Source organism: Merops nubicus, unplaced genomic scaffold (assembly GCF_000691845.1).
Source record: "Merops nubicus isolate BGI_N331 unplaced genomic scaffold, ASM69184v1 scaffold14884, whole genome shotgun sequence".
NCBI lineage: Eukaryota > Metazoa > Chordata > Aves > Coraciiformes > Meropidae > Merops > Merops nubicus.
Genome location: NW_008602387.1, coordinates 23,320 through 95,408, shown reverse-complemented (window position 1 = coordinate 95,408; position 72,089 = coordinate 23,320). Strand labels below are relative to the sequence as shown.

Sequence of the window (72,089 nt, the reverse complement as noted above, 5' to 3'; positions counted from 1 at the left end):
AAAAAATTCAAGCTTATTCTTCAGTTGTTCTATTAATTTGCACCAGAACTTTTAATCTATGTCATAAATGGGGAAAATGAGAAAGGGGAAAATTAACAATTAGAACTGTTTAGAGAGAACTTTTCTCTCTCTCCCTTTTTTTTTTTTTTAGCAGAGCTTTGCCTTTATTAATATAGTCCTCAGAATCGAACTTGTCCTGTCTTCAAGAACTTGCAACAATGTGGTGCTGAGAACCTATGATCCATCTTCCACACTATCTGAATCTCAATTCATCTTCTTTTTCTTCATGATGGCTGATGCTTTTTGGACTTTCACTGATTTACAAATACTGTATTTCTGTCAGTGGAATTTTGATGATGTTCTGGTCTCAAAACCAGGCTCTTGCTAAACTTTTCATCAATGTAGCAAGGTATAAGATGTTTAAGGATCCTCGGAAGTTCTATCAGAGTTATCACAAAAATGGTAGTTTGATACTAAAAATCCTTTGGGGCATAAAATTTCTAGGTAATCAAAAATTCATGTCTTTTCCTAGTTGGATGTACATGGAAGGTCCAAAGTTTCCTCTGCTATGCTCACAAAATTGTAGAGGAAACACAAATACTTTGATATGTTAATATCGGCGTAGATATCCAGGGTCTATTCTTCTCTCTTCTCTGCATCTTTTAAGGCATTTGCCAACAAATTTTCAACTAATTTGTTCCAAAATGGAGAAAGCACTGTTAGTTCTCTAAATAACTGTTCACTGGCTTGCCTTAGGGGTTCTGAGCAGCTTTTTCTTGTTTCAAGACACAGTAAGACCCCTGAAATATTTCCCCTTTAAGTTTGGCTGTTTATCCACCAAATCAGTTGCCTAACATGTGAATGCATATTGTGTATTATTGACACCTTTTATCATACATTTCAGTTGTCTTTAGCTATTGTAAAAGCCTTGGAGAAAAAGGCCCAGCATAAATGCATAATTACGTAAAACACAGTTACAGAATTGAACACAGTTTCTACACACAGTTAGAAAACACATTAAGATGTTTATGCAAAATACACTTGACACACAGAGGTGATTTTTGAGGCACATATGTACATAATACTTCCCCAGTTACATTTTCAGTTCAGTTGCTCACAACTTCTCCTAACACTAGTTTCTAAGTTGCCTTGATTGTTTGGTCTCTATGAGAGCAAGTGAAACAGATTCAAAAACAGGAACCAAGAGGCACAAAATATCTTGTTCACCTTGAAGGATGTTTATCTAGAAAGTGGGAAACAGTTCAAATTATTCCACTGAATCAAGAAAGCAATTTTGAACTTTGATTTTCTAAAATATGTTACAATAATAAAAATGTCTTATTTTTATATGTGAGATAGCACATAAATCTAGGACATCAAACTACAAACCCTAGTCTGTTTTTTTTTCAGGCTCTGGGGAAATGGGCAGGAGCTCTTTTGGATGTGAATGCCTTAAAAAGAATACACTTTAGCTATAAATAAATAAATAAATAAATAAATAAATAAATAGGGGAGGGGGAACGAACACAAAAAAAATGAAAACCCCAAATGATTCATTCTGAGCTGATTTATTTTTTTCAGCAGCTGAAACTTCTTTGCCTCAACTGATTTAGTAGTCATTACAGTATCAAAAGTTACTGACAGTTTAAGTGTTTTCTAGAAATAAGAAGTCAACTGCTCATTTTTTCCCAGGCTTTTACAGATCCTACTGCTATCTAACCTAATGTCCACAGACCCTCTGTAAACACAGACTGATGTAAAGTAAACACTGAAGACTCAGTATCAGATAAACAGAACACTAAGGATTCTTTTTTTTTTTTTTTTGCACAAGTCTTCCCAACTTAATTTACAACAAATGTTCTGTAAGTATCAATTTTCACGGAACTTTATAAATTTGGCATTGTTTTCTTTGATGAATTGTACCGTTTTGATGATACTTTCAGTAGATGTGGAATCGCAAAGCAAAGGAGGTGCTGTGTACAAGAACAAAACGTGTATTACTTAATACAGAGGTCTTGAAGAAAATATTTTTCATTTTTTCCAGAAAAAGAAGAAAACAAAGCTATAAGAAAAATGCCTTAACTTTTGTGAGAACTTTTGTGTGATGTTTTTAAAAAACTTTTATGCTTCTATGACATTAAGGCTTCATAAAAGAGAAGAACTTTAGTGGAAACATCTGTAGACATGCAGAGAGTTGTGTGTAAACATTGTTCTTCTGCTTAATTTCATGGAAGCTAGGAAAAAAGCCTGGGAAGTGGTATTTAACGAGATAAGTATGGGTACAAAAAAAGCACTTGATAATTAACACTGTAGAGTAAGACCATGAAATGTTTTGTGAGAAAAAAGATGTTTGACCAGTTGAAGATTATGGTATTAGGGAAGACCAAAGTGATGAAGTATGAAACCACAAACTGAGGAGTTATGACTTTGTCCAGATACTACTAAGATTATTTTTAAGAAAAAATCAAGGGGTAGGGGAGGAAAAATAAAAAAAAAAAAAAAGAGAGAAAAAGAAAAAAAAAAACAACACACACCTTTTTGGCATAGTAAACAAAGTCATTAATTTATATATGCCAGCGTAGGCAGAAGCTAATTCTGCAGATGCAATGTAGATAACTAGATACCTGGATTTTTTAACTGGCTCAGAAAACTGAGTCAACTATAGTCTGAAATTTTCTGATTAGAAAATACCAGGGATATTTTTATTGAAAAGGTTGGAGGAAATAGTACGTTAAAAGAGTATTCTTTCAAAATACCAGTTAGATTTTTGTTTGATTTATCTGAATATAAATTATGAAAAAGGAACATTGAAGGCAGAAATAAAACAGTATAGGACAATGAAGAGGGCAGAGGTCTAATACTCAGCCCAGAATAAAGAAAGCGTTTGTGGCCTGGATAAAGGAACATTCTAGAGAAATATGAAACAGCTTTTGCAAATCCTGCCCTAGATAATTAGTGACCAGGTTTGTGTGTTCTGAACATTAAGGGATTTTCAAAGTTGAGAATTCAAAGACATTCAACCCTGATGGAAATTTCTAACCCCATTTTATCATAATTTCAGTTAGGCACTCGGTAACCAATCAATCAAGGCATTAATTTAAGTGTTTCAGCATACCATAAAAGTTTCTTTGCATTACCACGTATGCAGATGTCTACAGCAACAGAAATGTCAATTTATCTAGGTGAGTTATGATAATCCCTGACTTTACACACATTTTTTCTGCTTTTGATAAAATTATAAAGAAATGTTGCAGAAAATACTTGCCCCGTACAAGAAATCTCCAGGCAGTTTTTCAGTTAAGACATTGGCCATAAATTTTCCAAAACCATCAAAGCAGGTTTTAAGTAAATATGTGTCCTTCAGGAGGATCATATGCAGTTTTTTAAAAAAAAAAAAAAAAAAACAGATTTGCTGTAATGTCATTTTATTCCTAGATATGCCAGAAATTTGCTTATGTAAGTGGATTGGTGGAAGGTTAGCAGTTAGATCAAAACTTCTCTGCTTCTGCTGCAGCAATGTCTGAAGTAATTGGCTGGTCATTTTGTGGGTGGATCTTTTGCTTTTCAAAATCTCAGCTGAGTATCTATGACTCCATCCAGGCCTTGTGCTTCCCAAAGTACACAGAGGTTGGGGAATGCATAACTAACAACTGTGAAAATAACTTGGACATCCAAAAATGCTTTCCAAGGCAGTCTTCTCATGAAACAGACAAAGCTTTGAACAGCAAGGCTAGATAAAATATATTATATAAAAATATATTGGTTTAAAACATTATGTATAAAAAGGTTTTTTTTTAAAGAAGAAAGGAGAAGTACATCTTAAAGAAGCTGAATTTCTTTTAAAAGTTGGTTTGTGCCATTAGGATAAACAGGATTGGAGTTACTATTTTCAGATGAGGAATTTTAGGTACAGGTAGATGAGTCAAAGACAATTAAGAACAAAGATCTGATCAAAAAGCATATGCTAAAACCACAAAATTTTATAAATAGGCTTACAAGATTGTAGATAAATAGAGCTATTATTGTCCTGTTCATTATGAAATTAAGTTGTCTGATACTCAAGTATATAGTTTTATCGTTATAAAAATCAATAGAATTAAATCTACACTTGATTTTCAAGGTCTTTTTATTATGAAAATTTTTTAAGACTCAGAACTTGTACATCCCTAAGCCTCTGGATGCAAAAGCTAAAGGTCCATGAAGTGTTTTTGTTGTAGGGTTCTCTCATTCCAGAGTGTGTTCTGGAGCATGAATGGGTCAGTGCTTATATAAATTTTCTTCAGTTATCACACATGTAATTTATTGACTTGTCAAAATGTCTGACTCCATCTGAGTTCATTATGTGGAGATTGCTGTATGCTAAAGAACAGGTGCTGCTCTGTTGCCAGCTTTGCCCCACAAGTTTGGAGACAGCAGACAGCAGCAGAGCTGCTCCTGCCCCTCCTGCACAGCCCCACCGTGCCTCTCACCCACAGAGCAGAAGGTTCCACAGGGGCTCTCAGGCCAGAATGGTCAACCCTCTGCCCTGTCCTTGTATGATCTGAAGTTGAGTTTTCTTCCATTCACAGTGTCCGTGGCTCAAATATCAACCTCTACCTGCATACCTGCTTGGTCTACTTCCTACCAAAACCTAGGAGACTCATAGTCCCTGCATCATTTTCTCTGGTCACTCCAGCAATGCCCATCCCACACACCTTGACAGTTCACCCCTTAAGTAGCAGACACTCTACCTGTTTTTGTAAGTAGTTGTTTTTTTGGTTATCATTAGTCATATTTGAAGGGAGGACAAAAAAGGCTGAACTGCCCAGTTAACAAAAATTAGATGGTAACTAATCGCAAACATGGAAATAGAGCTGTTTAAAGATAAAAGATCACTAATGAAAATATCCAAAATATTTGTATTAATGTGTGAACATATGGGAGGCTGCTATTTTCCAATACTTATTTTATAATCTCACAGGTATGAAGACCATTTTACAACACTTATTTCCCTAAAAATAGACATTACTTGTATCTGAAATTAATGCCAAAACAAAGAAATTTGAGTAATTAATTTGGATTTGATTTGATTGTTACAGAAAAGGCAAAGAAGAAATACTGTAAGGTCTTCGGGCAAACTTTTCTGTTCATGCTACAAATGTACTTGCAGTGAAGTTGCAGCATAGAAGGAAGCACAGATTTAGACGTCCTTAAATTTTTGTGTTAAGTGGTTAAAAAAAAAATCATTAGTGTGATGACTGTGAAGCTCTGAAATGTTAAGGAAAAAAAAGCAGATTCTAGCTCTTGATTCCCTCAAGATAGCTGAAAGACTGCAGGGTCAGCCAAGTAGTGACTTGTTGATGCAAATCGTCTAGATTGTGCCTTGCTGGCTGACTGTGGGGTTGCTTTATAGCTCTCTGGGGACAGAGGCTGAGGGGTTTGGAGAGCAGGCACTTCAGCTACCACAGATCTGAAAAGCTCATCTTAAACCTCATTGTTGGGGTTTTTACTTTTGTCTAACGTGACTTAGTTAGTGGTGATTTGTTAATCAAATAATGTACAATTAGAGTGAGATCCAATGCAGAAGCTCCAAAACCTGAAAATGCAGTAAGAGAAAATGGCAGGCACACACACCATCCCAATGCTGTTGGGATGTCTTTCAAAGGTGGTTATAGATTACTACAGCTGGAAATAAGAAAATATGTGTAGAGGTACTATTTCTACATCCTAGTAGATGCTCTCTCAAGACAAGTTGATAGAAATTTGTCAAACATCATCTTTGTGCCTCAAAAGGCACAGTTTGGATGAATTTAAACCTGGGTTCCCAAAGAGACCAAAAATAGATATGGGAAGCCTAGATATGGCAAGCATAACTTTTGGAAAGTCAAAGATGCTTTATTATGAAGGAATGTGGTAAGTCCCTTTGTATTGACATGATAGGGCTGTTGACGTTTATAGTGTGTCTGACACATTCAGGGGTCTGGCTTATGTGTTATTCAGCTCATTGATAAGAATACACTGCATTTACAAATGACCTTAATATGTCTAGAAATGTTATTCATATCTATTTTAACACTTGCATAATGAGTATCTATGTGTTTTGAACTTCTGCTTTGTTTTTAAAAGAATCATCTAAATTTCCTTTTGGCTCAAAATTTATCAGAATATCAGGCCTCAGTAGGAGTTCCAGAAAGATCCAGATGGAGGACCAATAGCTATTTTTGCCTTTTGAGGAGTTAGTAACTCTGTGTGAATAGATTAAATCTGTGTTGCTCATTTTATACCAAAATAGACCATGCACTAACTCCAAAGGACAGCTAGTGCACATTGTTATATTGATAACATTAGAAGTTATTCAAGGTCAAATTCTTTTATTTTTCTTATGATTTTCATTATATTTTACTCTGTCCAGCAGAAACTGTGATCCACACTACTTGTGTACTTCTACAAGTACTACATTAGAAACATCTAATGAATATTAAATTATTGTTGCTGACAGCTTTGCAGCTTTCCAAAGATACTGATAAGCTGAATTTTCCTAACTGTCATGTATTTGAAAACAGTGTTTCAATAAGGTTTTAAAAAAAGCTCTGGAAAGACACATCATTCTAACTTTGAAAAGGTTTTAAAAGATATAAATAGAAAAGACCCCATTTCCCTCCCCTCCTGCGCTTGCATATAGAGGTTTGGTTTAAATATATGTTGTTTTCCCATCTGCATGACATTTTATTCACAGGTTAAGAGAATATGATTCAAACTCATTCTCAAAATTCTGAATACTGCCTGTTCATCTTCATTAGAAAACTGCTTTAAACTAAGATTCAAAAACCCTCTGATCACTAAATGACGGTGCCCTAAGTTGCACTTAACATGCACACACCTTGTGCTACAGGGCACAGCTAAGTAAACTTGTTCATGCCTCTCTTTATCATGAGCCCACGGCAAGCATATTGAGTAACATCTGTGTGCCCCAACTCTGTTTGCAGAGTCATGTTCAAATTGGATATCATTTTTTATAGCTTACCATCTTACTGGATAGCAAGTTCTCCTGGGTCTGGGTAACTACCTCAGCTCAAACAAAAATTATGCTGTAACTAGTGTTTTATTTGTATCATAATCTGATCTGCACTGAGAAGCAGGTACACTAAGGCTTTACTGTGACATAATTTGTGACATTCAAAACTTTTTTACGGGAACATACGCAGGCGTCAGATTTTTAGACTATAGTGCAGCTGTTCCAAATTCTTACCAAATACATCAGACAACTCCATTTTCTTGACATTTCTTCAGGATCTGTGCCCTTGCAGTGGGGTCTGTGGACGCCCATGACACCTGCAGCAGCCAGGAGTGTGGTGTGGCAGGATCTGCTTTGGGGGCAGCTAACACAGAACATGGGCAGCTCGAACACTGAGGACAGTCAGGCTCTATCCCAGAAGAATTTCATAAACCTTTCCATGATCTTTGTCATTAGGCTTTAACAGTGACATGCAGCAGTGGCATAACACACACATTTTTAACCATTTTAAACCAGAAGCTGACTAAAACAGAACAAAGATCTTGCAACAGTGCTGTATAGCGTGACAACCTGTTGCAACGTGTGGCAAATTTGCTGCTGCTTTTTTTTTTCCCACTAATGTTTCAAGGTGCTGTTGTGCATTCCTTTTTTTTTTTCCTGCACCCACTCAGCAGCCCTTGGCAGGTCTTTTTCTTTCCAGCCCCCAGGTCCCAGAACCAGGCACCTTGCCATTTGGCTGTGCATGTAAAGGGTGTGTAAAGAGAAGGCTGCAAGGCTGTTTAAAAGGGAATGATCTTTTATTCTCTTTTGTGCGGTGGAACAAGTAAATATGCTTGTCAGTTTTGGGTTTTTTTCATAATTAGTAACCTTCAGGGTACTTGGTTTGTATCATACTGTTCTCCAAAATCTACATTGCACCCAGGTAAATGTCAATGCACACACGTGAAGAAGGCTACTATGGAACTTTGTCTTGAAGTCACCCCAGGCTTCAAAGCTATAGAGCAGATACTAATAGAAAATATCAGGCAAAATCCTTCTTTTTTCATTGCTCCCCTAAGGCAGTGACCTTGAATCGTGAAAATGCAAGGAGCTCTGCTTACTGAGAACAGGGATAGGACAAAAAAATAAATTACTGTTTGTATTGCATTTTTTTTGGTCAGTTAAATCTGTTAGTTTGTTGATAGCTTTTTCATTATAATGCCTGATTTAACTCAGAATATAAACATCAGCAGCAGTACAGCTTTCTGCAGAGTATACTTGTGCAAATTTTTAGTGATGTTAACCATTATAAGAACATTAATTGAATGCATCCTCAGAAATATCTTCTCCAGTGTGCCTGTTTTTAAGAAATGTCTTTTTTTTTCTTCAGAAGTGCAGCCAAAAGTGTAGAAGGTCTGAATCTGGTGATCTGGATACTGGTAGAGGATTAACAAATCAGTAGCATAAAGCTTCAAAAGGATTTACTGTTTCACTCACTAGAGGCACAGCTCTGGTTCTAAAGATACCGAGAGTTTCATGGGAATGCCAGTTATGCTTTGGAACACTAATGGTGAGTGTCATTTTGCTGGTGAGGACCAAATTTGAGGTATGTGACTACCTCCATAAACTGTAATAAATTAAATATGGCACTGGATCAGGACCAGGATTCTGCTCATATCTTTATTTTGTATGTTTAGAAAATATTCTCTCTTCTTTATGTTGTCATTTCCCATTTGCTTAGTGCAAAGATGGCACTTCAGAAAAAGTTCTCAGACCTCTAGTGAATGTTATATGTAAAGCAGTTAGTGATTTTGAAATTTCATTGCTCTTCCATAGGAAAATCTTTCCTCCACTTTCTGAGTAGTTAAAATGGTCATTGGGTGACATCTCGGGAGCTGGAAAAATAACAGTATGCAGTGGTTTTGTTCACAATGGCAAAACATAAAGAGGCACAGTAAGGCAGCTTATGGGAAAGATAGTACAATAACACTGACCTCCTGACCTTTATAAATTAGGAAGTGCCATTTCTAAATCAAAAACAGCACCAGGAGCTCTGGGAATGGAAACAGGCTTAATTCTCTGTTGTGCAAGGAACCCGAGATTTCCATAGCAGCAGGTCAGATTTTCAGCCCTGCGCACACATCTGCTCCCTCCACAAATCCCCCACGGCTGCGCTCTGCTGGCCTTGGGGACAGGCAGAAGGCAGAGGCAGAGATGCTGGGTGGGTGGCTTGCTGGGCTTTGGCCCTCTTTCCATGCCAAGGAGATGCAGAGTTACCCAGGAGAGGGGCGATTTGAATCCTCCTCGGCTCCAGCTGGGGGTTCTCTTTGCAGTCGAGACCCTCCTCCTCTCCTGCCCACTGAACTGGTGCCGCTGCCGTCAGGAAAGGACGACCCAGACCAGATCTCTAGTCTTAAAACAAATACTAATCAGGAATAGTGGCAATCACATGAGATTCTTCCCACTCCTGCTTCTTTTAATTTTCTGCATGCAAGAGTTCTTCGATAGTGTAGGTCCTTAGAGCTTGACTGATCTCTAGTAAGAGTTTGGTGGAATATGCCTTTGAGGACAGGGAGCTCAGCTGGGGCTGGGAGGGTGGGGTTACATTTAAAGGCATACTTTCTGCTCGCAAAATCATGACTATGATACTTTTCTGTAATCACAATACTAATCCTGTAACCTTGTTTTTCGGTGTATTCATACCAGTCTATTCACTGTTCTGCCATCTGAGACAAGGATGTTTAATACCTTCAAATATGGACTTAATTAACAGGAGTAGACATTTTTCTGACTTTTCCATGTGTGTAGGAAATGATCTGTTGAGAAGAATACATTCTTATATTAAGAAGTAAGATGATTTCACACCTCAAAGCTGTTTATTTATTTAAAAAAAAAAAAAAGGTGGTTTGTTGTTCCAATATATTCTTTCAATTATATATATTTCTACTTTTCCATGGGACACAATTGTTTGGAAAAGACATAGAAAGAACTTCTGGTCTTTAGGAAACAAAGACTAAATGGATCTCAAATGAGCCATAAAAATTTTTTGATTCACAAAAGAGTTTAAATCCAATTCCTTAGTATAAACATTTCAAGAAGAAAAATAAAACCAATTATATTAATACCACTTTGTGTCACAGAGTTTGCAGGCATGGAAAGGAATGAATGTGTGGTATTTTCATTCTGTTTTTCAGATGATTCTTTTCTTACTATTTAACTTGGTCACCAGAGTCCACCACAACTTTGTTGTTACTTCTTTGGGGTGGTTTTGTGGTATCTTTTTACTCACAGTATCTACAAAACTTTCCCAGACTTGCCTATCATAGCACAAACAGTGTTTGCTGGCATATAACCTATATTTTTGAACTGAGGTTTCTGGTTCTGTAATATCAAAATAAAATCTACAAGCCTATATAGAGCTTAGCAGTAAAATTAATTCAGATCAGTAATGTATCTACATTATTGTTTATAGGTTGGATTGGTCTTTTTTTTGTCTTCTTTATCTGCTGTTATACCTGATGTTATTAGTAGAGACTTGGAGGCTCTCAAATACCAGGTGGCAATTTATGTTCTTAGGCCAAGATTCATCTGGAAAGGAAAAGTACTTTTAAAGTTACTTTTTGAAAGCTGAACTGGTCAACCCATATATCTAAACTAGGGTCCAACGTTTTTCTTGGGGTGGATTGATTCATAAGTGCCACCACTTTCCAATAGCAGATGTACGATGGGCTCTACAACAATATACTAGAGTTAACAGCAGAGAAAAGAATGTGACAAGAGGTCATGGATCAGAAGAAATCCCATAAAATAGATGCTGGGAGAATCCTTGCAGTCAGCCTTCCAGGCCACCCACCCACGGGCGTGAGCAGCAGCAGGGCTGGCCCCAGCGTGGTACACTTCCCCTCCTTCCAGAGAAGCAGCTGGATGCTGTTCTCCATTCTAGGAAACCAGTGTGCTCTCTGGGACACGTAGAGCACTTACAGTCCAGAAGAGAACGTCATACCTGCTTCATACCACCAGCCAGTGAAAACTGGTCTGACACTGCTCCTGAAAAGGGCTGTTTATTTTCTTTTTTTTTCAGACTGAGATTTCATTTTTAGTATAAGACTCTTGTGTTTCCATGTTCTCTGACCTACTTGCACATCTGCGGTGGCCTTCCTTTAGAATAGATTTTTTTTTTTTCCCCAAAACTTCAATTTGTTTTGCCTTGGTAATTTCTTTTGATTCCAGTCGTGTTAACACTGAACAGATCAAGAGTTAAAACATTTAATCCTGTGTTCTTCTGTTTTCTGTTTTTTCTAAAGGGTGACTCATATGAGTACGGATGGCCTTTTGTTATTCTTCAGTAAATTCAAACAAGAATATTTATTCCCTCATTAGAAAAACACTAAATCAGTAAATAGAAAAATGTGAAACAATATTTAAAAAAAAAAAAAAATCTTGGCCGTGTCTTACAGTTATTGTTCTTTTTTTATTTAAAAAAGACAAAAAAAAAAAAAAGTGTTCATAAAATGTGTTGGATTGTTAGTGCTGAAGCCTAAAACCTAGAACCCTTCCTTACTGAGAACACATATAAACTGTAATATCTGAAATACAGTACACTTGAGCCCTTCTGGGAACTACATGTACTGTCTGAGCAGAGACAACAGAGGCAGGAACCAGTCCCTGAGCAGAGCCAACAGAGTGGCTGTTTGATTCGCATGATGCACCCCATGGTAGAAAGGATAACCTACTTTTGACAATAATTTATGATCAGTTTGCTCTTCTGATGGAATTAACAGGTTTGTTGCTTAGAGATAAAACAAAACATTCTCTTGTGATTGTGTAAAACTAAACATAAACACAATTTCAGAACCAAGTTTGTTCTTAAATTTATAAATATTTTCCACCATTTTACATTATTTTGATGTCCAACAGCCACAAGCTTTAGAGCACAAAAGTGCAAGACACTGTCCTGCCACAAAGTCTTGTAGCCACTTCATTAAGTACTTTAAGAGGATAAGGCTGCGGTATTTCTTTAAAAAGTGAAGATCTGGTTTTTTTCACTCGTACAGTGGAAATCTGAATTAGAGACAAGAAGAAATGATTCCTTGCAAAATAATTTTGACACCTCAGTGAAAAAAGGAGGAGTGTCCTCAAAAGGGCGTTGGGCCAATGTTCTACATTAGCAAATTCCATCATTGGAGGAAAAAGTAGGTGCGTGTTCAGTACAGAAGAACCACGCCCTGGCCCTAGATTTTGAATTCCCCAGCACTGGGTACACCCAAAGGTCATTAAACTAATTTGGCTTCTTGTCCCTCCTGCTATGAAGAGAAAACGCTGTGGGTGCCGTCTGCTTCACCCGCATGCAGTCATGATTTTGGCTCTGCCTTAGGAGCCTTCACAGCTGTGCTGTAACACAGTTAGTTCCCAACATGACTCAGATGAAGGATTTTATTTAATCTGCACAGGACTTTTGCAAAAAGGAGAATTTTCATTTGTGAATACCACTGGAGCTGTGCAAAGCTGAGAACAGAATACATGGGAGCAAGAGACTGTGTCTCAAAAGCTGATTTCCCATTGTCTTTGGAAACAATTTCAGTGAAAAGGGAAGGATGGGAGAAGAATGAAACAATTTCATGGACCTGACCCCCTTAATTCCTGTAATTATGCATTAAGGCATTAGTCATAATTTGCATTAATTCTAGCTCATAAACAGAAATAGTTGAAGTGCAGGGGGTGGGGTCTGTATTTTTTTAGTGGCTCTAAATTCAGCTTTTCTTGTAGGTCCAACATTTTTTAAAAGTGGGATTTAGAAGAAAACAATGCCATAGATGCATCTTACAATCTTACAAGCAACTGTTGGTTCACTAAATACAAGCTGAGCAAAAAATTTCTTCTTTCTAAATGCAGCCCTTTTTTTTTCCCCCCTCCTTCTGCTTTTGATCAATAATTGCACTATTTGCAGTGGCTTATTTCTGTGAAACTACACATTCCTTTTCAAATTCTGAGATTCTTTACTGTCATTGAAATCCATATGGAACAAAAAATAAATATATTGTTCCTGACATAGGGATGATTACAACTACAAAACCTGAAGATTAAGCTCTCTTGGGAAATAAAGGATAGCTGCCAGCCTGTTCTACAGGTCAGAACTTCAGGAACTTTCCAAGTAACACCTGCCTCATTTGCTTAAGGACTGACCTATTGGATAGGTGGACCTGACATCACCTGATAAATATGTAAATCATATCTCTCATTTGTCTTACTGAGGCAGAATATCACTAACTACAAGACTCAAATGTGCACAAGGAGTCTCACATTGCAGGAGCAGCATGAATACTCCAGTCATCTGACACAGAAGTTGGTCAATAGTTTTGGTCTGCACATCTTTCATAGTATCCACAGTAAAGTGCAAATCCATTCAATAAGTTTTACAAGTCATTATTCCAGGTCCTCTCACACAAAATGCTCCAATTCTGCTATGAGTACCTTTTTCCAGTTTAGTCCAGATGCCAAGACTTTACATCCCTGGGAAGGAGAGTGTTGACCACAAGCTACTATATAAATACTCCAAATCTGCCAGCAAGACTCTAGATCAAGACAGCTGTGTTTCTAGGGCACCTGTTTCTGTGCAGAGGTGGTGAAGTGGAAGCGTTTGATAGTCCACAAAGTGTCCACAGATGTTCAAGGGAAGTTATTATGCCAGTTTGTTCAGGCCAGGTAATTAAAACAAAACAAAATGCTAAATGCCCAGTCAAAAGGAATCGACTCACGATGGTAAGTGGCAATTGCTTCCTAGTTCCACACTAGAATTATAAAATCAATTCCACAACCGCTGTTATGTGAAGGTAGCACTAATGAGAAATTCCAGTTTAGCTGAGCATGGCCATTCATTACTTGCTGAACCACAATAAACATACTGCATGAACCACAATAAATATACTGCAGAGCCCAAGGAAGATAAGGTCCATAGGTTATTTTGGGGTTTATGGGATGTAATCATTAAGAGATATTGATTATGCTTCTTGTATAGACATCTCAGGATATGTTTCTTTACAAATTCAAACACATAGAATGATTCTCTAATGCATATGGAAAATGGTAGGTGTCATGGATAAATCTGAGTTCATAATCTAGTTAGAGACTAGTTTAATATCCAAGGTGAACAATCCGGAGCTGTTTTTAGATATTAAATTTTATTCAAATAATTGAAGTGTTGTTCTGTAAAAATTTAAGGAAATCATTAGTGAAAACAAGGAGTCACTAAGGATATTCTCTTTTTTTCTGAAAAGATGTTGTCTTTTTGTTTCTGAACTCAAAAAATATAGAGAAATATTTATTGTGGCCAGATGGGCTGAAGAATTTTTAGAATTCAAGATGAAACTGGCTTTAAGTCAAAGACTGTGATAAATTTCTTTTATTTTTTTCTTTGGCTGCTTAAATATGAACACTTACCCTGTAATATTGATTAAGTTCAATGTAAGTTAAATAATTATTGTGATGAACATGTAGACATTAATATGGAAAACAAAGTGGCAATAAAACTCATCTGCATGCAATTTTAATAGACAGTTAATTTAGTTTATATTATTCTATCGCAGAGAATGGTTTGGATCCAGTATTTCATCTGTGTATATTTCTAGTGAAGAAAGCAAAACAAATAAATCCAAGTATTTTTAGATAATGTGGTTCTAATTTATGTCCTGAGCATAACTCCAAAAGACAAGAAAACCTTATAGGCCCATACATAAAAATTTGACATATTTTGTCTTAAGTTCTAGGAAAGCTCAACAGGAGGTGGTTATCTCTGTTGATTGTAACTACTTGAAGTTTATAAACCAAACAACCTAAGCTGTTAGGTAGTATTATACTGGATGTGAAACCCCTAAACTATGTGAAGTAATTCCACAATCCAAATAAAGCGTGGAAAACTGGGAGGTATTTAATTCATGGCAAGAATGGTGTCTAATTCCTTTGAAATATACCAAGCCATTAATACCTTGTGTATAAGACACAGAAAAGACCCTCAGTGTATGTTGAAAGTAGCATCAAATTGCTAAGGATCTCTTCATACTTGCTTCAACTTCTTCCACCTAAGATCACCCCAGCAGAAGAGGACTTTCCAGCTAAAGTGTATTTCAAATAAACAGGTTTTGAAATTGAGACCCAATGCCTATCAGATTAAAAGGTAACCTCAAGCTGTTCTTCTTTTGCTGTGCATACAGAGATACGTGTCCCTTTTTGGGGATGCCAGTTCATGATATTAATGAATTATTGATGGAACAGAAGGTTCCCTGGGTCACTGGAATCTCAGCAACACTTAAGAGCAAATGAGTGAGCAATCCTGCAGTTAATGACCTGGATCAAATTAATCGATTGAGAGTAGCAATTAGTTTGATCATTGTTTTAGCAGAGATGCACATGGTGACAGTTTTCTGCATTCACATTGGAGACTCCCAAACTTGTACTTAAAGCTACATTCCCAGCAAAACTACATTCATAACAAAACCTGCCATTAAGCCATCTAATTTGGAAAATAAGTTTGTGTTCTCTTCTCAGAAAAATTTTGAATGGAATAAAGAATTAGGTTTAAAAGGGATTAGCAGTCTCATGATTTTTTTTTTTTTTCCCTTTTGGTCTGCTATACCTTCTTGTTTGAGGAGCAAACAGTAAAGAAAAAGGTGGTACTTATTCTGTATTCCTTTCAAACGTTGTAATGACAACATAAAACTGAATTATTTGAAAAGTTTTAGTTTGGGAGATTGGTGCTTCTGATTTGGGAACTTTTTTCTTCTTTTTTTTTTTTTTTTTTTTAATGTTTGCTTTCTCCCCAGGTCACACAAAATCATGGTGTAAAGCAGAGATGGTGAGAAAAGCACTGGAACAGAAGTGTTACAATTTTCAGACTTCTTTCATTAACTCCCATTGCTCATCAGCAGAAATACCCAGGTTTGTTCCTCCACTTCTGGGGTTGTTTCAGTTTGTGCAGCCACATCAGGTACTTACCTTTCATCTTCGTTAGGGAGCACTAAGAATTAAAATCCTCTTTGGGCTGTATCCATTGACTCTTAATTAACATGAAAAAATGCTTTGCCACAGGACTTCTTTTTTCACGTGCACAGATCTCACATACAGGGCACACTGACAGTTCATATATAGTCTCTGTGTGGATTTTGTACGCACACAAAAGTTCCAGATGTGCTGTGTATCTTGTTTAGTTGACTTTATTCTTCTGTAAAGCCAAGAGAAATATTAATCATTCATTTACTGTTAGGGGATGGGTCTTCTTCTCATGTTTCAGTAAAGGGGGTGGAAAAGTAAAGTAAGCCAATTTTTTTCCTATTTAAGGCCAAAGCTGGGGAATGCTTGTGGCTGAGTTCTGTACATGGCCCGGTGCTGGAAGGGCAGGGAACAACCGATGTTGCTATTTTGAATAGATTTTTCTTTCCCCCCCCAATTTTATTTTTGCACAGAGAGTCTCATGTCTAATATTTAGACATGATGAGCTTTGTGCAAAAAGTAACTTTGCTCATTCTTGCAGTGTTTCAACCCTCAGTTATTTTGGCACAACAAGACGGTGAGTAATTCAAGCTTCTTATGATTTAATGTTTTTATTTTATTTTTATTTTCACAATTTATTTTGCTTTTAATAGCTTGTAAGAAATGTGCTTTCACAAATCTCACCAGAACACTTTTCCTTCACTAATTCGGCAGGCAGATGTTTAATGCAGAAGCTGAAAGCTGCAGGATTTTGCATTACCAGCCCAAAGATTTCGGTTTACTTTCTTCTGTGGTTAAAAGGACTGTGCTGCTTTCTGCCTTAGCTGCATTTGTTCTTGTTCTTACTTGTTTTCCTATTACAGACACTGGAGAGTTTTTAAACTATTTCTTTTAACTCTTGGAATAACATTTTAACTGTTAGCTCTGTGCCTCCTGGAAGTTATTTATCACAAGAGATAAGTCTTTGCTTCCAGCTTTTTTATTTGGAGTTTTCCTTTGTACTTGTGTGTTTTCCACTGGCAGCGTGGGGGTTTGTTTAAAACTATTTGCTTGACAAGAACACAACTAAAACTCAAACCAGTTTCAATGAAACAGTTTTTAAAAGCAGTATATGAAAATACTTCAGCTTATGGGATTTTTACTTTGATACAAAGCAGGAGGGTAAATTAATTCCCACAGCTGAAATAGTTTGAATTGTGCATCTGCAGGCTGTTTCAGTCCCTCAGGAGGCTCTTTAGCAGCTGATGGTATGTGTGAGTCCGTGAGCGTATGTGTGTGCATGTTTACAGGGAGAGAACACCAAAAACCAAATGAACATGGAATTTAGGGGAGGGGGGGAATCCTTTGTATACTATAATTCAATTTAGAGTGAAGATAAGTGTGGTATGAGTATTTAAGTTACACAGAACACATTCCACAAGAACAGCTGACCTTTTTTGGATGTGTTCTGTTCCTGCTTGCCAGAGGTTGTAAACTAGACCTTCCTTAAGATAAAACAATTTTCTTTCTTGTAAATGTAGAAGATCTGTAATGTATTTATTCCTGCATTGAGACAGCAAATAACTTTACAAATAATTTGATAAGCAGCAGCCAAACAAACTGTAGTACAGTAAAGGAAAGCCAAATGCCTTGGAAGAATGTAAGACCACGCCCAAACCTACTCTGTATGATAAAAATCATGAAAACAATTACTTTAGCTGTTTCATGGCAAATTTATCTGCCTCAGGATACCTGGAAAGGCACCACTGCCAAGGGGGTGGCCCCAAGTCCACCAGCAGGCTGTTGGCAGTGGAGCACTTGGAGCTCAGGGGGCTCTGTGCAAGAGCAAATCAGGTAACAGCACCTGCATGCCCAAATACCAGCCTCCCTTCTCAAGCCACAGGCACAGGCTAAGCCTTCCAAATACCTTTAAAAAACCCAATGCATATATAGATAGTCTGCAGAGAGTAAAGATAACATACTGCAAACTGATGTTTTCTGTTTCTGCATTCCCAGCATACAAACTGTCTCTTCAGTAATCCTCAGTAAAGAAAATATCATAATATTTGAGCAAAAGTATACTGTGAGTTTTCTCTGCTTACAGCAGCAAATAATATACAGATTGCATAATTTCATATGCATTATATATATATATATATTTTACATCTATATCTCTTCAGAGGGATAAGGACCAAGGGAGCATCCAATATAAAAAGAAAACATCAGCTTTATTTCTCCCAATAAACAAATCCCCCCTCAGTGCTAGGTCTCTTTTCCTCAATCTGGTCGTATCTCTGGACATTTTTGAGATGTGACTCATATTTGACTTAAGAAATAGTAAATTTTGAGTAGAAGAACAATATACAAATGAAGTGTGAGGGAGTATTTGCATTTCTCTGCCACATTCCTGTTTCATGGTGTACTAACATTTCCTTACCGGGCTAACTTCCATACTACTTACAGGGATGAGATTGCACAGACTGATAAAACACTAGGTATCCCTTAAAATATCCAGTTCTGTCCTCTCTTTGGAATGTTCCTTTCCACACATTTGAATATGCTTTTCTCACAGAAAAAAACAAAATAATTTAAGGAGTTGATTATTAACATCACTAACTCACGTGCAGGGCAGCTATAGACTGGGAACCCAAATTTTCCACAATTCAAAAGAGAATTTCCAGACATACTAAAATGCTCTCTCTTGTCAAGAAAAATGTTTATATGGTTAGTATCAAATGTAAGTCAATATAAAATTTTCCTTCGGAAAGGCTGCCAGGAGGCAAGACTTGGCAAGATATTAAGGAAACTGCTCAGTATACACTAAGTTTTGGATAGTCAGATGTACCTCTAGGCTATGTGCTTCTTTGTCTTGCTGTAATAGCTAGGAATGAAGGCTGGAGTACAGGCTCAGGCTGAACCTCCTCAAAAGCTTGAGATTTGGATCTTGTGGAACAAGGCATTTTCTGAGTCTTCTGTGAACAAAAACTGTATGTCCTCTTAAGCCACTAGGACACTTTTAGCCTGCAAATGAAATCATCTTGACACAGTTCAGGTTTTCTGATGTGTGTCAAGATAAAATGCCTCCTTGTGGCTGACATGACATAAAGGTGGTGTTTCAGACATGACAGATGACTCAGATTCCAGCCAGATTCATATTCAATTCCACAATTTGAAGGCACTTTTACATCCTACGTATCAAACTACCAAAAAAATGTAAGAACATAAAATACTACTTTAGGAAAGAAATCCATCCTCTACCCAGCCAGCATAACTTGTGCTACCCTTACAGCCTGTATTCATCCCATTTATCTTGAGTTTGTAAAGTCAATGAAGACAGCTACTTCCAGAAAATAGCATAAATCTTAGTTAGACAGACTGAAGTTTATTTTGTAGTTTCCACCGACTACAAAGGAAGCATGTGCACAGCCCTGCTCACATCAGTGCCAAAAGAGAAGTCAGATGGATTTGGGCCTGTCTCAGCTGCATCTGAGGTGGTTAAAGGACATCTCAGTCACCTGGACTGTGACACACATACATACATCCCATAGTCCTTGAGGAACTTCCCTGAGATCATCAGCAAAACTCTAGTGCTGCAAAAGCTGTGTGAGAGCAGAGCCAGAAAAAAAAAAAACACTCTTTTGCTCTAATGCAATCTTTTGTCTTCCTTGTAGTGTGTTATCTTACATGTTCAGCCAGAAAGCTTATTTCTGAGGTAATGACTGAATCCTAAAAGATCTCTGAGAAGACACACTGGTCTTTCATACTGCTTCTAGTTGCAATGACAGTTTTAAAGTGAAATATAACAGCTAGATGTTGGTTTCAGGAGGCAGCATGCAAAGAGCTTTTTTTATGCTGAGCACCCACTTCTGATCCCCCAGAAAAAAAGGATGGTATTTCAGGAAAACTAGTGAACAGCTTGCTTTAGTCATTTTGCTTTCTTCTTTTAGTGATTGGAAAGGATTAGATAGGTAATGAAGTCAATGGGTCAGAACTGTCTTTCCTCAAATGTTTTGACAACACAGAAAATTCCCCCTCCAGGGTTTTCAAGATAAAGCCAAATGATGCATGTCTGTATGGCAACAGATAGTTGCACCATCAACCTGGACTATGTGAAGGTATGAAAGACCAGGGGTCAAGTGCTTTTCTTCCATTTTTCCTAACTGTTTTTTACCAAGCACACGACAGGCAAGTTTAGGCTTAGGAAAATTGAAACATTCCTTTCTGGTCTGGAAAAATCATGCTAAATGAAAGCCTGGGGAATCCACCCCCTCTAAACATTATACATATGTTCTTGGAAATGTGACAATTTTCATAAACATATTTTAGATCACACATCCCTGGAAGACTTTAGCCTTAGAAAAATGAGACCATTATATATCCCTTTCATTATTTTCCAGATTTGTTTCTGATTTGAGACCAAATCCATGTGGAGGGATTTTTTTTAGAAGAGGAGGTGGAGCTGGAAACATCCACTGCTTTATTAAAGGGGGAAGAGGCAGAGGTAGAAGGGTGTTGTCTCTGGCACAGATATTACTGTTGATGCCTCAGTCAGAGTCATTACATTTGCTCCTCTTAGTGCTGCAGATTACAATGAGATTTCCTCTATTTCCTCTTCCAGCTGCTGCCAGAGTTTTGAGATTTGAAATGGGCTGCCAGGTGTCACTTGCAAAGTCTTAGCTGATGCCATTATTGCATGACAGCTGGGTGTTAGTTTTGGTTAATGCCATTCAAGTGAAAGGAAGGAGTGAATTACTCTCACTTTTGTGTTTCACAGACTGGCCAACAGACCAGACTGACATGGATCTGTTAGTCATCGTCCCAGTTATGTGCTAATGTTGTTCAATTTTGTTTTAATCAGAAATGTGCAGAAAATGGGACATACCTGACTTCTGTATTGGGAAAGTAGGCTTGTAGGTCAGTAGTGGAAATGATGCAGGCTGTCATTTAGCATTTTGGATTGAAAGCAGCCTCTTCAGAGTTGAAAGGTTCAGCCTACCAGTAGGGGAAACAATAACAAAGCATGCTTTCCCAGGCTAGCTAGTGGGCACCATGAAAACCACGTTGCTCGTGATGTTTTTGTGCTAGTATTCTGGAGAAGAGCACAAGCCACAGCTGCTGTAACAGTTGCAAGTTTTAATTTGTTGGTTTGAAGTAATAATTAGTCAAAACCCACACAAATGGAAATTAGTGCGGTGGTCACGACCATTAAATCTCCAGATTATGCTGTCCTTTAGTCACGCTTGTTTAAGAAACAAGGCAAAAGATCTCAGCTAAGAAAGGGAAAACTGCTGGCAATGACAAAGATCTGTTGTTAACTGAATGTGGGTTTTTTGGTCTTGAAGTAACTAAGATTAGATTTGGACATCGCTACAGAAATTTGATGTGACAGAGAAAAATTCAACTTTTCATTTGCAACACCCAGGAAAAAAAAAAAACTCAGATTTGAAAAGGGTATAATAAAATCTTTTCTGATTCAACATGACAACTGTGAGTTCATTCTCTTTGTGGTAGCTTGGTAAATTGTAGATCACACAACCTTGTTTTGGTTTAGAGTTCAGTACCTACCACCTGCACATCTACAGTTTTGGGATGTTTTGATTTTGTTTTTTGGCAGATGATAAATAACCTTCAACCAAAAATGGAACAAAAATTTTAGTGTCATCATTTTATCTGCTGCAATACTTTATCAGCCTACCCACCTTCAGCACATTCACAATAACACATCTTGTAAAGAAAGAGAAATGGGCACAGATGTCATTCCCTCTCCAGGAGTGATGCAAGGGTTATTTTGCTTCTGTACCTTCAGGACAGGCTGTTGAGAGGACTGTGGATGGGTGCAGAAGAATGCTTCAGCCCCTGGCCCTTGGTATGCTGCCCATCTCCAGCCCAGGGGATCCAGTAGATTCAGTGGATTCCTCCTGGAGAGAAAGCTGTTTGGGGCTGTGCTGCTCATGGTGTAACCTCTGTTACAGACATGCTGTATGCAGGCTCACTACATTTGACTTCTCATGATCTTGCTACTACTACACAGGGGAGCCAGTGCTCTGGCTTAGTTACTGCTGCAGGACAGCTATGGATTTTCTTTCTTCCATTGAATCTTTTGATGCATATGGTTTGTGAAGCTTTACTTTCTGTGCTCTCTACGGCTTCCCTGACAAGAGTTCCTTTGTTGCTGGAAATATCTATAAGGAATTCCCACAGAAATTCCTGATCCTTCTCCATTCAGCACAATCAGACACCTCATGTTTCAGGGAAGTAAGATTCCCATATTTATGTGTAGGATCCATGCCACTAATATTTCTCACATTGATTTTAGACTGTATAACAATTTCAAAGATTAACTGTTATGTTGCTCCTGGCTGTGACTAATGAATTGGTAATCTCCACAGGCAGTAAAAAATTGTATATTGCAGGAGTGAGAAAGTCTCTTCTGTAACTGTAACAGAGATAGAGAGGTTTGCTTATCCTATCTTAAACACTGGAAGGGTGCAATAAGGAGTGAGTTCTATCATCAAGAGCAATACAACTTTCATGCAGAAACATACTAAATTATATTTTTCCTTTATATTTTCAAGTAGTCATTATTTTTTCTCACCTTGTATTTCTTAGGAAAGGTTGTCTCCATTTTGCTTTGAGAAAACCTAACCTACTTCAAACCACCTCTTTTACTTATTTATTTTTACGTCAGAGCAAATCTTCTTGTCTCTGAGTTTGTAAAGTGGAAGCCTCTGCCTCGGCCTGTTTCATGTCAAAATGACAATGGAAAACATGATATAACCCATTCCAACAACAACCGTTTGTTGGCTTTAGTTTGGATAAACTTCAGTTCTGGGACTTCTGGCTTTGTTTAGTGAAAGTACAGCAGAAGAGATTCCTTTCAGATTAGCTAAAAGACTACTTCCATTTTCCCTCATTTACGTCAAACCCTTCATTTAAACATGAACTATCAGAATGTGGATGAAAACTGTACCTCCTTTAACAGTGTCTGCACATTTTTGTCTTGCTTTGATTCACACAAGTACTCTGTGAAGAGGTGTCTGCCAGAGAGGAGAAAGCATGCACAGGACATTGAGCAGGAAGAATGTGATGACAGAGAAAAGATACACATTTTAAGGCTGAACGTGTTTTGTTATTTTCAAAGCTTAGGCCTACTCTTACAGCTAAAGGGACACCCAAATGACTCTCAAGAAATAGAGGATGTGACTTGTAGATTTAAGGCTTTAGCTGAGTTTATACCAGAATGGCCTTTAGCTAACGCAAAGCTTTCCACAGCTACAGAAGACCCACCCCTTTCTGCTGATGTGTTTGTCTTTCAGTCACTGTGCATGCCACCCTGGAGGGTGGCGCAGGCACCTCTGCTCTCCTGACAGCCAGCAAAAGAGTTCCTTCCATGTACAAAACTTCCGTGGGCTGCTCTGGTGGCTTCAGGAGCTGCTTTATGCCCAGCCCAGCAATGCAAAGGACAGCAGAACTGCAGGAGCGTCCCGGGTACTTTTGCAGCAGTAGGATGCAGCAGAAAGGATGATTTATGTCTGGAAAGTGCTTCCTGCAGCACTTCAATGCTGTAGCGGTTCTTGGAAAACTTCTGGACATAATTAGTTCCCACTGAAATTCTCCACAGTTCATGCCCAGTTACCAGCCAGTGCTTTAGCAGGCTGTCTGCTGCAAATGTCTACTTTCCTCTATTCTTTCTTTTTGTGCTGCTGCTTCTCTTCTTCCTTCTTTTCATTTTGTTTTAGGAAAAGTGGAAAGAGCAAAACTGCAGCTCCATTTTCAGATACAGGAGAAAGAATTGCTCACCCGAACACAGCTAGTGGAAAATACGGGAAACATGGCTCATTGTTCCTCTGGTGTTCAGTGTAATAGCCACGCTGAGCATCAAAGCAGAATGAGCTACAGCCCCCACACTCTCCTTCAGCTATACACAGTGAAAATAGAATTCATGTTATCTTGGAAAACACTTCTGTGTTCATGAGAGGTTCCTTTAATTTTATTTTTTTTCTGTTTGGCTTTAAATCTGCTGTATGGTGTTTGCTTGTTTCCCTGCAGAGCAGTAGTCATTCTGTGCCAGCTGTTTAAGAGAAGAATGTCCTAGTGAAAGCAAACAATAGGCTGTGCAATGGGAACTGCAAATCTTTGAAAAGGATAATTGAAATCTGTTCAGACATTTTGAAGATTCTTTGCACAACATTGTAAGCCTGTTGGTGGCTTAGTCATTGGCAGGGTGGTCCTCTTTGTAGATCCCTCTTTTTTTGTATGAACAGAAAAGCATAAATATGGAGGGGGGATGGGAGGGAAGAAAAATGAAAGAAGATAGGCATTCAAGTCCAACTGATTCTTTTCCTGTTAGAGCAGCTGAAGAGAGAAAGAGCATTGTAAACGTTTTTCAGTGCAGAATCAAAAAAAAATAATTAGTATGGAGCCCTTTCATTTCTCAGGTGTTCCCTGGCTCAGGCGCTTCCACTCCAACCTTTTAAGGACTCTGACAGATAAAAACGCTGGTGGATCTGGCTGAGTCTGCTGAAGATGTTCTAGCCCTCCTCTGCTATGCAGAGCTGTTTATTCTCACCCTGTGCCAGCAGAGCAGAGAGAGCTAAATGTGTGCCAGGCTTCAGGCAGCCACTTCAGTAGCGATGTGTCTGACCTCTGATATTAACAAAAAGTCAATGCTGTGCTTGCAGGCTCTTTGCTGCACCAAAAGTGGGGATTTTCACCTGACAAGGGAGTTAGTCAGGAAGATCCTTAGGTCTTCATGCATGCAAAATGGGCCTAGAACTAGATACTTAAAGTGGCCCCCAAATTAAGGAAGTTGTCTTTGGTACCCTGAGAAAACCCTTCACAATACTCACTTTAGTAGCCCTAAGAAGTTGACAATAAGAACGTTGTATCCAGTACACAAATAACCATTTAATATCCTCTATGAGGCAGATTAAGAAGAAATTCAAATGCTGCCATCTGTATCCAGCAAACTGTCCAAAATGGATATGGGGTGAATTAGTACAAACTGAAATAAGGAGTGAATGAATACAAACTGTTTGGCAGATGAAACTAGGTTAATGAAGTTCTGTGCATTCAAAATCCCTCCCTGACCTTCTGAATTACAAGTACCTTGGATTTATTGGCAGCCATAGATATGATTCTTCTCTTTAGACAATATGCCAGAGTTCTTTAATCCATTGCTGGAATATGAAATACAAGAACAATGCTCTTCATTTACTTCCAACTTCTGAAATTACAGGGAAGTAAAAAAAATAAAAAATTGTACAGGGAGTTATGTTAGCGTAGAATTTACCCCCCTGCTGCTTTACTCATCTCTGATGTATATTCTCTGTGGCCAGAGAGTTATATTGGGGCTGACTTTGTCCAACAAATCTGAAAATATAAATGATATTACCATACGTACTATACTGCACTGTAACATTTCCCATCTGTTTCAGTCTCAGGACTTAAGCATTGAATCAAACTGATTCCTTCCAAGGCAAACCACAGAAAGAGCATTGCATAAAATTGTTAGCCCTCTCACTGAGCTAAGGAGAAAGAAAAGATAATTTCCCACTTGAAACTTTGATTACCTGATAATATTATTTTAATTACAAAGTCAGACAATGAAAAACAAAAGTCATACCTTTTTTTTTGCCTTTGGCTTTTTATCTTGCAAGAAGCTCAAAGTATCCTGAATCAAGTTATAGTTCAGTGTTCTACACAAGGTTCTCTGTAGGGCAAGCTGTAACAATTATATCAGTTTCCAGTGGTTCCCTTTCACTTAGCAGCTCAGAAGGCGAATCTCACATCCATGGTGCTTTGGCTCTGTCACACTGGTTGTACAGTCTGGGAAACCCGCTTGTGTACAATGATTTTTCCAGTTTTTCTTTATTCTTGCCAGGACAGAACTACTGCAAGACATATTGCACCCTCCAATGTCATAAGCTATTCCTGGTCCTAGCTCAAATTAGAAATGTAAAAGTATGTGTTTTGGATATACCTTGGGAGTGTGGGGTGGTTGGGTGTTTTTTTTTTGTTTTTTGTTTTTTTCATAAAGTCCTGACTAAATGTGCTGGATTTTGGTAATTTTTTCCACATACTTGATCCTAATAGTTTTGAGCATGAAGCTATTGCTTTTCTTCAGAAATATGTTAGGCCAGCTTCTTAGGGAATAAAATTGGAAGTGTTCATGTGTTTAAGTCTTCAAATTTAAGATTACCTTGACACTTGGACTCTGACTGCAGAAGTCTTCATCGACTGCCCAAGGAGTGGGCAGGATATGCTTAAAGAAACTAATAAATCCATAAAATCATCAGTAATCACGTCAGACCTTGAATTTATGTGAGTTTCTGCTTGGTTTAAGACACAAGACTTTGTGCCATTTGGCGTCATTCATTTGAAAGACAAAAAGCACATTAAAATCAGATTACTGCAGGGAAGTGAGGATTTATGCCAGCACTACAACTAAATAGCCACAAATAAACTGATTGCAGCCTGCTGCTTATTTTTAGAGTGACACCAAATGGCACAAAAGGTGATATGCCAAAAAATATTGTCATGTGAAAACACAGGGGATGGAAAAATCTCATAGCTGTGTTACCAGAAATTGGAAGAGTGACTGAAAAATTATGCAATGGTCCCTCTAAAAGCAATTGAAAACACTGAATTAAGGTGAAATGCTTACTCTGTCCCCTGATCTAATGCAAATGGTTACTCTTAGTAAAAGATCTGACCTGTGAGGCACTGAAGACCTCCAGTTCCCATGAGAATAATTAGAAACTGACCTTCTTTCAGTCTAATCCAAAGCTCAGTAAAATCAAGGGAAGTTCTGATCAGGCAGTGTTCACCCTTAATCAGGAATGTATGATACACAATCTGCAAGTGATAGCAAAAGAGAGCTGTTGCTGCTAAAAACACAGAAGCATAAATGTGATCATCTGATTTAGAGTCAACCTGTTGAGAGCAGGCTTTGGAGAGAAAATCCCAGAACAACATCTCAAAGCAGATGTAATGCTTCTTTTGAAAAATAAATAAATAAATTGGGCCATGATGTTGTCAAGGAACAGCTAACAACAAAAGGAGTATAACTATCACTTGCATCTCTGAGATGCTTTTTTCAGAATTACTTTTATAAACTCAGAAACAGCTATAACCATTCTCTGGGCAACCCCAATTAAGAAGCAAGATGATAGATATACAGGAGTCTGCTCTATCCTGTTCCTTGTATGAGTCAGTTTGAAATGATAGTTCTGCCAAAAACAACCCCCACCAACTAAACAGACAAAAATCCGTCCTTGTACTTTGTTTTCCTATTAGCAGTATTGAAACAAGAAAACTCTTCTGCCATTGTTTTTCATGTCAGACACCAGCTGAAGCCAGAGGGGCTGTTGTGTAACAATATTGCTGATGGGACATCACTGGTCCCTATTTCAAAGCAACACTTATGTGGAAGGATGACCTTTAGAAGTTGCATGAGGAACATCATTCAAGGATGTCAACATGCATGCCTGAATAGAGCAATTTGTGAAACATAAATGTTGAGACAGAACAACATGACAGATCCAGCCACTTTAGACCTCTTTACCTTTGAGAATGGCAGTAGCCCTCTGAAGATAAAGGAGAAAAAATAGAGTTCTTAACATGAATCTCACTTTGCAAGATTAGCAGAAAGCCAATAATCTGCAAGGAATAGAGGGGCATTCTGTGTTTCACTTGGTAGCGAATTTGCCATATGGATTTTTTATAATCCTTCTACTTCATAAAATTTTTAAAAGCTGCAGAAAGGCTGCAGCATTTGGAGCTTATAAAGATGAGTTAAGGGAACAAGCAATGATTTGTTTAAAATGCAAATACTTCTACCAGTGCAGACCTAGAGTTTTCTTTCCATTCTGTAATCTGAAAGAGAGATTGGGTGGGTCTCGGAGCAAAGACAGTTTGGCTGCATGACATAACGACTGTGTGCCTGAGAACCCAGCCTCTCCTATATATTGCCAGTGAAACAGTGCGTGTCTCCTTTCTGCAATACCTCTGACAGACAAGTACAGTATTATGATTAACCAGCATTCTTTTAGACTCCTTTTTCTTTCTTGCTCTGCATCTGAGTAAAGAGGAAAACATCTGGCACTGGCGCAGTGGCAGAACTGTTCAAACACCAGCTTTTTTGGCAGACGAGCATCCCTAGAAGTAAGAAAGCTTTGGTTTCAGTCTGAAAGCACAGGATGTAGCCATCCTTTTTGGTGTGAAACTTGGGAAATCTGTGAACCATTCATTCATAGTCTTTTACTATTGCACCCAGTAACAGTTCTTCTTCCTACAGGACATAGAGCAGGAAAGGATTTTTAAGATGGATCCACTCTGATTCTTCACAGCCTGCATTTAAGAGTTTTATCAATTGAGGTTTCATTCCTGATAAGTCATATGATGGACAAGCCTTACAAAACATTACATCAGTACCATTAAATCTGAAAACGTCCTAATAGTTAGATAAACCCAAATTAGCCCTTATGCCCTCATGCACCGTGTGAAATGGATTCAGTTAATTAGCTGGTTGTTTTAAGACAATTCCAGCTGGGAGACTCTCTACAGAATTTGCAGTTGAAAAAATATCTTGCTAAACCATTTCCACCCCTTTTCCTGATTCCTGTGAAACTATTTCAGAGTTTTTGAATACTCAGTGCCTACCTGACAGGAGAGCATGCAGGCAAACCAGGCCACTCTGGCTCAGCAAGCCCATTAGTTCATTACGAGAGCCAGTTTGTTTCCATTACTGACCCCGGGATGGAATGAGTATGTTTGATTTTCTTATAAACATCATCGTAATACCAGACAGGGAGCCCAAACCATTTGCTTTGAGGTAGACACTGCAGCATTCTTTTCTGCTCAGTAAATGGAAAGCAGCAAAGCTGCAGACACTGGGATGGATTCCTCCAGCTACTACATCTGTAGGGGAGAGTTATAGCAGTTCCATTGAAAATGAACAACTTCATCCTTTGGTTAAACAACGTATAAATATGGTGCTGAAATACACAATAGATAGAACTATTTACTCTAGAAGAAATGTAAAAACACTTTTTGAAGTAGCCATCCTGTAAAACAAATTACTAGAACTAGACCAGAGTAAGGAAGCACAGGCTTTGTACAGTTGCAAGTCTATGAAAAAACAACAGAAAAATCATTCTTAGCTTCAGCAGACTTTGGGTCCAGTCAAAGTTAGAGGCAAGGCCTCCTTCATCTCAGAGCCTGCATCAGATATACTTTAAATAACAGCAAACACTGTTTGCTTGACTCATTGTGTTTGCGATCAGATTCTCACAGATCAAAGCTCCTCGGTTTTGCTTCCCAAGCCACCAGTGAGCAGCTGCTGGACACTCATGAGTCCCCTTTGTGTGGACTATTGCCCTTTCTGAGGCAGAACCAGACAAGTTCAAGATGTTCTTTAATTTCTAACCACTGAGTCACAGCTCTGCAAATGGGATATGTGAGTCTGCTAATAATGCAATAGCTGGACATTTGCTTTGTCCAAAGTGGAAAAGCCTGTGGTTTTTGAGGAGATTTTTTCCTTTTACTCTATAAGCATGGTTTATTCATGATCACAGTGCTCGCACACATGCAAAGCCAAAAGCAACTACGAAACAGGTCAAATTCTCAGGTCATAGCACTCAGTAACAGATTCCTAGTCACCTCACTGGAATTGGGATTATGTCCCATATGATGTCTGTCATCCTTCAGGCCCACAATGACCATTCTTGTTTTCTCCTGTATGTATCTGTGCTCTTTTATGTACCACACTTATAGGTCCTTTGAGGCTAAATGGTGATTTTCCTTTCAGCTTTCCCTATTGGTCTGCTTACATACAGCTGCTAGTCTGCTTAGAAAACAAGAAATAATTCCAAACCAGCATATGATGAAGACTGTGTTGCTTTTTTTTTTTTCCTTCATTTTTTAGGCTGGCCCTGGAAAATGCTGCTCACAGTAGAATCTTTTAAAATGTGACTCCTCAGTAAACAGCAGAAATGCAAAACTAGTCAGGCTTTCAAATATTAAATGTTAATGTTTTGTACAATGAGTCAGACTGACACCACTTCTATGGCAGTTACTGCAATGGTTTCTTTGAAGCTAAGTGCTGTATAGCCACAATATTTAGGGCTTTGGGAAGAAGAATAAGATTTTGCATTGCCATAGGCAAATACTGTTGAGTTCTAATATGTTTTTTGAAATCTTAGGCTAATATGTAAGTTTAGGAATCAATGAGAAAAGCTGGCTAAAGCAAGTATGTGACTGTTTTACTGCAAGTCTAGAAGCAGGCAAGTCAGCTTTATTATAACCTTATTATTCCTATATGTTACTTGCCAATGCTTGAGCACAAATCAGCTTTCCAAAGGATTTTGGAGCTAACAGTTAATCTTTATGAGCAATGCAAAATGCATTATGTCATAACATGCTGACACACAGGTCTACATCTGAGCACAGAGGGGTGTCTTAAACAGACTAAGTCTTCCCAGATGTAAGTTTCCTTTGGAAACCTATATAATATTTTCATTCTGCCAAAGGCTGCAACGATTTTCATTGCTGCTCTCCTAGCTTATTTCTTAATTCATTTAACAATGTCCAGAAAGTTAGAAGCAAATATGAATGTCATTATATCCATATGTCTTCAAGTTTTACTCTCTTTTCTTTCTGTTAAATGATGCCATCTACTGTAAAGTAACTGAATGACAACCTGGTAAAAAATGCAGAGGAATCTGCTTTAAATCCTTAATACTGTAAAATTATGTCAGTGGTTTTGTGACACATTTTAAATTTCCATTATTTTCATCGATATTGTTGACTAAAATGTGGAAATCTGAACATTCTCAGTTCAAAAAATTGGTCACTGAGAAAGGCTTCTGCTTCAGAAAAGGGCAGCTGTCTTGAAAAGGAGATCTTTTCTAACCAACAGTGCAAAAATATGGGAAAGATGGTCCTTTGCCCCACATTCAAGCTGTCCTCCTCACTCTAAAGCAGCAGGGTGATATCTCTGGATATAACTAACCAAATCAATTAAAATTAAGTAAGGATAAAGCAAAAATTGACACATGAAAATACACATTCTTGGGTATGAATTTCCTCATGGACCTTGACATCTTAAATGCACCGTTAAAAAAAAACATGTTTTGAAAGGATGAGTGATATCAAGAGCTGAAAATCTGAATATTAAAAATAATCAAACACATCTTATGGGGACAGAAGTGTGTATGCACTATGAAATTTGTATACATGTGTGTGCAATTCATGTAACTGCATTAAGTTCTTTCATATTCATGTTGTTTATTTTTATTTAACAGTTATGTATAAACTATGTTTTGTCCTAAGCTAAAGAAAAATCATTTCTTCTCCTCCTCATTATGTCTGTAAATGAGAAGGACATTTTAACCTGTAGAGCTGAGAAGTGTTTAAGCAGAATGACAGCTTAGTGCATCACTCCTGAGTGAAGTGGATCTGTGCCCACCCGTGCTCTCTAGGGTGTATCCGACCTGCTCCTTTCAGGCAGATAACAAGCTTTGATGGTGTTCTACCTCCCACAGTATGCTGCTTTTGAGGTCTTCTTATGCAGCAAACCACTTGTCCACTGAGCTACTCAGCTTTTGCCATTTTGCAGTTCAGGTTTTTTTTACGAGTCATTGAAGAGATTATAAAGATTTCATTCATCACGCTGCACTTCTAATTTTTAGAAATACATTTCAGCTTTCTTGCTTGTCAGGAGACATTTGTCATTTGATTCTTGTCAAAGCTGGGCAGTTTCTCTCTTTACTAACTGCCTCTGGGAGGAAAATGTTTCTCACAGAAGCAGTCAGCAATTAATTAATCAACTTATTCGCCTGGGATTCACTGACATGATCTTGAGGTGTGAGAGGTGGGAAACCAAACAACTTTCTTAGAAAAGGAAAGAAGGATATCTAGAACTTCTTCAGAGGAGTAGCTGTTAGGTGCTGTCCTTTGAAGCAGCATCCTCTGATCCTGTGACCCTTTGCCATGGTGGGTGTAAGAAAGTTGCTGCACTGGAAATAAGCAGTTCTCCTGTGCAGGACCTGAAGTTACTGGTGAGGCCCAAAAGGTGGAGAAGGGAAAGAAAAAGGAAAAAAAAATGAATTTCTGTGTGATAGAAAATGTCTGAGGGGGATTACTTTTCATACACCACTGGAATGTTTTAGATTTTAAGATTTTATGTATTGCCAAAGGAAGGTGAAATACTGGCTCCCAGCCTAGTATCAGGCAAAGAAAAAAATATTGGCTTCAAAATACAGAATCACAGAATGTTAGGGGTTGGAAAGGACCTCTGGAGATCATCAAGTTCAAAACCCCTGCCAGAGCAGGACCGTCTAGTCTAGAGCAGGATTTCACACAGAAGTGTACCCAGATGGGTCTTAAAAGTCTCCAAGGCAGGAGACTCCACAACCTCCCTGGGGAGCCTGTTCCAGTGCTCTGGAACCCTGACAGTAAAGAAGTTCTTCCTCATGTTGAGGTGGAACTTCCTGTGCTCCAGCTTGTATCTATTGCCTCTGATCCTATCACAAGGTACAAGTGAAAACAGGTTGCCCCTTTCTTCTTGACACCCAGCCCTCATATATTTATACACATTAACTAGAGCCCCCTTTAGTCTTCTCTTCTCCAGACTGAAAGGCCACAGGTCTCTCAGCCTCTACTCACAAGGCAGGTGTTCCAGTCCCCCAGTCATCCTCACAGCCCTTTGCTGGGCTCTCTTGAGTAGATCTCTGTCCCTCTTGAAATGAGGAGCCTATACCCATCACCCATTCAATATCTGAAAAGGAATCTTGAAGCTTTCTATATCTTCTTGTTGTTTTTGTCTAACTGGTGGTCAAAAACAGCTCTTAGCCATAAGAATTGTCAGCCTTGATAAGTCAAGTTTTTTTTCTCTTTGCTTCTTTTATAATTCAAGTGCAGAAATAACATAAGCTGGTGTATGCAAAAAGCCTACAGTAGGGTTGAAATTGGGAAAAGAAACCCCTTCTCCCATCCAGTGCCCTGCCCCAAGATTCACACTCTGCTTCTCCACTCTGCAACCAGAAGGTCTTGGTTGTATTCCTCATCATCTTAACAGAGGTCACACAAAGAGGTGATGAATTTCATGGGTGACATAAAAGAAGTCGTCAGGTTAATATGAACAAGGAAAAACAGCTGAGTGAGGCACTGGTGAGGGAGAAGGGTCTGAAAAACTAGATTTGGTAGAGTACATGGTTTTGAATTACCTCTTTTAGCATTTCTTTTTTTCTTTTTGAAACATGTTGGGTTACAGGTAGCTTATTCTGGTATTAAAGTTTTAAGGATGATGTAGGTATGCAAATAGCCCTTTCTCCAGAATTTTGTGTTTATAAACTGAAGTATTTTGAATTATTAATGGAAAACAATCTTATTCCATTATTTTAGACATTCACTGGTACTTAGATTTGTAATCTGAGACTTGTAATAACTTCTACAAATTTTACAAGGAGCTTGTCTAACTTTGTAGTCTTATTTCCATATCAGTTTCTTCTTGGGCTTGCTGGATCTTGTTTCTCTTAGAAAATACAAAGCCAAAATGTAACGTTTGAAGCTTTTTTCATCGGCCTCTTCAAATCTATTATTTACAACAAATTTGATCATTAGAATAGCTGTTGGAAGGAATTTACAAAGCCATGAATATTACAGATGAACGATGTTTTTTTCTGAAACACAGACTCTCGTAACATTGCAGCATGCCAGATGACACATTAAGTGCAAATCATTTGGGCAATTAATGTGAACATTCTTTTAGATCTGTTGCATACGTTGCCTTTCAAAAAACACTTTGAAAACACTTGGTGCTAGCTTTTAATGCAAGATGCTAGTGACAAGGGTTTGTGCTGGACAGATGGCTTATTCCATTTCCATGTGCAAATGCTCATGTTGGCACATCGGGGCAGATGACACACTTGTTGGAGAGATTTGGCACATTTCCTTTGTAGCTGCAGCAGAGAATTCTACTGCTAATTACATAGTAACTCAGTCTGACACCGAAATTACTGGAGATGGAAGATTATCACAGATTTAATTGGGCTTTGGATCAGGTCCAGGAGGTTTCCATTGATGTCTATTTATAGATTCAGAGCAGACTCTGCGATTAATGTAACAGATACCCTCAATGTCTGAAGAGAAGTATTCAGCCTTTTACTTCATGTGCATAAACTATATTACAGTAGAAACCAAACCAGACTATCCATCAGCTTTCATTTTATTCATCTTTGATTTGAAAACACATCTGAATTAATGCTGAACATTATTGTGTCTTTCTTTCCAGTCGCAGGATGTACCCATCTTGGGCAGACTTATGCTGACAGGGATGTTTGGAAACCAGAGCCATGCCAAATCTGTGTGTGCGACTCAGGATCTGTTCTCTGCGATGACATCATCTGTGACGATCAGGAGCTGGACTGTCCCAACCCAGAGATTCCCTTTGGAGAGTGCTGTCCAGTTTGTCCACAAACAACACCACAACCTACAAGAGTAAGTTTGTCCACAGTGTTGTTACTTTGGCGGTGACTCCATGTTAAATCCAATTCATTTTGGCTTAGACAGTCTTAAACACTTTTCTTTTAAATGCTAAGCTCATCACTTTCTGACTCAGTTACCTATGATGAGCACCTTTTGCTAAATTAAATGGACAAAACAGCTTGAGCTTTCACAGAGTTTTATCTTTTTGTTAAATTCAAGGATGCTTCTGTGTTCTGTCAGAGAATTGGCACCAAATCTGATAAAATACTTGTTAGTCCTTTAAGCTATGTAGCTGAAAGCTTGAAGTCAACTTCAGCTCAGTTTTATGTAGGCATCAGGCACAGATAAATAGTAGAAAGGGACAGAGGGCAACAATTAGTCGTTAAATTTTTCATTTTATGGAGAAGCATAGGAATAATGCAAACATCTTATTTGTTGACTGCAAGCTCAACCTGTATCTATGAAACTAATGCCAACACAGAGTTAATGAGAGTTAAACAATTTTCACAGCATACTGCGAGTCTGCATTTCTTATCAACTCAATACTCCATCATCACAGAGTGAATTTCCTTTTTGTGGAGTCATTGCTGATTTAATACCCTGTAAAGGAAAGGTGATTCAAGCCTTACATCCCTAATTTATCAGATTCTTATTCATAGGCAGCGACATTATCTAAACCAGTTGCAGCAACTCAGCCTTAGGAAAACTGACAATATTGCTGCATGTCAAGCCCTTTGCCTAAACCTCTTCAGTGAGGGAGCCAGCTATACTGATCTCTAAGGTTTTCTGGACAGTCCATCCTTCTTTAAGATCTGTGAGGTTCTGTTAAAGCACCTAGATTTCCACATGCACCTTGGAGATTCTTATCCAGAAGATAAAAGAAGTGAAAGAGATATGTATATGGAATAGAAAGGGAGATGTATTTCTGCAGCTCTAGAATATATCTTTCTAAACAGGAAATGTCATTAACAAATAGGTCACTTAGTGTTAGTCACACCATGCCAGTGCAACTTCACTGCTTCCAGGACTTCCAGGACTACTTCACTGAACAGTTTTAGAGGTGTAAACGAGTGGTACATCCAAGCATGCTGGAGATTTAAGCACAGCTCCCTCTCACTGAGTTTAGAGGGTCTTTTATCAGTTCTGTGGATCCTGATAATAAAGGACATGTGGAGTACTTTCTCCAGCCTCTCTCTTCAAAATAGAAGAGTTTGGTCAGCCCACTGGAAGCTGTACCGCTGACCTTGGGTGGTGTATATAAATGCCACTTTGAAAGATCTAAGATAGTCTCAGCTTTGCTACCACTAGCATCTGAATACGTAAAAATTGTTCTGAACTATTAATTGAGAATCCACATAGTAATGTGTAGCTGAATTAGTAACTGAATTAGTAACTGAAAACTAAATAAACTAGAGGAGTAGATCTGAGGGATTAAAATTAGCTACCTTATCACACTTAGCATGCTGAACTGAGAAGGATACAAGAAAACTGTCCCTTACAGCTTTCCACAGTGAACTTCTGTCCCCATTGTACTCAGTGGCAAAGCTTCACTGTCTTCATTTGTGCCATGTTTTTGCCTACAGGAGACGTGCAGCTTTATGGATGAACCATGAAAATGCAAGTGGGCTGACCAAACACCCCACAGCTTTTAAATATACTGAATAAGAATAAATAGAATTCATATCATAAAACAATATTCCACAGTTTTCCTCTTGTGTGTATATACACATATATTCAGGGTTTGGGTTTATTTTGCTTTTCTTTCTTAATTGAAATATTTTCCTTTTTTTCTAGACTCCTGAAATAATCAGCCGAGGCCCCAAAGGAGACCCTGTAAGTGCAACTTTTATTTTCCCAAAGAAACTAACAAAAGTAGAGCTGGTTCCTGTAGTGCTTTATATCCCATACAAGCATTTTGAAGTAGTCTTAGCTTCAGCAAAACACTCAACAATTTAAACTGGAAAAACAGACAGAGAGTGAATGTTTAGTCAAAACCATGTCATTTTTGGGTTTTTTTTTTTTGTTTCTTCCCATTAGGGAGAAAACCCTAAGATCTATGGACTTCTCTAACAGTATTGAATTTATATTCAGGAATTGACCTGTTTAATATTTCTAGTGCATTTGATCAAATATCAGCTGCAATAAGGATCTAGCAACTAAGAAGTGTTTCCACATGTGAATTTTGTCAACTGCCTATGTCTTTTCTGAATGCTCCATTTCGGTCTTAATTATGTTTAACAAAGCAAGTTTCCCACCACAATTGCACAGACTTTGTTAGGAGTGGAAGGATTGTCCTTCGATTCCCCTGCAGATGCAGGCAGGTGCCAATGTCTGTCTCTGCTCTGTGTCTTTGCAGGGTTCTCCTGGGACTCCAGGCAGAAACGGCCCCCCTGGACCTCCTGGACAACCAGGGAGTCCTGGAGCTCCTGGCCCCCCTGGGATCTGCCAGTCGTGTCCCAGTATAAGCGGAGGTGTAAGTCATCCTTGCATTCAGCTTCTACCTTGTTGCTCATAAGCACAGAAATCAATACTACAAGCACCTATCCCTTGCACCTTCACACATACTTTGCTTTCCAACGGCATTTGTCTCTCTCTTGTGCCTATAAAAATCACAGCTGAGTGATAGGTGGCACTTTGTTTATATTTTGGGGGGTTGTCCACAAAATTTGGCTGCTGTGAAATAAAGTCTCTGTCTTATTTTAAAAAACTTTTGGACCCAGATCTGATTAAGGATTTATATAACTCAGAAATAATTTGACTAGAAGGAAAACGTGCAGGAGGAAGTATGTCCCCTCAAGCTTAATGGTTGGGGAACTCCCTTACTTTCCTATATTTTATCCAATAAAGAAATATTCCCAGGAGTCTAGGCCAAAATAAAAGTCCTCTGCTTGCAGGGAAGGGCCCTGTAAGTACTCTTTGTCTTGCTCCATCTTTATTTCTGCCTCACTGAATCTTGAGTTATCTTCTGAAAACTTGGGCAGACTCGACAAAAGAGCTAATTTTGTCTAATGCTTCTGTGCAGTTGGGTTGCTAAGGCTTTGTTAAGTGATGACATTGCCTCATGTGGAGTTGAGCAAGCCTAGCTCTACATGATAGGATTTCTTTAGCACAAAACTCTTAAAAATCATATGTTAAAACAATTGCTGCTTTTGAACATAGGGCCATTGTTTATAGCTTCTATGTACACTTCTCACTTCCAGGTAAGCCAAAAACTTCAGAAAGTTGTCTTGGTTTTATTTAATTCTGAAAGAGATTACATCTGAAGGACAGAGCTCCTGGGAGAAGCACTCATGGATCAGTTAACTGGTCTCAGTGAACATCACAATAGCATACCAAGAGAGCTACTGGGTTTGGGTTGGCAGAGGCAGACACAGGAGACAGGCCAAATTAGTCACCCATTCCAACACATTCCAGAGCTGTGCTGTTGAATCCCAAGAGGGCTGATATCAGTAGCACAGGAATCTTCCTGTAGCTGGTGAGGGAAGGAGCTGGGTCCACAGTGGTTTGGGTTATCAGGCAGAACCCTGCATGTATTCAGCCTTTCCTGCTCAACTACCTACATACCACTAATGCATAAACTGCACAAATGCCATATTATTCAACTAATATCTGCATAATAAAATCAACATATGCCAATTAGCAGGCTTACATGGGAATTCCTTGAAAAACAGACTGTAAAATTAATATTTTTCTTTTTTGTTTAAGCATATTTACGTAAATTTGGTGTGCCAGAAATGCTCTCCACTCTCAGAAAGCCCTACTGGAGATGTTTTCACTCCATGCCTTGGGCTGAGCTTCAACCTGTTTCAAGACAAATTGTCAAAAGCATTGAGGCTTGGCTGCTTGGGCTCAAAAGTGATGATTGTATTTGAATGATTTGGGGTGACATAGTGAACAGGAAGGCAGAAAGATGGGAAATGGCATTAGGAAAGAAGTGCAAAATGCTGTTTTCTGAGATGTAGAAGTTCCCATGCATAAGCTAAAAAACTTTATTTGTAGTTCAGAGAAGGACAGACTTATACATAGGTATGAGAATTTTGCTCTGAGATTAGATATTCATTAGTCACACATTAGTCAAATTAGAGATCATTCGTTAAGTAAAAGACATTAGGAAAATAGTAATAAACTGTGGCATTCTTTAATGCAACAGAAAATATTTCATCAACTTTGTGTGACAACTGAGTCCAACAGAAAAGAGACTGTTAAAGAAAATGGGGCAAAAAGGTTAAAAGCAGTCAAACAAGAATAAGAGGAGAAAGGATGGTGATTTTGGGGTTCAGCTGAGCTCCAGCTGTCAAGATGAAAACTGGGTACACAGAGCATAAGGAGCTAATGTTGCCATGGCCTCAAAAAAAAGATGTTGGCTGGGCTTCTCTCCTGGACAATTTAAATATATAGCAGCTATATGTCAAACACGTGCTACTCAACAGATACAAATAAGTTATTTCTATGTGTTTGCTACACCAGTAAAAGAACATACTTATTTGATTTGTAGCAATCACATTTTTTCTTTTTCTTTTTTTTTTTTTTTCCCTTTCTGTTTTTCTCTATTTCTTTTACAGAGTTTTTCTCCACAGTATGACTCCTATGACGTGAAGGCTGGTTCAGCTGGTATCGGTTACCCACAACCCATTGTAAGATAATATAGCCTTTTTTTCTGTCTTTTCTGGTTTTTTAAAGAACAAGGTTCTGCTTGTAGATTATACCTTGGATGTGTATGTATCCTGGTTTTAACAAGTTAAGTTCTCATTTAGTTGTTGTGTGCAAGTGGAATGGGATGTAAGGCAGCAGTCTGGCAATATTCTAGAAAGCAGCAATGGATTACCTGGGTGTTTTGCCTTTTCTCTCTCTTCCTTCCTTTTCTTACCTTTTTTACTTTATAATATCCCCCTAACTCACTTCCTTATGCTGCCTAAACATGTATCCCTTTCTCCCTTGCATACCTTGCTCATTTCTTTTCTTTGATATTCTACTAATTACTTCCTTCCCTCCACTACGTTTTTACCTCTTCCACTGTCCCTAATCTTCCTTCACCCATTCAACAGCACCCTGGCTTTACTCACTGTGATACACCATACTTCTTTACTTTTCCACAACTCAAATTTGCCTGATAACAAGTGAGTAAACCCCTCTTCTAATTTTTTTTCATCCCAGAATCAGACAAAAGTTTTTCACTTTCTTTTTACAATTACCATTTTTTCTTACCCACAGCTATTCAGACTGTGTACTAAGGATGCTGTATCTGCCTGCTAGGCCTCACCCAAGCTTTTCACAGTTTTTTTAGTGAGATAAAGCATGGATTGCCTGAGTGAGTTATTCATGAGCCTTGCTACCCATTTAAAACAAATTTGCACCTCATGATTTTCCTTTTAGGAACTGGGATTTAGAGAGATTCACCACCAATGACATGCAGTGTTCTTGATTCTGGCAATCTGCTATGTAGGGGATGTGATGAATTGCTATTATTTTAAATTGGCTGCTGCTTCATTAAGCATCATTATTATTTTCAGTCCAATGCTGTGTAACAAGGTTTGGGTATCATGTGTTGTAACATATCAACAGTTCCAAGCAAATGTGTTATTTCTCAGGGTTCCATCATATCATTGTGTGAAATAGATTTTACTAATCATGACACTGTTTTTCCTGAAATATAGTTGTTTTCTCACCTTTATTTTAATCTGCTTATTTCTTTATCGTTCATTTGCCAATATGATCATCCATGCATCAGTCTTCTTCAACCATCTGTTTTTGTATTTGTTTATTCATTTATTCATATTCAGCTCCTCACAGATTTTGCCCACAGCTTATTATAGCATCTACATTTTTCAATTTGGTGTCTTATTATGAGATGTGCTGAACCAGGCAGTTAACCAAGATACCTTTCAGTTAATAATTATGATTATTGCTCTCTATCTGGGCATTTTCCCTTGAGGTGCTTAGCAATTTCTTGTTCTCTGGCCCTTGGTCTTGGGCTAAAAAGCAAAAAAAACAAAAATAAGACCTACTTAATTGGGCGCACTAGAATGTTTTCAGCCAGGATTGTCTGCATACTTTCATGTCATATAGTTGTGAAATACATGACTGCAAAGTGGTGTTGTGTGTAACACAACAGAAGTGGCTGAAATAACTAGAACTAAGTAATGTTTAACATTAGATCAATTTATTTATAAATTAAATTGATCGGTTTTCAACTTGAACACTCAGCTTGAATAAACTTCCAAACTGAAATAATTTGGAAGAGTAAAAAACTTTTAAAAACAGGTACCATTTACCAGCAGCATTTGTCCATGGGCGGTTACCATGCCTGATATTTCCTCAGTCACACATCTCTCCATTCCTGTCTTCCCAGTGGCTTTCCAATGCTTGTAGAACAATTTTGTACTTTACAACACAGTTTGTCTTTACCTGCTTGTATAACCACTACACACTGTCTTTGTTTCCACCTGTGCACATATTCTAACCAAAATATGCTCATTTGTTCACAGTCTGGAGATGCTGGCAGCAAGCAAATGTCTTACATAAATAACAGATTATCTCCTCAGTGTGGACCTTGAAAAAATTAAACTCTTGTTTGTTTGTAGCCATAAGTTTAATCAATTGATTGAAATAGATGAGTTGATGGCTTCAATTCATGTTGAATCCACAGCTAATTTTATACCAAGTGACTTCTAACAATTAACAACAAAGGACTGGTTGTATTCAAACATAGAAGGCAACCTGATTTAGCCAAACACTACCTGCTCTGCCACTTTGCCTACTTCTTGTCCAAGAAAATAGCAAATGTGACAATGATTCTTCTTTTTAGACAGAAGACAGTCTTGGAACTAATATTAATATAGTATATTTGTAATATAGTGATATCCTGTATTACATATAGTATAGCAATACTGTTAACCTTGTATTATGAAAATTAGATTCATGTAACATCTGTCATACACAACCTGTTCTGTCACAATATGACAAGATCTCATGATAGACATTATATGCAATATTAAACTACTGCAGCACACAGTGATTCTCATGTAGTTCATATACCCCAATATTTTTGGCTATATCAAACTCATGAAGAGTTTAATTTAACAAAAGCTGTTTAAAGCTTACAATGTTTTCTGTTTTGCAGTTTCAAATGCTTTTGTGGTTGTTGCTACAGGAAGTAAAAATATTAGCACTCTTCCCAAATGGAGAATTTCCTTAGTAATGTTTTAGTCCTTTTTTACCAGTTAGAGTAAGGAACAGTATTACAGAATTGAATTTAGCCACATGTATATTGAGGTTTCCTCATCTCTTCTGAGTCCTTGTTAGTCCAGACATAATTTATTTCTTTTGGCTTAGTAATGTTAAAGTTCAGAAAAGATTTCACTGGTGAAAATGCTTGCCTTACTAACAATAGCAAAAATGTGGCTTTAATTCAGTATACTGGTAATACGTAAGAAGTCGAGGGTCATAAAGAGTTTATCATACAAACTTCTAATAAGTTGTGTGTGTAATATTGCTCCTAAATGCAGGTAAACAAATGTAAATTGGTTTTAGAAAGCAAAATCTGGCATCAATAGACTAACATGAAAGTTTATGACATGGCTCCATTACTGCAGATGTAATGTTGGGCTAATAAAGGTGAGTTATATGGCAGAGAAGCTGAAGCTCATTCACTTTGCTTAACAACTTAAGAATTCCACTTATCTTTTCTTCTAGTTTAGGGAGCTGAAAAGCTGAGCTGAGGGCATCCTTCTGGGGGTCTAGAGAAGACACAAAAGAAAAAAATTACAGCTTTGAAAATATCTTGCAGAGTGTGTTAGCCAAGGCTGCAAAGAGAAAGCCAGTGATCCCTTTTCTGAAGGGATTGTAGGTACTAGACAATGTACCTGGCAACGTGTATATTTATTGCTGCTTCTTTTTTACTGCACCAAGTGCATGTCACCGAGATATTTTTCTCTGTACTAACATGTAAAAATTTATTTCACAGTTATTGATGACTATTACAACTACATTAAAATGTATAGCTATATTACATTAATATAATGGCTATTTTTTAATCTGCACTACAGAGCGGCTTTCCAGGACCCCCTGGCCCCAGTGGCCCCCCTGGCCCACCTGGTCATGCAGGTCCCCCTGTAAGTAAAATTCATCTTTTCATAATCTTCTCATATTCTTTCATATAAGCTTCTCCTTTTCTCTGTCATAAATATTAGGTACATTTTCAACCAATGAATCTAGAGACTATTTTGAAGACTTTTATGTATAAATGTCATCTTCTATCACTTGGGCTGTACCATCTATTCACCACCAAAACTCAAGAGCTGAGGGCTATATACTGTGCTTGCTTAGGTCCATCTGTTCCCCTGAGCTTTCTCCAGTTCTCTGGGGTGTTAGCTGATGTTGTCTTAAGACATGCCACTGCTTATCATCCTCTGTTAACACTCCCAAACCTTTATTCATACAAAAATTTAACTGGTGGTAAAGGAAAGCAGGACTCCAAATACACATTCAGTGAACACACAGAGTCTGAGTTTTCTGATATACAACTCCTTTTACAGGAGTAGTTTTAATTCTTTTTCCATGGAGGCATATTCTGCTTGGTGCTGCTAATTCCACCTCTGGTCATTTGTGGACAGTTCTGACCACCGCTTCTCCTACAATTATGAGATTATTATAAAATCGAGTAGCACCATGGAAGGATGCATGTAGTTGTTCACATCTTAACTGGATTTTTGCTGCATTCCAGGGCTCTGCTGGATACCAAGGTTCCCCAGGAGAACCAGGACAACCAGGCCCTCCTGTATGTATACTTTACCTGTCACTATATATGTTGAAGGCATGATCTCACAAGCATGAATCTATGTCATCACTGTAGTGCATTTTTACAGTTCATCCTGTCTGTTTACTGTCACATATGTCAAATGTACAAGTGTTTTATGACACCTAATGCATTTTTAATTTAAAAGATACTTAATAGTTTTTTATATTATATTTAATATTAATTATTTTTCTACAGGGACCCCCAGGCCCTGTTGGAATGATAGGCCCAGTTGGTCCACCAGGAAAAGATGTAAGTTCACTATTATTCATCTGGTGATTAATAAGCAGGAAGAAAGTTCATTAAATGGCAAGACAGCAGAGGACATTAATACTGTTGTATTTAAGAATTTTTAACATCTTATTTCTTAGTTTGACAACATGACTGTAAGAAACTAGATTCGACTTACCTTAGGTATAAATGTCCATTCCAAAAAAGTTTCAATTTTAGCAGGCAATTTGATTGACACAATTTAAAAAAAAAAAAAAAAAAAGAAAACCTAAGCATTAAACATGCTATTTTGATCTGGTGCAAAATAAATGAGAAGTTATAAAGAAAAGCAAACAGTAGTGGCAGTTGTCTACTCCCTTCAAACCTTGCTTTGAGAATTAAGACTGTTAAAAACCATCTTTTGTGTCACAGCTAGGAGTCCTGAATAGGTGTAGTACAAGGTGGGACAAACAGCTAAAACTTTGCCCATTTTGAGTGTTTCACCATGAAAAATAAGTTTTCTGTGATATCTCTTCCTAGTTGGTTTGAAATAAATAAGATGTTAATCAAAATCTTGTTAAAGACTGAGTTTATAAATTCTGGCAGCTGTGTTTGAGAAGGTAGTTATATAGCGACCCATCAGCCTGCTATAACTTTCCCCACTCTCTTTGGTGGAATTTTCACCTGCTTATTCCACCTTACCTTGATCTACTAGGACTGGTTCTTTGCCAGTAATTGAAGCAATAGGACAATAGTGAAAAAAATACAATAATTACTTTCTTTCCATAGGGAGAACCAGGAAGACCAGGCAGAAATGGAGACCGTGGAATCCCTGGATTACCGGTATGGAAAAGCCCTCAATAGTCTTCTAATCAAAAGATTGTTTTCCCATTTTAAGTTAGTCAAGTGAATATGGTACACAATGAACATGGGCTTGTGCCCTTCATACAGTCAATATGTGATTTATTAATCTTTCGATATTTGTATGTTTAGGGTCACAAGGGACACCCTGGGATGCCTGGGATGCCGGGGATGAAAGGTCAACGAGTAAGTATCGTGTGCATTGAGTATAGCTGAGCCTGCTACTCTGCTGGAATCATGGTGTTGCACTGTTGTGCTCTCTCAATCATCAGTTCTCAGCTAAAGAGACTGAATCATAGAATTAAAGGCCGGTTTCTGGGCAATGCAATCTGACCTTCTGTAACAAAGACTTAAATTTTACCTGCTTGATAAAAGTAGACTGTAGAGCTCCATCCCAAATTCTGGGCTGAATCACGTTTTCCAGGAAAACATCCACTCCTAACTAGCAGACATGGAGAGATGGAAGAGAAGCAATTTTCTTTCAAAAAGTGTTCCTGTAGCTGATAGCAGTCATTATTAAAAATATGCCTTTTTATATGAATTTGACTCAATATTTTGCCAAGAATAATCAAGCTTTAAAGAGTGCAAGAGGAATGTTATTCACAGGTGTGGTTTTCCTTTTCAACAGGGTTTTGATGGAAAAGATGGTGCCAGAGGTGAAAGCGGTGCTCCTGGTCCAAAGGTAAAAAACTAAAGTTTCTTCTTTTGTAATAGCCTACATGCTTTGAATATTACACAACCAAAAAAATTCATTCAACATTAAAGAAACTCATTGAATATCTCCATGAAAAGAACAAGAATCATTCCAAAGGAGTTACATTTCTGAATGACAACATCTCCCAGTTTTCCAGCCATAACAAAGATGAGATTCCAAAATGAAAGGACGTGCGTGGATCACCTGACTTTGTTGCATAATATGAAAGGACTTGAGTCTTCCTGATTTTTTTTGTTGTTGTTGTTGTTGAAATATCTGGTTCTGGCACTTTTTTAGACCTCTCAGACCTCAGAGACCTCAGTTCGTGCTGAACTGAGCATGAGACTTAGCTCCAGGCAGAGAGGGGCAACAGATTGAGCTGTCTCATTTCTATGTGTCTTCCCTTTCAATAAATAAATAAAAAAAAATTCTCACCAAAGTTCATTCTGTCATTGGTGTTCTCTTTCCATAACAGGGTGAAACTGGTCTTCCTGGAGCAAATGGATCACCAGGCCAGCCGGTAAATATGTGCATCCTGTAGAATCTACACAGAAGTGTCAATGACACTTCCCAATTAACTGAGCTACCCGTCTTTCTTTTAACTGTACCTACCCCACCACATGTGCTGAACAATACTGAGCTATGCAAATAAAAGCACCGTGTCTTTGCTTGTCCATGTTCTTTTGTAAACTCTCCAACAAACTCATTTTCTTATGTTTTCTAGGGACCAAGAGGTGCACCTGGCGAGAGAGGAAGACCTGGAAATCCTGGTGGCCCTGTAAGTAATTGCAGCTATTGTTTTTACCCAGAAACAGCACTTTTTAGTTTTCAGTATGTTGAGAATTCCCTACCTCATAGATTTACCTTAAAACAGTTGTAACGCAAAGAACTAGAAAACTATATAGAATCCCTAAAGTCATACATGGAACCTTTCAGTCACAAATTAAAGATGTAACATTTCTACCTCACAATATGTTCACCATCTTATTTTTTATTTCCTTTTTTAAAATTAATAAATTGCACATTGAGGGAGAGTTCAGTGTTTTAACATAATCTCAGGTTCAGCCAAGAGGAACAGGGAGGAGGAGTGGAAGCAAAGGGCAGCAGCAGAAGGCAGAGAGGAAAAAGCACAATCTTTGAAGCAACCTACAGGAAAAAGATAAAACCACTCTTTGACTGACATTGGGGGTACATTCTTTGCTCTGAAGGAAGTCATAGTTCATAGTGTTGAACACAGTCAACAAAGCACAGCTGAAGTGTAATAATCAGTGACTTGTTTGCACAAACAGTACATAACTTGGGCAGTGGACCTGGCCAAACATGTCTATGAGACAGGTAATAGGATTTAAATTATACCACTGTTTGTTGGATTTTTGGAGTAAAATTTTAGTCTTTTATGTGAAGTAGACATAACCATTACTTTGAATTATGCATCTATTGCAATCTTATTTATTAAACCTTAACTGTCCACACAAAGAATTCTTTGTAACCGTTATTGCCTTAGGAAATTTACTAAAAATACACTTTTGCATCTTGCTTGGCTCATCATTACAGTACAAGTCATGTAAAGTGTTGGATATTCCTTCACAAAATATTTAGTTATTATTATTTCAGGATTTCATGGTTGAAGAATCCTTGGGTCTTTTTTGACTAAGTGGGAATATAAAGACACAAAAGATGGTCTGTGAGTCATGGGCATTAAAGTGTTTGGGTTCTGTGTCTGGTGTAGTTCTCTGTACCCAACAAGTCTCTTCTTTTTGTAGGGTGCCCATGGCAAAGATGGATCTCCAGGAGCAGCAGGCCCACCTGTAAGATAACTTACAAATGCTTGACCTTAAGTATTTCTGTTGCTCAAGTCTAGTTACTTCTAACTGATGTTCTGCAGTGCTGGCACACCCAAGCCTAGGGGTGCACTAGCTTAAGAATGAACGTTTTATTTAATTATATTTCATAACTATGTTTGTTCAGATACTTGAAACTTACAGTGCAATAGGAGAGCTTTAACACTGTAAATCAGAGAATGTATCAATCCAAAGCCAGATTATTCTCAGAGAACAAGTAGATGGATAGAATTGCTGTTCTCTATGGAGATCAAATTTTGAATGATCTTGCCCAACACATTATTTATCTGTCTGAGGTGGTCAAAATTCTTTTCTTTCCCATCTGCCTAGAAACCTGAGCATGTCCACTTGTATGTGTAACAGCTATATTGACTTATTTTTTTCCTCCAACACCTTTTTATAATTAGAACAAATTTTGGCCATTTTTTATAACAATCTCTTTAATGATAGCTTTCATGATTTTAAATTTACAACACAGGAATATAGCTGAAATGTAAAAGTCAGGGTGAGTAAGATGTAGGTGTGATTTTTAGGACTAGCCAAACTTCATCTTCTATAGCATGATTTATATTTTCTGTTTTGCCAGGTGTTTCCTTACTCAGAGAAAAATCCCATAATCAGATATTTTCTTTGACTTAAGATTAATTCCATATGGCTTTTACCTTTTGCATTAATAGTATTTCTTTCACTTTTAAGGGCCCACCGGGTCCCCCTGGAACTGCAGGATTTCCAGGCTCTCCAGGTTTTAAGGTATTCAGCTAAAACTTCATACTAATCTAAGATTTGTTCCTATCTCTAGTCAGCCAGTTTATGTCACTATACATCTTTATTTTATAAGTCCTTTTTCTGGCTGCTGTTAGACTATTTGCAAGCCTAGAATTTATGTGTTTTCATATGCAGCACAAGACAAACCCTCTCCTCATCACCTTCACAAATGCCCACCCCAAAACACCACTATGGGGGGTTGACCCAATTCCTTATGTTGTGTTACTGGAGGGGCTCAAGTGACCTTCCCACAACTAGAGAGCTGTGAGCAAGTGCTGGCTGGGGTGCATGGGTGCTTTGTGCTTCAGCACCGAGGGCACTGTGCTGATCTGGCTCTTGCACTCAGGTCATGGTGATCGGAACCTTCTTCCCAAACTACACAAACGTGCTCCAGCAGAGGAAGAAACCATGAAGCTAACGCTGAGTGCCCTGAAGACAAGAATAAAATGCTTCATTTTCTTCTTTTGATTTTTTTCCTGTAGGGTGAATCTGGCCCTCCTGGTCCTGCTGGTGCTAGTGGTAGTCCTGGAGAGAGAGGAGAACCTGGTCCTCAAGGTCATGCTGGGCCACCTGGGCCTCAGGTACATAAATACGACATGGGAACTGAGAAGTGTTTTGCCACCTGCTCTTCACCTACTCTTCTTTTCGTTTAGTCTCCAATTAGCAGCGTTGGTTATTTATGCATTTATTTTTTCAGGGTCCTCCTGGAAGAGCTGGAAGCCCTGGCAACAAGGGTGAGATGGTGAGTACTTTCCGTATCTGTGCCTTTTGCTGCACTGTGTTGGTGAGGGCTTTGCTTTGGACTGGGCAGAGTCCAATAATGCCATGCCCTCTTCATCCCCATCTGCCATTCCCTCTCTACAGGGACCTTCTGGTATTCCTGGCGCTCCTGGTCTGCCAGGAGGCCGTGGTCTTCCTGGTCCTCCAGGGACAAGTGGAACCCCTGGAGCCAAAGGCCCTCCGGTAAGTTACTAATACTCATTACACTGGTTGTACAGACAGATATGGTGGAAGTAGTTCTGATAATGTTAAAAACCCAAAAATATAAATAAAAAAAATTGAATTTTTCTTATTAGTTGAGATGATCTAATAAATTATTTTATAATAATAATAGGCACTTATTTTTATAAATATATGTTTCACCCAATATGTTACTATACATTAAAATTATACTTAAATATGATAATAGTATTTATTTGCTTTCCTAAATTATCTATCATTTCATAATCACATAACAAAAAATAGCTTGTCTAAAATGGTTATGCTAGACAAAATCTGTTGGTTTAAAATCCTAATTTCACCTGTTTAAATTCCCATGGGCTGAGTTCACAGTCCAATACACCTAGTGAGTTGTATCTGCTCTTATGCTGCCATTTACCGCAGCAGGTTCTTTCCTGACAGCCTTACACCACACATTGTTCTTTGTCAGTGAAAATTTTCAGGGACTTCAAGCGAAATTTGCATTAATGTCTGAAATATCTCAGAAACAGTCATAAAATGTTACTTAGTGTTGTTTAAATGGTATAATTTCTTTACTGGATTTGTAAGGAGCCCCATGCATTCCACATCTAGGTTCAACCAGCATATGCTAGTTCCTTTACAGAATATAAACTAAAAAAAAAAGTCAGTAATTTGAAAGACATTATGTCTACTTAATACATTAGTACATCAATATCCTGTTGCAACCTATAATTTAATGGGATTTTCTTCTGTTTAGGGAGAACCTGGTAAGAATGGTGCAAAAGGAGATCCAGGCCCAAAAGGCGAGCGTGTAAGTGATTTTAAAATGCATTCAGAGACTTCTTCCAAGGAAGTCTGGACCCTGAATCATTCCCCATACAAAATGCAGAATATTTTTTTTGAAATTCTGACTTCACTGGTGGGCTTGGCAGGGTGAAAACGGCACCCCAGGTGCTCCTGGACCTCCCGGTGAGGAAGGCAAAAGAGGCGCAAATGGTGAACCCGGCCAGAATGGTGTTCCTGGGACACCTGGAGAAAGGGTAAGATGCTGTAGGTGACCATGCAGATGAGGTATGGTTTGAGCTAGTACACAGACAACAAAATCTGGTGTTCCAAATACTTCAAGGAAAAATTTGGCTCCATCTATGTAATCAGCAAATTCCAGATGTGAAATTGAGGAGATTCTCATCTAGGTTCTCGTCGGAGTTGCAGCACTTGGATCCCTCTCAGTCTGTAATAAATTAATTTCTATCTTTTTTTTTTATATATTGAAGAAGCAGCGATCTTAAATACCTGGAAGTTGTACCAAAAGATCTGTGCTGAAAAGCAACCATAAACTGTGAGAACTACACAGGGGAAAGAATACAAATTTCAAAATTCTTTTTTGGTTAACAAAAATTAAGAATGACAAAATATCAGCTCTGGAAAGTGAAATTAATGCAAATGCTACAATTAGGATATATCTTTAAGTCAGTTGTCAATGATGTCAACAACAATGATATTGTCAGGATGTCTTCTATGCTATCTTTACTGCTAACAGGTTTTTTGGCTAGTTGATTTGATAATTTTCCAAAGAGCATTTTCACAAAGGAATTCCTGTATTTATTCCGCAAAATAAATAGCCACACCCTTAAAAATTTTATATTTCTGTTCCAATCTGAATTAAAGGCAATTTTGCTGCTCTGTTTATAACTCTTAATTTAATAATTGATTGCAGTATTTGCTGAAGCTATGTGGAAAACAAAGATGCACAGTGAACAAATTAATCATATTATATTTATAATTAATATGAAATTAAATTTTTTAATTGCTGCTAATTAAATTTTATAATTGTTTTCTTGTAAGCAAGGAAGATAGTAGTAAATATAAATATTAAAAAATATAATAGAACTCTTTTCAGTGTTGAATTAGAAAAAAAATACTTGTCCAAGACTGAATGTGTTGGTTTATTTCTGATATGAATTTAGAAATCTCAAAAATAATGTAACTAGTGCATGGCTTTCTTGCTACAATGAAATGTCATTTCCATCTATTTCTTTCATTAATAGTCATAATAATGTGTCTAATGGTAAATAGTTTCAAAAAAAAAAATAGCAAACACTTGCCATTATCTAAATCATATCGCCTATGATCCATACTTTTTTCTTTCATTTGGCAGGGCTCCCCTGGTTTCCGTGGCTTACCTGGTAGCAATGGACTTCCAGGTGAAAAGGTACAAGTCTTCCTCTAAAAAAACACCCCAGCATTCTGGAGAATCCATGTGAATTTGAATGGACAATTTCAGATTCAACATGATGCTGATTTTCTTGCTGTGAGCTCCAACAATTCTTTTCTAGGGTCCTGCAGGCGAACGTGGTAGCCCAGGTCCTCCTGGCCCCAGTGGACCCGCAGGAGAGCGTGGACAAGATGGAGGCCCAGGTCTTCCTGGAATGAGAGTAAGACAGGACATCTCCAATAAAATGAGATCTACTCTATTAAAGATATCTCATCTGAGCTGATACAATAGAGGAGTCTAATTAGAAAAAAAATCTATTAATTCCTTCAAGTATATTAGATATACTCATAGTGCTATGAATAACCATGGAGAGACACAGGGCACTCAGAGAACATCTGTCACAAGTGAATGAGGAAGCTTGGATGAAGCTTGAACACATTCCCCAGTTCTGAGTTTATGCCATGCACTATCCTCAGATATGGTTTTAATGTGAATTGGCAATGGGTGATCTAATGTAATACCTATTTACATTTTAGCAAATTTTATAAGTTATTATAAATTGTATTATGTTTATTATAGTTAACAGATATCTAGCTTATTGTATTCAGATATATTAATATTTAAATTATTTAAATAGCTTTAAATTTTATATTTAAATAGTGAAATTATGCATTAATTATTATATGTCAATGTAAGTATTACATTATTGCTTATTTGCAGTTAAAGCAGATAAGCTTTTGGTTAGCTTTTCATAACATATCAAGAAGAATTTGAGAGATAACCTATTGCATAATATGTACAGAATATAACATAACGGTGAGCTATGCTAAGAATTAGCAACTTTTGGCAACAGATACATTAAGATTCAAAATTCAGCCTGACTGCAGGCTTCTGGGAGCTGAACAAGATTTTATTGGAAGTGAAAATTGTTTAAAATGTAATAAAAATAATATTTTAAAATGTAAACCAAGTTAACTAAAATAGGTTATAAATTGTATTGCTTTTAAGTAGAGGTATTGTCCAATTTGTTTCATTCCTTAATTTTTACCATCTGAAAGTGTTTTTCTTCCCAAATAATGAAACAACAAAATTTTTGTGCACATTGATTAATGTTTGATGCTTTGATTACATAAAATGACTCTCAGAGAAAGCTAATTAATTAATAATTACTAAGAAAATAATTCCTTAGCTTTCTCCAATTTTTCACCTCTAGTGAGATGGGGGAAACAGAAGGAGTTTAGATCTTCCTTAAAAAAGTTAAAATCAAGCAAAGAGTTTAAAATTTATATCTCTGTATTGTAACTTAATACTACAGCTTTTAAACTGAAGAATAACACTTTTATTTCTTCAATTGCAGGGTTTGCCTGGAATCCCAGGAAGCCCTGGGAGCGACGGAAAACCTGGCCCTCCAGTATGTACATTGTGCAAATATTTTATCCTAGTCCTCCTACTGCCCTTACCCTCATCCCACAGCATCCACGTGACAGGTTGTTACCACAGTCAGATTAATTGCCTCTCTTTGTTTGTTTGCTTTAATTACCAGGTCATGTTATATGCTGTCTCATTGTAACAGCATTCTGTAACTCATTCTGTAACTTAAATAATTTAATATACAGAGTATACAGAGGCTTAGCTGCAATACAAACACATAATAAGTTTCAAACGACAATGTCTCTAACCTGATCTCACTCATGACTCAATGAGTTATGGATATTCATTTATTTCACCTCACAGATGCCATGTCTTCCTTTCTTTTTTGCTTACCCCAGGGTAATCAGGGTGAATCTGGTCGCTCTGGTCCACCTGGCCCTCCAGGCCCACGTGGTCAGCCGGGTGTAATGGGTTTCCCTGGTCCTAAGGGCAATGAGGTGAGCAGGATTTCTCCACTTCTCCTTTGCTTGTGCTTGATCAGTCAAATACTAAAATGAATTGCTCCATAGTGGGGCGTTGTCATGCTGCAGTGTTAGGTACTGACCAGAACAAGTTTTTTAAATGATCTTTCTCTTTGGCAAGGGTGCACCTGGTAAGAATGGAGAAAGAGGCCCTGGTGGACCGCCTGGAACACCTGTAAGCTTCTTTACATTTTGTTTAATAATTTAATAATAAAATTAATAATAATTTGGCAAGTCTCATAAAAGTTATATCAACCCCTAACTGTAGCCTAATTTTGTCCTTGTGTAGGGTCCTGCTGGGAAGAATGGTGACGTTGGACTCCCAGGTCCTCCTGGACCTACTGTAAGTGTAGTAGTCCCATAAGAGGCAATTATCAGTTATTTGCTAAGGGAGTGTGGCGTCTACGGGTAAAGACTGTGAATTCAGGGGAAGGAAAATACTTTAGATGATAATAAAGTAATGTATTTCTATGATGGCAAAGTGAAGAGCTCTTCTTTGCCATTATTATTTCAATAAGTTAATACTCAAAACTTGGTTTGGAGAAGCCTGAGTCAGGTATACCTGGTATAAGTTGAAGCAAAAAGTCAATTTAGAGCTCTTTGGGATTTACCGTCTTTTCAAATTGAAGCATACTATTAGTCCTTTTAGTGTGCATGGCAATTCAGACTAGTATCAAGTATAAATGTATCTGCTGAATTACATCCAATGTTTGGAGTGAAGAGCAAATACCAGAGCACCAAGATAAATTAGTCTTTGGGCTTGTGCAGTGTCATCAGATCACAATAAAGAGGCGTAGATTAGAGGTGATGTGGAAGTGTTTAGATGTTGAAAAGATCTCAGACAATTAATTTTTTTTTTTTTTCTCTTTTGTTTGATTCTAGGGTGCTTCTGGAGAGAGAGGAGAACCAGGACCAGCAGGTCCACCTGGCCTCCAGGTGCTGTGTGTTTATTGTTTTCTGAATCTTTTTAATTGAATAACACACAACCCCCCCTCACCCCACTCTAAAAAATAGAAGAGAAGACAGTTGATTTTCATTAGGGTGCATGTCATCATATTTTGAAGTAAGATAGACCAACCACTTGACAAAAGTTATTGTTTAATATACCATAATTGCAGAACAGATGCCTTGCTCAGCATATGACATCCCATAAAACCTCTAGCCATCAATTTAGTACAACCTCCTTTGTAAAGGATTGGAATGAGTTGGGTACATATCGTCTTGTAAAAAAAAAAAAAATAATGCATAACTTATCTACGTAGCATGAATGATAATACTGTTCCTTCATATAGGGATTGCCTGGTGGACCAGGACCAGCTGGAGAGAATGGAAAGCCTGGAGAGCCAGTAAGTAGTTTTTTACATTTTAAAAAAAAAAAATACATGAGACGTTCTTCCTAGATTACATTGCCAAATTCAGAAGCACTCTGAAGATCAGAAAAGTCTGATTTTAGGGATAGTAGGTGAGAGAAACACAGTGTCAACCACAATGCAGATTTGCTGAGTGAAATGCATGGATAACTTGGTCTTTGCTTTCTCCTAAACAGGGGCCAAAAGGTGAGGCTGGAGGACCTGGATTCCCAGGCCCTAAGGTAAGTCACAGAGCAACACTTCCATAATGCTGTGAATTAATTCACTATTAACCTAAAAACAAAGAATAACACATTTCTTTGTTACAGGGTGAAAATGGTATCCCAGGTGAACGTGGTGCAGCTGGTCCTCCAGGACCTCCTGGACCAAGAGGTGGGCTGGGTCCCGCTGGCTCAGAAGGTGCCAAGGTACCCACAAACTTGCTTGATTTCCTGCTTTTATGCCTAATATTCAAGTTAATATTCCTTTTTTTATTATTGTTGCTATTTTTAATAATGATTTTTTGTTACTCTTTAGGGTCCTCCTGGCCCCCCTGGTGCCCCTGGAGGCACAGGGCTGCCTGGCTTACAGGGAATGCCAGGAGAAAGAGGAGCTTCTGGAAGTCCTGGACCAAAAGGGGATAAGGTAACACACCTACACCCTGTAAATTTCATGCTAATTTAACATTAGCATCCCATAAGGCACCAGGTTTTTTCATGTCTTCATTTCTGGCCTGATCTCAGAGGTGTGTGGCAGTGTGATATAGGGTTCTATATGTTAAAAAATCTAGGATTTTTCACCTGGTTTAGTACATTCTAGATACATTGCTGTGCTGCATCTCTTGGGGGAGGGGTACATGCAAACAGTTCTAATGAACCTAATAAACAATAGAAATTGCTCATACCATGGACAAAGAGTTTGGCGTATGCTCCACTTTGAATCAATTTGTGTTTCTTTTTTTTTCCATCAAAGCATTTAGTATCTGATGCTGAAGGTCATCCCCAATTTTATTTTTTTTTTATGATCACAATAAGGAAATCTGGTTATTGAGATACTCTGAATATGGGATCCTCTCCTCAGGAATGTTTTCATTCTTCCTCCCTCCCCTTCCCCAGCCTTATCCTTACCTTATGCTTGTTCTTTGCTTATGTTTTTTACTTCTTACACTTGCTAGGGAGAACCTGGTGGCAAAGGTGCTGATGGCCTTCCTGGTGCAAGAGGAGAGAGAGTGAGTAGTCTACTCTACACATCTACATGTAGTTACTGTAGACATCTACTACTACAGTGTCTAGCAGCTGATCAATTAACTTCACACAATCTACACCTGGAACATGAGTAAATTCACAGTGAACAAATACTGCCTAGCAGAGGTAAAGGAGTAATCCCATTGTATTTCATTCTGGCAGTGGAAATATTGTTTCATATTTTAAACTAGAGTTAATGCTGGTTTTTGTGATTGCAGGTGTTTGACTAGATAGAATTTTTTGCAAGCAGAAGATTACAATTAAATGGGACAATGTTTTGGAGTGAAAGCAGCAATAGAAAAGTAGAGAAACTGTCGCTAGCTTCCTAAATCTAGCAGACTGATGAGGTCAATGCTGCTTGTAGTGAAGCACAAAAAGATACCATGATAATAAGTTATGAAGTTATGCATTAAATTATTAAGAAAGAAAAATGTCAGGGAGCTAGTCAGGAGATGTTGAGCATGCACTGAAGAAACGTGGACTAGTTCTCTATATGAAAAGTTAGGCCAGTGGATAACTTTTATTGCCTACCATTGAAAAAGACCTACTAAATTCAGGTGGCTTTGGACTAGGTTCAGATGCTGGGGGGGAAGCGGATCAGTCAACTGGAGATCTCTCACATCACAAAATGGTGTGATCTTGGAGTGTCAGTCCAAAAAACAGTGTACAACAACTCCCTGGCATTCTAGACCTAATTCCATTTAAGTGCCTTTAGCGACCTGTTTACACTGAAACATAAATGACATTGATCAAAGCAGAGGAATTAATACTGTCATATTTTGATTAAAAAAATAATATTTCTAATTGTTTAGGGTAACGTAGGTCCCATCGGCCCTCCTGGTCCTGCCGGCCCACCTGGAGATAAGGTAAAGCCTCTTCCATAATGACGTCTGATACTGTAAAGAGTCACATTGGTGGCTACCTCATAGGAAAGATAAAAACACCTGATAATCATTCTTGCTTCTTACAGGGAGAGACTGGTCCAGCAGGTGCCCCAGGTCCAATGGGTTCCCGTGGTGGTCCCGTAAGTGGTAGTACTTTTCTTCCAGTATAACTTCACCATGGCTTCTCAGTTGTTTTTAAAACTCAGGAGCAACTGTTGTTTTGGGGGTTGGGTTTGTGGGTTTTTGCCTCCAAAGGCTGATAAGACAAAGAAACTTCGGTGGTACTCATGGGAGTGTTCTCTGACTTGTAAAGTGATGCCTATCTTTCTGACACCTTCCATTGCTGGCATGTTGTTTCCTACAGGGTGAACGAGGAGAACAGGGTCTTCCTGGACCTGCTGGCTTCCCTGGAGCTCCAGTAAGTATAAATACTTAAAAGCAATTGAATATGATCATCACCTTTCAGCTTCTCTAGATCCATATCTCAGAAAAGCTTGCTATAATCCCTTTAATATACATACCTGCTACACAGATTTCATTCATCTGCTACTCTCTCCATACTCAGTCACATATTGAGCAGTATTTCTTTATCCTTCCCTTCCTGTACTGATAGACCAATAGTGTTCAATTTCATCCACACTTAATCTAGTATTTAAATCCCTTCAGAAGAGTATATTGGTAGGTTTTTCTCTTCACAGTGGTATCTGCATTTTTTTTGAGTCATGATATAACACAAAATTTTTCTACAGGGCCAAAACGGAGAACCTGGTGGGAAAGGAGAAAGAGGCCCACCTGGTCTAAGAGGAGAGGCTGGACCCCCTGGAGCTGCAGGTCCACAAGGTGGTCCTGGTGCACCAGTAAGTTTTTGCTGTTCCTTATTGCTACAAGGAGAGGTTTCTTCAACTCTCCCTTAGCCTCAAGGTGGCTGGGCCCAAGTGCAAACATTTCAACTGCCTTAAACTTAATGACACTGCCTATAATTTTAGTCTGTTTATCAAATAATTTGATTTATCTCTTTTCTTCCACATAGGGTCCACCTGGTCCCCAAGGAATAAAAGGAGAACGTGGCTCTCCTGGAGGCCCTGTGAGTAGTTCTTTGACGTAGTCACTGATAACTTACTCTATCTATTATAACAGACAAGTTGTAAATGAAAAACAAGACCTTCAGTAACTCTAATATTGGCAGTTCAAGAACAATTAAGGCATTCCAGAAGGACTAATTAAAGCTAATTTGGACTAATTTGAAGTAATTAAAGCTGAAGTGTTTAGTGATCTGTATTACATTAATTTCAATATAAGTAAGGTGCCAAAATAGCTTTTGGCACAATGACCCAAAGCTCTAAAATGGCTTATCTTAACAGTTATTAGATTTACATGCTATTTTGCCAAGTTTCTCAGAGCCCATTAGTTCACCTGTGATGAATACATAGAACTGTCCCTTGGAATAAAAAAAAAAAAAAAAGAGAAATAAAGAAAGAAAGGAAAAAAAAAAGACGTTTTGAACAATTCACATTATTTAACATCTACATTTTATACGATTTCATGTTAGCATTAAAATTTAATTCCAGTTTTAAGCAAAGCCACTAAATATAATTCAAAGTCAGGTGTTCTATAAAAATCAATTTGTCCTTGTTTTCCTGATCTTCAGAAACTGACCACTAGAAATATTGATCTCTTACAGGGTGCTGCTGGTTTCCCTGGTGCTCGTGGTCTGCCTGGTCCCCCTGGTAACAACGTAAGATACCTTATCCCTCTTCTCTTTTACTCTTATCTTGTGGATATACTAATATATTAAACTGGATTAAGTTGTATGTGCCTTGACATGAATATAACATAAGCAAAAGCATTTAGAATATGATGTTTCAACCTAGGGAAAAAAATCTGCTAAAAGAAGTTTACTCTCCTCTTATTTTTACTCTCTTCTTATTTCATATATAATAGCAATTCACGCACTTACTGTCTTGATACTACTCCTCTTATGGTTTGCTTTCCAAAGCCCTTCTCTGGAGTCTTTCTCTGGGACCAAGTTCTTGCATATTTCTATTGGTGGCAGACATGCTGTCTTCCCTCTTGCTCTTTTATGATGCAAGAAATACTCAGTTCAGGATTTTGAACTGGTATGGATCTTCCAAACTACATAGATCACTGCTGAGAATTCTTCTTTAGCTGCCTGCAGAATGGAATGACATAAGAGCTAATTATTTTGGAACAGAGGTGTGTGGAAAGATTCTGGTGGCAAAGATTCTCTCTAGATATGGCCTACATATAAGTTTAATCTACCAGTCTACAGTGTCCTATTATAAAAATGTATGCTGATGCATCAGCTAATTGTGATAATTTATAAAATACCCGTGTGTGAAGAAAAAACATTTCATAATATCCTTGCATGGTCGACATGCACCTACTTTTGACTTTTATAGTAAATATTAGATTTTGATTTTTTTTTTTTTTCTAAATTAAGGAAAACAAAGAATAGAGTGCATTTACCCATTTTAAAATCCAAATTATATATTATCTTTTGTTGTATGGTAACTGAGGTATAAAGTAAGAAAAATTCTTATGCATGTGAATAAACAGATTTTTATTTTCTATCTTATAGTTACACACAAATGCAAATCAGAATATTCCTGAATAAAAAGAAAAAGTAGGATTTTATTTAAGGTACCATTAAAGTCAATGCAATTCTTTCCATTGATTGGCTAAGCTAAGAGTTTAATGTAAGACATTTCATTCTCCACATGTCCAAGACACCACCTTAAAGGTATCTGGCATGAGTGATTCAAGAAATCAGCAGGGTCTGCTACTATTTCAAATTTCTGGGGCAGAGCTGTGGGTAAGGAATGTGTATCATGTGTTGGATGTGTTACAACCACTGGCATCCAAAACATGCAGGTGTTCCATTATGCAAAGTATATGTCCAGACAGTAGGGAGAACAAAATAACAGCTTTGAAAATGATAGGCAAAAAGAGTCTCCTTATAAAACCAGACCAGATTTCGATGCACAGGGTCTGGACTCTATAAGCACCTCCAGGTGATAAGCTAAATCTGGTTGGCTGTCATGAGGAAAGATCAATGCTGGTAAGTGTGTGCTACTGTTTCAGATAAAACACCTCATGCTCTTCTTTTATAAACTCTTTTTAGGGTAGTCCAGGTCCCCCTGGTAACGCAGGGCCTGCAGGCAAGGATGGGCCTCCTGGACCCCCTGGTAGCTCTGGTTCTCCTGGTGGCCCAGGACCTGCAGGAACAAGAGGCGAGCCCGGTGCACCAGGTGAAAAAGGGCCACCAGGCGCACGAGGAGAAAGGGTAAGCACACGTTCAGCCAGGGACTCTTACATCAGTAGATAAGTCAAGAACAAGAAGCCAACAACTGAACGTTAAAGATGCTCAGTACTGACTGATCTGACCTTCTCTTAAACAGGGTGCACCGGGTGAGCCAGGTCCTCAAGGCATCGTTGGTGGCCGGGGTAACACGGGATTGCCGGGTCTGCGTGGCCCCAGTGGCCCACCTGGTATGGCAGGTGCCAAGGTGAGAGCTCATTCACTGCAGCAATAGCCCCAAAGCTCATACAAGGACCATAAAGCAGCTGCTCAATATAGCTTAGAGATAAAAAATACAGCATGTTCATTATTTTTTGTAAAACACTTTCTAGCTCAGAGAATACAGAATTTAGTCATTTGCGTTTACGTCCATAGGATCAGGCTTTAAAATGCCTGATACCCAGCAGCTGTGGGACATGAGGTAGTCTTTAATCTCTATTACCAAGAGTCCTGGATCAGATTGTCTAGAAGTATGTTACCAGCTTCATACACTTAAGGAGGGTCGTGGGCTATAAACTCTCCTTGAGACAAGACTGGAGCCAGTGCCATCTACTGCAAGTTGTTTATCTTTGCTTAATTTTCAACATGTTTCTTGCTTAAATATTATGACCCAAATAGACAAACACTTCCACCTCCCTCCATAAAGGGTTGTGTGAATCTTAGTTTGTATTTTATCACTAATATAGTGCTAGATTGACATTCTTTTTGTTATTTCCTTTGGCTGTTGTTTTTGGGCACATAAGAGCAGACAGAACCATTTATTTTTTCTTACTTGACAAAACAATATGGGACATTCCTTGGGTTCAATGGCCTTGCATGAATATTACCAGCAATGAAAAGAAACCAGTTTGGCTAAGTTTTCAGTCGTCCTCATTTTGAGTATTCACCATCACCAAAGTCACACAGGCCCTTCACTGTATTAGGTCTTCTTCATAATGACTGTATATTTGTCTGAAGATGTATAACATGATGGTGTTCCACCAGTACATTATCTGCAATGAAACCCTTTCCCTCTTTGTTCAGGGTGAAGATGGTAAACCAGGTATCAATGGTGTCCCAGGAGAACGCGGTGCCCCTGGTCCACAAGGTCCAATTGGACAAAGAGGATTACCTGGAGAGCCTGGCAGAGATGTGAGTGGCTGTGTTAGACCTCCTGATAGCCTGGGGGAGGCTCTGGGAGTAAACGTGCTTTAAGGCTCACAAAGCTTCCCTCAAGTGCCTGATGCACAGGGGCCTGGGCAGATTACCTTCTCATGTAAGGTGGGGTAGCCTGCTGTCTCTGCTGTACCTTTTACTACCTGTGCACCACACCTGTACCTCACTTGGAGCTGAGCAAGAGACTGCACTGCCCATACACCTACAAAATAATGCAGGTCTTGTACGCCTTCTATGGGCCACTCCACATCCACGAGCTCTTCCTTCTTGAAAACTCTCTGAGTATTACTTAAGCTTACTGGAAAACAAGCTGCCTGATTGTCGCAGGTCTTGTACGCCTTCTATGGGCCACTCCACATCCACGAGCTCTTCCTTCTTGAAAACTCTCTCTTTGAGTATTATTTAAGCTTACTGGAAAACAAGCTGTCTGATTGTCATCCAGTTTATCAACAAACCATATCATTCCTTTTTCCAGGGTAACCCTGGCTCAGATGGCTTGCCTGGACGTGATGGATCCCCAGGAGGCAAAGTAAGGAATCACCACTATCTTTTATATTGCCAAATAAATGTTACATAGAGATGACAATATACATGGTTCTATGCTATGTAACTTGTTCCTCTAACCTCATGTGCTCCACTGAATATATTCTTTACATTGTACTTCTGTAAAACGTTATATTTTATTATCCTGTCAACTGTTACTCTCTGTAGGGTGACCGTGGTGAAAATGGCTCTCCTGGACCTCCAGGACCTCCTGGTCACCCTGGACCTGCAGGTACCAGTGGTGCACCTGGAAAAGCTGGTGAAAGAGGATTTCAGGTAGGACCAAAGTAAATAGCTTACTGCTTATTTACATACCTTTCCTATGCAGTCCATTTTGTGCAGTAATAAAGTGGAAGTCTGGGGAAATACTACATTTGTTACTGTTATAATTTCTTGGCATTGAGGACCTTTTTCAGAAGAAAAGCAAGGGGAAAGACATGACAGTTTATGTTCCTGATAACTGTATATAAATTAAGCTCAAAATCCGTCTACTCCTCAGAATGCCAAAATGCATGTTGTCCTACCAGGCCCTACCTTAATTTCCATCCCATCTGGTGCTCCTGCAGCACAAGCAATGCAGTTTGTTTAAACTAAGGGAATAACTTTGAAAGTCTCCAAGTTATTTCCAAGAAGTATGGGCACCAGTGCAGCTTGAGCACTGGGCACCTCACAAAATAAGGGATCTGATGCACATGGTGTGTGTCAGCACCTTCAAGTAGCTGAGTAAGACTAACATTGGTAAAGAAAGGACCTGTCCAAAATTCTTGCTGATTTTTGAACATAATGCTTATCTGGAAATAAAAAGGCAATCTGGTCAACTCCAACTGATCCATACCATCTTATTCTCACTGTATAACAGGGTCCACCTGGCCCTCCTGGCTCTACTGGTCCTGCTGGTGCTCGTGGTCCTGCTGTAAGTCATAGTTCAAGTATTTCTGATCTCCTACATTCACTATTTCCTGTTCTTTGAGCATTTCTCTCATTAGTTTATATATTCCTTTTAATACAAATCTACTCTTAAAGGGTCCTCAAGGTCCTCGTGGTGATAAAGGTGAAACTGGTGAACGAGGCAGCGCCGGCATAAAAGGTCACAGAGGATTTCCTGGAACCCCTGGTCTCCCTGGTCCTCCTGTGAGTGTTTTGTGTTGCACTGGGAATTACAGCTGTTCTTAGTTTCTGTGGTTTAGGTCCAAGGTAGCTAGTTTTCCTTAACTAATTTACTGAGGAAAGAAATAAAAATAATTATAAAAACTCTGTGTGGTTTGATTGTCTAATATGTTCAGAAGTCCAGGTTCCCTGAATCAACCCAGAATAAGTATTAATAAAGAATTGGAAGAGGCTGGTAGGAGCTAAAGCTGAGTATGTTGTTATCCCTTTCAGCTATGTGTCTGGAACAAACACTTTTTGCATTCATTTATACAGGCTATTCCTGATTAAATTATACAAGATAGAATAGGGGTTTAAATATGTATGTCTATTAGAACTCTACGCTAGGCAGACAACTAAATCCATGAAAAAGCTACTTGGAGTCCAAATACCCCTCTTCTGTCATACAACCTTTTCGTAGGCAAAATGAGCATGAAACTGTGAACTACTGGGGTGTAAACATGTGTTACCATTTTGAAGAGTTCTTAACAGTTGATAGAATTGAAGGATAGTGGCCAAGCATGCCCTAGGTATTTAAGACAAGTTAAAATTTAATCAGGGATTTATACTGAAAAGAATTATTAATAGCACTCATAATACAAATCAGAATCAAGAAACCAAAATTCACACATGATGGCAAAGAGATGAAAGTTAACTATGAATACCATCAACCCATTTAACAACATAATATATACTGTTGTCTAATATGGAACATGAATAAAAAGAAAATAATCTGATAAATTCTCATTTACGCTATGACAGCGAGATGATCAATAATTTTTGAACAAATGGCTTAGTTCTTTGTGGTGCATAAAAAGAGCAGATTTTTTAGATGCCTTTAAATCCTCTGACAAACACTCAAGTTTCCAAATAACTCTACTGGTAATATATTAAAACTGCAGCATTTTGAGCATATAGCTTTGTATTCTTATCAGTGTTGGGATAACAACAACAGGGATGTGTGTCATATAATCTTAAATATATTTTTAATGGCTTTATTATTTTTATTATTAGTAGTATTTTTAATGTGCAACCAGCCTATTGCAAAATATGACTTGGAGGGGTATGACTTAATTTTCTTTTCTTCATAGGGTCCACTGGGTCCACAAGGTGCAATTGGAAGTCCAGGAGCTTCAGGTGCAAGGGTAAGAAAAATTCCTTATTTAGCATAACTGCAAGGAAGATTCAAACTGGCTAGTTTTAAAGATTTTTTAAAAAAAAAATAAATTGCCATCTTAACAGACAACAGCTCAAGAAAGAGAAAATACCTGATAAATCATACAGAAGTGTTTGAAATATCTCACAATATATTTCTGAATTTGATATATTCTGGTAGATTATTTTGGCCATACTAATTGTCTTCAATATTGTTCTAGGGTCCCCCAGGACCAGCTGGGCCACCTGGAAAAGATGGTACAAGTGGCTATCCAGGTCCAATTGGTCCTCCTGGCCCCCGTGGAAACAGAGGTGAAAGTGGCCCTGCAGTAAGTATATTGTGCACTTTTAAAGAAACAAATCTTTAGGGATTATTGATGAAATACAGGGGTCCTACCTGATTTCAATGTCTCCCTTAGAAACTTCTGTATTTCATGGACAGAGTTTGTGGTTGGAGGTATCCAGCTATTAAGGGTAAATCCAAAAAAAATACAGATCACTTGTAGTTCAGTGTAACTATTGATACCCTGGGCATTGTGTTAGTCTCAGGGGATCATTGACTGCTGCACACATGGGAAGGCAGGACCTCCACTGATCTCCACTTCAGAGCACTGACTCCCTTTGTGCCGTGGAAGCTCTGAGATGAGTTTCGTACCCTCCTCCAGAGAGGCCAGGGTGCAAAGGTCCTTAGCACAGCCACTAAAGCCCAAAAATGGTTATTCTCTGCATTTTGGTGGAAAGGGTTCCTTCTCAAAGCCCAGACAGAAAGAGGACAGTCACAGCTTGACAAAATTACGAAAATTCCAATTTTAGGAAAATAAAGGCGTGGAAAGTCTAACAAATGTTTATACATAGCAAGTACCATTATTTAATGGATAAATGAATTAAATATTTATATGAGGATTCTCATTTTTGAAGATTAGGGCCCACACAGATTTTTAGTTTTTACCTGTGATCTCTGCTGAGTGCTATGTTAAATATGCTTTTTTAGGGTCCACCAGGCCAGCCTGGTCTTCCTGGTCCTTCTGGTCCTCCTGGTCCCTGTTGTGGTGGTGGTGCTGCTGCCCTGGGTGCCGGTGAAAAAGGTCCAGTTGGCTATGGGTATGAATATCGAGATGAGCCAAAAGAAAATGATATCAATCTGGGTGACATCATATCTTCAATGAAATCAATTAACAACCAGATTGAAAACATCATTAGCCCTGATGGGTCACGGAAGAATCCAGCTCGTAACTGCAGAGATCTGAAATTCTGCCATCCCGAGCTCAAGAGTGGTATGTGAGGATTTTATTTTCACCAGTGGTAGCAGATCTCGTTTGACTTTGTGTTTTTGTTTAGGGTTTTATTTTCCTTTTTACATGAATGCTTTTGTCTTTCAGTATTTAAATGCAGAGATCTGCTATAAAAAAAAATATTTTTTTTCTTTTTTAACAAAGGTCACAATAAAGACAACAAATGTAATAATTTTAAACTTTAATTTACTATGCATTTAAACAGCATATGTACACTGACTTCAACTCCCCTCCTCACATGCTTGTAAGTGAACATGTGTTTAAATAACTTCATGGAAAAAAAACATAGCAAATTCTACATTTTTTTTCAGATATCAGTCGTATTACAATATTCACATAAGCTCAGTAGATTTTTATGTCACCTTATTTTCTGTGCCATCCCTTCTGTCAAAATTAATACGCTTCCTAATTTGGCTCAGGAATCTGGCACAGAAAGAAGCTTCAGCATCATGAGTATTCTCTAAATACATTAAGCCTCTTAACAATTTTTATTTTTTTTTTCTTTACCTCCAGGAGAGTATTGGATTGATCCTAACCAAGGCTGCAAGATGGATGCTATTAAAGTATACTGTAATATGGAAACTGGTGAGACATGCCTCAGTGCTAACCCCAGCACTGTGCCAAGGAAGAACTGGTGGACCAGCGAAAGCAGTGGGAAGAAACACGTTTGGTTTGGAGAATCTATGAATGGAGGCTTCCAGGTAAGAAGTTACCACAGTTAGCAGCCCCAAAAATAATACACATCTTGTACTTACATATGTCACAATGTGCTAAAAAATAACCCTGAAACGGAATTGAACTAAACGTTTGGTGGGTGGAATAATAACTGTATGAACTCTCTCTAGACACAATTGAACTAAGCCTGTTGCTGATGTGTTGCACTCTGCAGTTCAGCTATGGAGATCCTGAGCTTCCAGAGGATGTCTCAGAAGTTCAGCTGGCCTTCCTCCGCATTCTCTCCAGCCGAGCCTCCCAGAACATCACCTACCACTGCAAGAACAGCATTGCCTACATGGATCAAGCCAGTGGAAATGTTAAAAAAGCTCTGAAACTGATGAGCTCCACGGAAAGTGAGATCAAGGCTGAAGGAAACAGCAAATTCACGTACGCTGTTCTGGAGGATGGCTGTTCTGTAAGTAAACAAGACTTTAGTATGGTAGTTTAATAAATATTTCCCTCTGGAGGACTAGACCCATAATAAAGGAAGGAAAAGCTCTGCATGACCTGGGTAAGGAAAGGACATAGCTGCACTTAACTGGGGAAATCGACACTTCTGGTGTACAGACTCTTAACTCCCACATAGAGTGAGGTGTGTTCCCATTTAAATCTGTGCTTTACAGGTACCTCCTTGCTTCAGAGTCAAAGTCAGCAACCAAATTTTGATCCATCCCATGTCAAGTCTAAAACTAAGAATCATCTAGTAGGAGCCTTCATAGTCATACAAAAAAAAAAAAAAAAAAAAAGGCTAGCTGATTCAAGCCATGGGCTATCATCATGGGAAGGGGCAAACACAGTCATTTCACAGAGGCAGCATTGCTTCACCATGCTGTGCTTACTTCAGCAGAGAGTGCTGGAGAGGAGCAGTAACGTCAATGAGCTTGCTGCTCTAGGGGCATCTGCAGCCTTTTCAGTAACAAATACTGTAACACCATCCACAGTTTCTTCCTTCTTCTGTTTAAGGTCCCCAAAACACAACCAGCACTGATTTACATGGCAAACGTGCCATTTGAGGGTGCATGAACACATCTACTTTGCAGCCACTTTGTGGCCATTTCTTTAACATGAACATGAAGAGCTCCTTCATCACAGCTGTCACTTTTTCCTGGAGCCAAAGCCACTTTCTAAACAGAGAAGCCATTTGGAGCCATCTCCCAGCACACAGAGCATGTTTCAGTCCCAAGTCAGGGCACTGTCCCTACTCCAGAGTACTCTCCTGCCCATCAGGGATCCCATCCATTCTGAGCCACAAGGTCTACAACCCAACAAGAAGTCTCATAAAAAGTCCCAAAATGAAGAATGTCTATCCACGTGTTCATTTCTACAGCAACTGCAACCAGTTTTCATGGTGTTGAGAGGGACGTGTTAATACGGAAAGAGAAAGTATGAAAGCCAGTAAACTGTAGGATAGCTTTCATATAGCCCTGATTTCTCTAATTTGCTCTTTTTCTTTTCAACTTCACAGAAACACACTGGTGAATGGGGCAAAACAGTCTTTGAATACAGAACGCGCAAGACGATGAGGTTGCCTGTGGTTGATATTGCACCTTTAGATATTGGTGGTCCTGATCAGGAATTTGGCGTGGACGTTGGCCCGGTCTGCTTCTTATAAATCAAAGATCCTGCTCTTTCTGAAACCCCAGCAAACAGATTCACACTCCAACTGTGCTCCTTTGTTTTAGCCTTGTCAGCTAGTACAGGTGACCATCTGTATCCCAGTTATTTATTAACAAAATTTCTGGGGGAAAAATCAATTTGATAAGGGTTATGTTGGTTTTTTTTGCTATTACACAAAGTACAGTAAAAATGCTTTTTTGCTCTATTTTTTTTACCAAATTCCATCTTCAAAACATGTCTCCGTGGTGCTATAAAACAACTTCAACACTTAATAAAACAACACTGTGTTCTATTAGTTGAATGTTAGCCAATTTATAAAGCACTGATTGCTCCCAGTACCAAAGTTTACCCTTCCTTCTAAGATGCAGTCCATAAAGCTAGAAAGACCTCCCTGTTTCAACTACCTCAACATGGACAGAAACTGGGATGTGTCTGAGGAGTCAAACCAAAGATCAAACAAATCAATCAAAACACATTAGTCAATTCAGTGGAATCATTTGGTACAAAATTGTCTATTTTCTGTACTGATTAGCTGCAGAAAAGTACAGTCTATTTAAAGAATTTAATACCTTAATGGCAGTAGTCACCCTAATTTTATTGTTGGATTGTATTCTGTTATCAAAGGTGCTTCTCTACTTTCCTGTCATTGCTGGTCAAGACCACTAAAATTAGGGAAGTGTAAAAGACTAATATGATGGTGCTAATGTATTTTTCACTCCTAACTCTGCAAGTCAGGGTTATTGACTTGCCTAAAAAAAAAAAAAAAAATAAAAAGGGAAAGGTTTTAAAGCAATTGTAAATGTCTCCTGTCAAAGATCATCATTGGCGTGTCATAGTTGAGAACTTTCTCCCTTCACTCTGTAAAAGTCAATAAAGATACAAAATTGTGAACTTCTTCTGTCACGTTAACACATTTATAGTGTTGAAGGTTAACCATCTTTGTAAGCTTTTATATGGTTGTTGGTCTATTCCTTACAGAGACACATAATAAAATATCTTAATAAAACTCCTTGTTTCATAAAACTGGCTTCTTTTTTTTTTTACTATTATGTATCTCTTAATATTCATTAATAATAATAAGGCAGGACACAACTCTGGTATCACCATAACATTTTTTTCCAAGATGCTTTGTTTGAAGGAAAACTTGGTAATCCAAAGGGATGCAGTTTATGACATCATACTATGAAATTTTCTGTCTTAGTTTTTTCACTCCATCCAATGGCTCATTTTTTCAAGCACAATGAGTTCTCTATCAGCATGGATTAAGCTCCAACAGCCAGGTCCAAAACAGTGCCCATGCACTTAGGCAGATCACTGTGGAGGAAATTGAAGTACTTAATCCCCTCACCCACACAAAAAAAACCCTGCCTCATTCTAACAGGTAGTCATAGGCTACTATCATTTCAGATGGCAACCTAAACAAATGTCCCAAGGGTCTCCTACCATGTGTGTTGGAGGCACTAGCAGTTTAATGCAGCTGACAATTCATGCATCTTAATATTTTTTTAAGGCCACAGGACCTGCACAACCAAGTCATCTCCAGATTATTATTTGGCAGTGCCAAAGCTTCAGTCCAGAAGAAGGAAATTAGCTACATGCCAGAATCCAAGCCATGAAACCCTCCCAGAGGCAGGTGCTGATAGAGGGTACACCATCTTTCCCATGAAGATACAGACTCCAAGTCCACATTATTAACACACTGTCATGCATTGCTCCACAGCCCAGGATCATTAAGGGCCCTCTACAACGAGGTCAGACAACAAAAATTAGGGAGAAAAAAAAAAAAGCAGCAGATTCTTAAAGGTTCCTGTTGATGATTATGGATCAGGCATCCCCTGAGGATTGGACCAAGCAGCAAAAAATGGGCAGTTTTTTTTTAAGAAAACTCACCAGGGTCTGAGTCAAGACATGGCCCTGCTCTGGCATCATAGAATTTGGAACTGTCCATGCAGAACAAAAATAGTGAGTGTCAAGGGAGAGCTTAACAGCACAAGTGCAGCATCAACACAGGCACAATTGTACTTAAGGCAACATAAAAGAGTAGTGCCAACAATTCATAAAAAATATTTTCTCTCACAGGAAAACTCATTTTACGGTGAAAATAGCTACTGGTTATGAAAGATGAGAATTACATGTAATAATATTAATCTGACATAAATTACTCGGTAGGAAGTTGTCTGCTTGGTGTTGAAATTTTATGAAAGCAGCTGGTAAGAATGCTGGCTGGTGGAAGAGGCATTGGAAAAACCTGTTCTTAATCCCCACAGCAGAAACAAAAAAAAAACCTCTGTAATCTCCAGTACTACTGTGGCTGAGTGAATGGCTGGTAACAATTACTCAACTCTAAAACTGAAGATCTGGGGGCTCTTTTCTAAAGAAAATGGTGTAGTCATCCAGTTTTTGATTAATAATGTCTCCTAATGAAAGGTGGTTACAGGAATCTTTGTAGAAAATAAAAGGAAATAGCCAAGATCACCATAAAATAATTTACTTGATCCAAATACCTTTCAATTTTTTTCAGAGGGTTATTTAACCACCACGATCTGATAGCTACATACTCTTACAGAAAGGTCTTTGAGATAACAGAAATGTGAAACAGATCAGGTTAATAAATAAGATTTAGCTTAGAAAATAAGGATTTGGAAGATTTAAATTTTATTCCTATTTGGTTTACTCTGGTTTACTGTGTCTGCCTGTGAACGGCTCTAGCTTTTCTATTACATGGGAAATATAATTTCTTTTTTAAAAAAATCTTACCTGACACTTTCAGGCTGGCAGTGCCATTACTGTCTGTCATAGAGCAGCTCATCAGGCTCACAGAGTACAGCACTCCTGGGAACAATCCCCTTTTGCACAGATAACTGACAGAGGCCTTTCAAGGCTGCATGGAAACAGCAACACCTGCTTTCCAGCTCCAGCTTGATATTTAGGCATGTATTCAAGTGAATCTTCCTTAGGCATATAAATTTAAAGTTGTATTGGAGGAAAGAAAAAAATAATACTGTAGTATACATTGTTGAAAGTGAGCCATGGGAAAAAAACAAACAAACAAACAAACAAACAAAAAAGGAAAGACATTTCCTACACAGTAATAAAACTCACACAAGAAATTTCTCATTCTGATCCACAGCTTCAATCAGCTGTCTCAACTCATTAAGGTTGGGAAGGACCTCTAAGATCATCAAGTCCAACCATCAGCCCAACACTACCATGACCACTAAACCATGTCCTGGAGTAGCACATCAACACCTCTTTTTTAAAACACCCCTGGGCCTGGTGATGCCACCACCTCCCTGGGCAGGCTGTCCCAATGCCTCACCACTCTTGCTGGACAGAAATTCTTTCTAATATCCAAACTAAACCTCCCTGGCACAGCTTAAGTCCATTTCTTCTTGTCCTGTCACTGGTTACTTGAGAGAAGAGCCCAACAACCACCTCACTACATCCTCCTTTCAGGGAGTTGTAGAGTACAATAAGGCTTCCCCTCAGACAATAGGGTCTCCAGCCTAAACAATCTCAGTTCCCTCAGCTGCTCCTCATAAGACAAGTTCCCCAGACTGTTCACCAGCTTTGTTGGCTTCCTCTGGACCTGCTCCAGCATCAAAATGTCCTTCTTATACTGATGTGTCCAAAACTGAAGCCAGTACTAAAGCTGTGGCCTCAACAGTGGCAAGTACAGGGGCAAGATCATTTCCCTACTCCTGCTGGCCACACTATTTTTGATATGTCAGGATTTGATATTTTGATATGTCAGGATATTGTTGGCTTTCACAGCTACCTGGGCACACTGATGGCTCATGTTTGGCCAACTGTCCACCAACCCTCTTCCACCAGGCAGTTTTCCATCCACTCTTCCCTAAGCCTGTAGCACTGCTTGGAGTTGTAACCCAAGTGGAGGACCTGGCCTTGTCAAAACTCATACAGCTGGCCTTGGCCCATTGCTCCAGCCTGTCCAGATCCCTCTGCAGAGTCCCCTGACCCTCACACAGATCAACACACCCATTCAATTTGGTGTCACCTGCAGACTTACTGAGGCTGCACTTGATGATTGATAAAGCTATTGAACAAGACTATCCCCAAAACTGAGCCCTGGGGAACTCATACACTTCATTGTATCACATTCCTGTGGCTTTTTGGGGGAAAAGAAACAAACAACAAAACTCTGCCTCAAGAGTTTGAGCTCCTAGATCATACCAACAGCTTTAAGATATCCCTAATTTAGGTTTTACTATTTTTCTTGGAACTCTATCTCTCCAATTAACTGCAGATTATTCCCTAAAGGTGTGTAACTCTTTTGCAGGACACCAGAGCATTTCTTCTGGTGAATGTGGACTCTCTGACTACTGTCTGTGGATTGGAGACTATTTCAACACCTCCTTTCTATGTTCTTTATGGAAATTATGTTTTTTTAAAAAAAAAAAAAAAGAAAAAAAAGAAAAAAAAGAAGTGACAACAGTCCAGCAAAATCTTCTCTAACAGGAAAACTTTGCTATCAGATGAGTCCCTAATTTTAATTCCTGTGAATCCCTCACTCCCCCAGCCTCACCTCCCTCCGGGTGATAAGGCATTCTCCATGGCCACCATAACCAGCAGCTGTGTGGCCCCAGGCACACCTTTAAAGACCCCACAAGCCCCATTTCACAACCCTTGGTGGCTGTGGTGTGCAAAATTGCTGCAGAAGCATGGTGGCTTCAGCTGTCCTCCCTGCTGGAGGTGACTGCCTAGGGACAGCTACTGCCAAAAGATGACCCATTCCTTGAGATTGTATCTCTGCAGCTCTTCACCTCAGTGGTAAGTGTACAGCTAGAACCCAACCAGGGTCAACAATTGCTTCTAATGGGGTTGTGGTGGTTTCTGAACTTGAATAGCTACTAGGAAATTTTTCTGGAAGCTGGCTCATTATAGACAAAAATCATTGCTAAAAAAAAAAAACCAACCCTGAAGCTAGACATCTAAACAAGCAGCAGTGTAATCAGTAACCTCCCTGTGTTGTGGTATCAGTTAGTTAAGTAG

General features: G+C 38.5%; 1 protein-coding gene across 1 annotated transcript; it reads left to right on the top strand.

Annotated features, from left to right (window-relative positions):
- The first annotated feature begins 16,453 nt into the window (after positions 1–16,453).
- COL3A1 (collagen, type III, alpha 1) lies at positions 16,454–68,099 on the top strand. The gene is made up of 52 exons (XM_008938348.1): positions 16,454–16,532; positions 20,972–20,974; positions 34,230–34,435; positions 36,218–36,256; positions 36,780–36,896; positions 38,986–39,057; positions 42,469–42,534; positions 43,146–43,199; positions 43,416–43,469; positions 44,217–44,270; positions 44,421–44,474; positions 44,917–44,970; positions 45,458–45,502; positions 45,707–45,760; positions 46,746–46,790; positions 47,520–47,573; positions 48,071–48,169; positions 48,286–48,330; positions 48,453–48,551; positions 49,306–49,359; positions 49,481–49,588; positions 50,707–50,760; positions 50,885–50,983; positions 52,121–52,174; positions 52,533–52,631; positions 52,777–52,830; positions 52,945–52,998; positions 53,538–53,591; positions 53,948–54,001; positions 54,202–54,246; positions 54,334–54,432; positions 54,542–54,649; positions 55,179–55,232; positions 56,061–56,114; positions 56,219–56,272; positions 56,497–56,550; positions 56,882–56,989; positions 57,163–57,216; positions 57,814–57,867; positions 59,275–59,436; positions 59,552–59,659; positions 60,475–60,582; positions 61,082–61,135; positions 61,318–61,425; positions 62,009–62,062; positions 62,173–62,280; positions 63,387–63,440; positions 63,672–63,779; positions 64,442–64,724; positions 65,256–65,443; positions 65,632–65,874; positions 66,925–68,099. Exons 1-52 carry the CDS (start codon positions 16,454–16,456, stop codon positions 67,069–67,071), a joined length of 4,386 nt encoding a protein of 1,461 aa, XP_008936596.1. The 3' UTR covers positions 67,072–68,099.
- The last annotated feature ends 3,990 nt before the right edge of the window (positions 68,100–72,089 follow it).

Excerpts from the sequence above, each read along its gene's own strand:
- COL3A1 (XM_008938348.1), top strand. The coding sequence starts at position 16,454 with ATGATGAGCTTTGTGCAAAAAGTAACTTTGCTCATTCTTGCAGTGTTT. Across the intron at positions 50,761-50,884 it reads ATGGACTTCCAGGTGAAAAG|GGTCCTGCAGGCGAACGTGG; the intron begins GTACAAGTCTTC and ends ATTCTTTTCTAG. Across the intron at positions 54,002-54,201 it reads ATGGAAAGCCTGGAGAGCCA|GGGCCAAAAGGTGAGGCTGG; the intron begins GTAAGTAGTTTT and ends TCTCCTAAACAG.